The 57,389-nt window shown below is 42.3% G+C and overlaps 1 protein-coding gene across 1 annotated transcript; it reads left to right on the top strand.

The window, feature by feature from the left end:
* Positions 1 to 24,133: 24,133 nt before the first annotated feature.
* Positions 24,134 to 57,079, top strand: gdf11 (growth differentiation factor 11). The gene is made up of 3 exons (XM_008114414.3): positions 24,134 to 24,976; positions 45,830 to 46,203; positions 48,804 to 57,079. The coding sequence occupies exons 1-3, from the start codon at positions 24,532 to 24,534 to the stop codon at positions 49,182 to 49,184; spliced, it is 1,200 nt and encodes a 399-aa protein (XP_008112621.1). The 5' UTR covers positions 24,134 to 24,531; the 3' UTR covers positions 49,185 to 57,079.
* Positions 57,080 to 57,389: the final 310 nt, after the last annotated feature.

Raw genomic sequence — 57,389 nt, 5'->3', positions numbered from 1 at the left:
AAAGAGAATTAATCTGGAGTGCAGTAGGTTTTCATATTTGATGTTAACATTTTCATATTCGATATTAAGTCCAACAACACTTAATGTAATAACCAATGCAGTATCGAGTGGTTTTGCCACTTTTTACCCTTGAATGGCAGGTTGGAATACAAGAGATCAGTTTATTTTCTCATAAGAATGTCGTAGATGTTCAGTGGTGCATAACTCTCTTCTGCTTATGTTTGAACTTGGAAACTGCATGGACGGGAAGGAACACAACTGGCCCATTTGCTCTGCAGATAGAAGGACTGCTGACTTTGCTTTGCATTAAAGCTTTCCTCACTGTCTTAGGAACAAAAGGTGGAAAGAAACCCATCATGTGCTCAGCATTATACCTGATGCTTTCACCAGTTTGTCCTACAGAGGTGGAAACCCATGTCTATCTCCTCTGCCAGCTGTGTCCCATTCTGACCTGTGGTTAGTCTATTTCATCCTGGTTTTTGTCTGCCTCATCGCCTCTGTAGAGAAGTGTATGTAGAGAGGCTTCTTGCATAGTCCAACAGAGAATAACATTCATGATAGACCCTGATATGACCCCATATGGGAGGTCTTAGAGAAGGCTTCTGAATCATTGGTTCTGATCTATGTATTAGGCAACATTCCAGATGATCTGGCTTGTCATTCTGCCATTCTTTTTCTTGTCCAGAGATGGTACAGGGATATAATGAGTAGAGCCAGGTTTCAGGTTCAGAGTGATTCTCAGTCTGAGAAAGCTTTCCACATCTACTTACATAATGTTGTCAAAGGCTTTCATGGCTGTAATCACTAAGTTGCTGTGAGTTTTCTGGGCTGTATGGCCATGTTCCAGAAGCATTCTCTCCTGATGTTTTGCCCACATCTATGTCAGGCATCCTTAGAGATTGTTGAGGTCTGTTGGAAACCAGGTAAGTTTATATATCTGTGGAGGGCCCAGGGTGGGAGAAAGAACTCTTGTCTGTTGGATACAAGTGTGAATGTTGCAATTAATCACTTGCAGCTTCAAAGCCTGGCTGATTTCTGCCTAGGGGAATCCTTTGTTGTGAGGTGTTAGCTGGCCCTGATTGTTTCATGTCTGGAATTCCTCTGTTTTCAGAGTGTTGTTCTTTATTTACTGTCCTGATTTTAGAGTTTAATACTGGTAGCCAGATTCCCCCAGGCAGGATTCAGCCAGTCTTTGAAGCTTTAAGGCTATTCAATGCTAATCAAGGTGATTGAAACATTAAAACGTGCCTCCAACAGACAAGAGTTCTTTCTCGCACCCTAGACCTTCTGCAGATATATAAACCTTGCTTGCCTAGTGTCCAACAGACCTCAACAACCTCTGAGGATGCCTGCTGTAGATGTGGTCAAAACGTCAGGGAAGAATGCTTCTTGAACATGGCCATACAGCCTAGAAAACTCACAGCAATCCACTATTTAGATAGTATTTTACTCTCTAGCCTGCTTGCTGTTTAATTTAAATATGCATGCTATTTACTTTATTCAGTTGTAACTCACATGAAAGTTTACCCATATGAAGATATGAACAGCCTCAAAGCAGGTTCAGCAGTATAGGCAACTGGTCTGCAATACGTGTCTTTCCTGAAATTGAACTCAGTGGAACTTAGCAAACATACATATTACAAAGCTATTAAAACTGTTTTACAGGTGCTGCTTGCTTCTCTGTAGTAACTGGCATTTTATGTTGGTTACTCCTGTTCTGGTCTAACCTATTTTGAACTTTCAAAAGAGAAATCCAATCAGTAAAATGTATACATTGCAGTTGTTACTCAGTTTGTTCTGCAAGTGATTGCAATGTGATTGTTACATTCACCAGAAGGTGGTGCACTAAACCCTTTTATTGGAAAATGAAACTACACAGCTGTGAGTGGGTTTTCCCAGAGAGGTTTCCCTGTATCAAGATGTACTGTCTTTCAGAAAGAATCTCCTTCGTATTTTATCAATATTTTAGTGAACAGGTACTCCATGTAATCATGAATACCTGAGGTGGAGCCTGGGACAACCCTTAAAATGATAGTTCTCAGTAGGACAAATTCTAAACAAAATAGCAATAAACCAATAGCATCAAAATGGCAGCACCAAATTAGAAACTTCTGTACCCAGAGCACATGGTCATATTTGCTAATACACTGTGACAGCTACTTCACGTGCATGCATTATCAGACTTGAAGGATTCTGTAGTATACCTGTAGAGTTAGGTATGTGAATTACAGTTTCCATTGGGGGTGACTCATAAGGAAGGATGCATTAAGGATTTCAAGATATTCTCCGTGGCAGTTATGAATAAGAAATCCACTTAAAACAATTAAAATAATATGCACATTGCCACATAGACTCCACATAGGAAAAACTGCTTCAGGATGACTATTTCATATTGATCAAGATTCAAAAGCATAAAATGAATAATAAACCCTCTGCTTCACTTGTTCCTCCCAACTCCAGGCCTAACCAGTGATGCATTCAGGCAGATTGATAGAGCTATATTTTTCCGAGCCAACATCTAACGCCTTGTGAGATATTTTGTGTTAGATTTTTGTTCCAGTAAGTGCAATTGGCGTCCTAAATGCTGAAAGGAAATCTGATTAAGTTAAAATCAATAGAAAGAGGAGGATGTGCCTGGCAAAGCCAATGTGTATTCAGCATATAGAAAGAACGATAAATTTTAGCAAGAGAAAGGCAGGGGTGTCATTTACTGTTCTCACCAGAGCAGAAATGAAGTAGCATATTTACATTGAATTAAGAAAAAAGATCCTTGCTTCTTTTCCTGATAATGTTAGCAATACTTTGAATCTCAATTTCAGAAGACACTGTGGTGGAAGTGGGCTTTTCAAAGATGTTTTGAAGAATGAAATACATAGCCAATATGCGAGTGTATGTCTAATTCTAAGGCAGAGTTGGATTCAGTTCCCTAGGACTGAAATGTCTCCACCCCTTGCTGCCAAAATGCATTTGGATTATGCAAGGTAGGCTGTTGATGCAGCTGCACAACAGTATCTTTCAGCTACCACTAAGACTTTTTTAAAGAGCAGCAGCTCCACTTTCTATAAAAAAATAATTCACTTTTTTTTTTGCTGGACTCTGCTACTCAGAAATCCACTACTAAGATTTACATAACTGTCAGGTTACCTGTATTGTACATGTTGGGTGACCTTAGGTTACTCTTCTGATTTTTTGTGTGTGTCAGGAGTGACTTGAGAAACTGCAAGTCACTTCTAGTGTAAGGGAATTGGCTGTCTGCAAGAACGTTGCCCAGGGGATGCCAGGATGTTTTTTTTTTAATGTTTTACCATCCTTGTGGGAGGTTTCCCTCATGTCCCCGCATGGGGAGCTGGAAACACTGTACATCTCCCTGCATCTGGCATGTTTAAGATCTATGCCTCTCTCTGTGCACAGGAACCATAACTTACACTAGAATTCTCTTACACTAGAAGTGACTTGCAGTTTCTCAAGTCACTCCTGACACACACAAAAAATCAGAAGAGTAACCTAAGGTCACCCAACATGTACAATACAGGTAACCTGACAGTTATGTAAATCTTACACCAAGGTAAGTAGATCTTCCCTTTTGGCAGGTAAAGGACCCTTGTTTTTCATCCGTGAATTGTGAAAAAGCTGCTGCTAATACTGTTACTACTACTTGGACTTTTAAATATTGCTCTTGCTTAGTCTGCTTTCATGCAAAGGTAGAGGTCCACCCTAAGGCTACCCAAAGAAGATGGTACCGTTGTCCTTCTATCAGAGCAGAAGTTAGGGTTAGGAGCCTCCGGTGGCCTAGGGGATAAAAGCCTTGTGACTTGAAGGTTGGGTTGCTGACCTGAAGGTTGCCAGGTTCAAATCCCACCCGGGGAGAGCGCGGATGAGCTCCCTCTATCAGCTCTAGCTCCATGCGGCTACATGAGAGAATCCTCCCACAAGGATGGTAAAACATCAAAACATCCGGGCGTCCCCTGGGCAATGTCCTTGCAGACGGCCAATTCTCTCACTCCAGAAGCAACTCTGGTTGCTCCTGACATGAAAAAAAAAAGAGCAGAAGTGGCATATCCCTAGAGGGTGAACATTTGAATTCTTACAGGTGGCCTCTTTTGTGAATATTCTATGTAACAAGAAAAAAAGTCTTCCAAATTGAAAGTACAGTAGTCTCACTTATCCAACATAAACGGGCCGGCAGAATGTTGGATAAGCAAATATGTTGGATAATAAGGAGGGATTAAGGAATAAGCCTATTAAACATCAAATTAGGTTATGATTTTACAAATTAAGCACCAAAACATCATGTTATACAACAAATTTGACAGAAAAAGTAGTTCAATACACAGTAATGCTATGTAGTAATTGCTGTATTTACGAATTTAGCACCAAAATATCATGATATATTGAAAACATTGACTAAAAAATGTGTTGGATAATCCAGAATGTTGGATAAGCGAGTGTTGGATAAGTGAGACTCTACTGAAGGAACTTTGTTGTTGCTGTTTATTTGTTCAGTTGTTTCTGACTCTTTGTAACCTCATGGATCTTTACTTACTCACTTAGGCCATCCCTCATAGTTTGAGGATGATGGTCCTCCAGGTGTAGTGTCTTGCTGGTGGATGCGTAGGTGGCTGTGGAAACATATTCTTGACGCACATGTTTTTCCGCAGTGAAGACATCAGTTTCCAGATGGGATGCGGTCCCAGTCAGGGTTGGCTTGATGCACCTTCCTCTTGGGACATTCCTCCCTTAAGCCCTCCATTTGTGCCTCTTTGAATTCTGCAGCACTGCTGGTCACAGCTGACCTCATGGACCATCCCACGCCAGAGGTCCCTGTCGGCCGTCACCACCCCCAGCTCCTTCAAGGTCAAGCCAGTCACTTCAAGGATGGCATCCATCCATCTTGCCCTTGGTCGGCCCCTTTTCCTTTTTCCTTCCATTTTCCCCAGCATCATTCTCTTCTCCAAGCTTTCCTGTCTTCTCATGATGTGGCCAAAGTATTTCATCTTTGCCTCCATTATCCTTCCCTCTAGTGAGCAGCCAGGCATTATTTCCTGGAGTGTAGACTGGTTGGGTCTTCTTGCAGTCCAAGACACTCTAAGAATTTTCCTCCAACACCACAGTTCAAAAGCGTCTATCTTCCTTTGTTCAGCCTTCCTTATGGTCCAGCTCTCACATATGTAGGTTACTACAGCGAATACCATTGCTTGAACTATGCGGATTTTCATTGCCAATGGAGGAACTGCTAGTTGCTATTCATTTATTCATATACATTCTTGACCTCTTAGCTCCAGGATGATATATGACTGTCTATGACCCCTTTCGTAGAATGAGTTAAAATAGCTAGGCATACAAGTACTTGAATGACAGGAGTACAGGAACTGGTGCAATTGCTGTCAATGTCACATCCCCACTGTAACCTACCTGACTCAGGAGAGGGCTTTTCCTTGGTCTTGCCATTATGACAGGTATGTGAGGACATGGGAGAGTGCTTTCGTAGTGGCAGCTCCCAATCTGAAGCATTTTCTTTCATGGAGGCTAAGATGGCCCCAAGGAGCCCCGGTGGCGAAGTGCGTTAAAGCACTGAGCTGAAGACCGAAAGGTCCCAGGTTCAAATCCCGGGAGCGGCGGGAGCGGCCGCTGTTAGCTCCAGCTCCTGCCAACCTAGCAGTTCAAAAACATGCCAATGTGAGTAGATCAATAGGTACCGCTCCAGCAGGAAGGTAACGGCGTTCCATGCAGTCATGCTGGCCACATGACCTTGGAGGTGTCTACGGACAACGCCGGCTCTTCGGCTTAGAAATGGAGATGAGCACCAACCCCCAGAGTCAGACATGACTGGACTTAACGTCAGGGGAAAACTTTTACCTTAAGATGGCCCTCTCTCTGGTTTCTCTTTGTTATCTGGTAAAACCTTTAGTTTAAACAGGCATTTGCTGATTAATTTGTTGCAAGGAGTCTTTTCTATTAGAGTACATGTTGTATCTTTTATTTTGTTGTTATGCTATTCAACTGTATTTTTTCAGTTTAATGGCATTTTTAGTGTTTTAATCTTTCAATGATTTTTAGCTTTTTGTTATGGAGGGAGATTAGACTGACAGACAGATTAACACGTTCATGAAGCAGGGGGCAGTGGTGATATTTCCTTATTCAGGTCTAAAAAGGAAAAATGCATTTACTTTGCTGGGAGTGAAATGTTCTGTTCCCTTCCTCATTAGCTTTCCGGCAAGTGTAGCACATCTCTCAGCCATACAGACAAACTGGTTTAGGAAGAAAGTTGGGCAGACAGGTGGGGAAAAGATTACTTATTTTAGTAATGTAGAAGGTATAAGTAGCAGTCTTCTGCTTTGTTAGTGCACATTCAGCATCACTTATCTGGAATTCTGAAATACAAAATATTCCAAAATCTAGCACTGCCCACATGGATGGTTGAGACTGTAATTCCTATGCTTTCTAATGGTTCAGTCTATACAAACTTTCTTTCGTGCACACAATTTATTACAAATATTGTGTATAAAATTACCTTCAGGAGATAGATATATATATAAAGGTAAAGGTTTTTCCCTGACATAAAGTCTAGTCATGTCCGACCCTGGGGGTTAGTGCTCATCTCCCATTTCTAAGCCGAAAAGCTGGCATTGTCCATAGACACCTCCAAGCTCATGTGTCCAGCATGACTGCATGGAGCACCATTACCTTCCGGCCAAAGCAGTACCTATTGATCTACTCACATTTGCATGTTTTCGAACTGCTAGGTTAGCAGAAGCTGGGGCTAACAGCGGGAGCTCAACCCGCTCCCTGGATTCAAACCGCCGACCTTTCGGTTCGCAAGTGCAGCAGCTCAGTGGTTTAATCTGCTGCACCACCAGGGGCTCCATTATGTACATACAGTACATGCAAACACAGGTATTCCAAAATCTGGGTGGGGGGGATCTAAAATCCAAAACACTGCTGATCCCAAGCATTTCAGATAAGTGAGTACTTTATTCATGTATTAAATAAACCTACAATTAGTAAATCTTGCCAATTATTTTATGCATACTGTTAGCTTGAAAGAAGGAAAAGAAATTTCCGGATGTTTGCAGGTAACACACAATGTTGTAGTGTGTAGTGTTTCTGTTCTGAATGCCAGCCAACCATGGTCCTTTCTGTTCTTTTCTGTTCTGTCTTGACTGAATGCTCTGTCCCACCAATGGCCAGTCAAATGCTATGAGGCAGTTCCTATGTGGTGAATCTCTATGGTCAGTGGAGCCTGGATTTCTAGTTTAAAAATAAATAGGAGAAATGGCATTTCTTGGGGCACTCAAATGCGACATGGCGAGGCTAATATTGAGTAAAATGTAAGCTATCAGTCAAATTAAGCCTTCATAGCAGATAACTTTCAGGTACCCAACGTAACATGATTTTAAAACAGAGATCCTGAAAAGAGGCAGTGTTGGGTATTAAGCAATATTGGCTTTTGCCCTGTTTTCATTCTCAAATACATTATTGACAAGTATAACTGAATAAGCAGGTTTAGCAAGACATTTCATAGAATCATAGAATCACAGAGTTGGAAGAGACCTCGTGGGCCATCCCGTCCACCTCCCCTGCCAAGAAGCAGGAAAATTACATTCAAAGCACCCCAACAGATGGCCATCCAGCCTCTGTTTCAAAGCCTCCACCACACTCTGGGGCAGAGAGTTCCACTGATGAACAGCTCTTTCTCACAGTTAGGATGTTCTTCCTAAGGTTCAGGTGGAATCTCCTTTCCTGTAGTTCGAAGTCATTGTTCCACATCCTAGTTTCCAGTGGATATGATCAATAATGTATAATATATATTACTAGCTGTGCCCGGCCACGCGTTGCTGTGGCGAAGTCTGGTGGTCTGGGAAATAAAGTATTGAGGAATTGGTATTAAGGTCAAGGGTAAACGTTTTCCCCTGACATTAAGTCCAGTTGTATCTGACTCTGGGGGTTGGTGCTCATCTCTATTTCTAAGCCGAAGAGCCGGCGTTGTCCGTAGACTCCTCCAAGGTCATGTGGGATGACTGCATGGAGCGCCGTTACCTTCTTGCCGGAGCAGTACCTATTCATCTACTCTCATTTGCATGTTTTCGAACTTCTGGGCTGGCAGAAGCTGGGGCTTTAGATAATCTGTGGAAGAGGCCTAAGTAAAGCCTAACTCTGCCTGTCCCCTGGGCTGATTCAGTCGCTAGGAGACCAAGTGGGTGGAGCTTAGACTTCTAACTGGCAGCAATTGGATAAAAACAATTATTCCTCTCCCTCTAATTAGGACTTTATTTTTCTTTTCTTTTTGTTGTATCAACCTAGAGCCGTGGATGATGGGTTGTGTTGTCAAATTTCGGGGTTGGGGGGCCTGTAGTTTTGTTGTTTTCTCCACTGCCCTGATGCCATTACTCTTTTATATATATAGATGGGAGTGGCCAGCTTTGTATATTCTGTTCACATCAGCCTTATTCCCTGTCTTATATGTTTTTTATTCTAAAAAAGTGTAAGGGATTTATGGCTGTGTGGCACAAGAGGATCCTGATCATAGTATGCCCAAGTGTCCTTCATGGCTTGGAGTATTTTTCCCAGCTTCAGATAGTTCATCACTTGCAGCCTTCTTGGGATAGGAATAATTTGGTTGCAATCATCCATGTTTTAGTAGCCTGCAGGTTGGGTAAGATTAGTGTCTTGTGTGTGACTGCCTTAAATATTCTTTGAAGGCTCAAATTAGTAAAAGAAAAAAAGTTGTCATGTTATGACAGATAGTAAGGTGTAGTGGTTTGGATTTTGGACTAGAACGCTGGAGACAGGTTGCATTCTCTCTAACATAGAGGAAGGCAAAGGCAAACTTTCTCTAAATCTTGCCAAGAAAACCCCACAATAGGAGCATCTTAGAGTCATCAGAAATGACTTGAAAGGACAAAACTACTGTCATGCTGTGTATTCTACCTAGGTGGAGGTATAAGATGTAGATCTGTGCCTGTTCACTTTTGAGCTCAGTTTGATGTGTTGGTGCTTACCTTTAAAGCACTTTAGATCCTAAATAGTTGAAGAAACATGTCCTCTCATATCAATCTGGCCATGTATTCAGACTATCAGAGCATTCTCTTCTCCATATTCCATCTATGAGGGAAAGAAATACCCCAAAAGTCAAAAACAGACAGGGAGGGGGTTGTCATGGCACTTAAAATTGGTTAGAAAGGTGGATGGCAGACAGCTTTGGAGAGTCTATGAACCATCTGGGCACACTTTGCTCTCTCTAGATCTAGGCTGGCATCAATTTTTTGATACCAAATTAAAACTTTTTTTTGTTTACCTAAGGCTTTAAAGTAAAAACATATATTTGTAGCTGGTGGAAACATTGTTATGCCCCTCAATTTTACAGTAGTAATTTTTTGTTATACTTTTATTATGTGTATGTGTTTGTATATCTCTTGGAAGTCCTTTTGAAATAGATTAATATTATACACATGGTCCTCTTACAGACTTTTAGGACACAATCTATTCAAATGAGGGAGACCTTGGCATAAAAAATTGGTTCAGTCCTGAATTTTACTCATCTCTAGATATAGTACAACCATAGTTTAAAGCATGGGTATCCCTCCTGGCCTGATTTTTTTAAACTTGTTTTGCCCATGGAAGTCTAGCTTTTGTCATCATTTACCAATTAATATAAACGCAGTTGAGGGCCTCTTTTAGATTCCCCAGATTGTGTGTGTATGTGTGTGTGTGTGTGTGTAGCGACTTGAGAAACTGCAAGTTGCTTGGCTGTCTGCAAGAATTGGCTGTCTGCAAGTATGTTATCCAGGGGATGTCCGGATGTTTGATATTTTACCATCCTTGTGGAAGGCTTCTTTCATTTCCCTGCATGGGGAGCTGGAGCTGACAGAGGGAGCTCATCCATTCTCCTTGGATTCGAACCATTGGCATGTTGGCCAGCAGTCCTGCTGGCACAAAGGTTTAACCCATTGCACCATCGGGGTCTCCCCAGATACAAACTATTGAATCTTTTGTTTTACCTATTTCATGTACTGTATCTCCCAAGTCATTATTCCTTTTGTTCTCCCTACAATTGTTCTTGAACCTGGTTTCCCTTTGAGACATTTCAGAGAGGGTCTCTTCCGTGGAGTTCATACTCAGTTACTTGCCAATGTTGACTCTAGGATCCTCCAGGGTTTGCATTGCATTGCCATTCAATAACAGTAATTCCCTCATAGCACTGCCTCAATCCATGTCTTTTGGTGCATAGTTTTCTTTTATTTTTGTGCTACACTGCTATTTTTGATATTCAGATAAAGCAGGTGTGAATCACCATGGAAGGCTAGCTCCTCAGCAGACCTTGGCGGCCACTCACTTGTCCCAATAAACCATTTTTGCCCCAATGCCTTCTAAGAGATATTTTGGCCATATTTTAAGCACGCCCAGGCTGTTGTAGACTAAGGCAGTGGTTCTCAACCTGTGGGTCCCCAGATGTTTTGGCCTTCAATTCCCAGAAATCCTAACAGCTGGTAAACTGGCTGGGATTTCTGGGAGTTGTAGGCCAAAACACCTGGGAATCCACAAGTTGAGAACCACTAGACTAAGGAGAGGGCTTTTTCAAAAAAAAAGTAAGAAGTGAATGGATATAGCTTCCTGTTTTAACAAATGGCTTCTTTGGGGTTACTCCAGACAGGGAAAAAATGAGATGGAAATTTCCCCACATCCCCTAGAAGACCTTAAGGGACATTTAGGGGGCAATTTTCATGCAGCCCACAGGCCGCAATTTGCTCACCCCCTTATATATTGCTTAAGCTATTCTGCATTTTAGGTTGTGACTCTTTTTACAGTCCTGCTCAAGGGATGCTCTGTATGTGTAGTTGCTCCAAGTAATTGCAGGCTAGTCATCTTGGGCCTACGGAGAAGGCTGTGTCTCACAGTGGGAGAAAGCACTTAATGGTTGCTTGAAGCTGTTCCTGTTGCCAAGCTAAGAGCCGAAGGTGTTGTGCTAGGCTCCCATCCAGGCCGTCCTACACAGCTGGCTGTCTTCCCTTGTCCTTCCCTTAGCCCCTTGCCTCTTTCCCTGCTTGTTATTTCCTCCGATTAGCCAGGGAACTAGTTGCTTTATTGTTCTCTATTATTCCAGATTTGATTTTTGTAGCCACAGTCTGTAATGTGTGTCGAGCAGGGGTTCCGAATAATGGCTTACTCAGCTGCCAGCTCTCCACCATTGCCTCTATCAGCCTTTGTCTACATGGCAACAAAGGCTACTCTACCCAACAGCACTTTTCCAATCTGTGCAAATTATCCTCTGGCGTAATTAATACCCCAAAGCCCCGTGAAGCCTAAATAGCCAAGATGGGCTTCCAAGGGAGCATGACCAAGCAAACAATAAAGTCTTCCATATTCCATTTCCTTAGAAATATGTATATAAATATACCACCTTCCACTTTATTTATTGTTCCTGACAACCATTTCCACTTATACCTTCTTGCTTTTCTGAAGTCTGTCTTTGTAGCACTGAAATTCAAAAAGCCCTGTTGTGCTAAGGTCTCCAGATACTACTTCAACCTTTCCCTGGTGCTTTGGCAATTCCTCATTTGGTGGAGCAATGGGTTAAACCCTTGTGCCGGCTGAACTGCTAACCTGAAGATCTGAAGGTCGGCGGAGAATCCATGAAAAAGGGTGAGCTCCCATCTGTCAGCCCTAGCTTCCCATGCAGGGACATCAGAGAAGCCTCCCACAGGATGGTAACACATCCGGGTGTCCCCTGGGCAATGTCTCTGTAGATGGCCGATTATCTCAGAATACATCCTGTCCTCCATTGGCTCTTATTCTGTCACTGTTGATAGGAATCATAAGGAAATGGTTGGCAAATTCAGGAGTGGCACACTAATTCATGCTTTCATTTCTGTAAATATTGATGGTACAATATTATTAATGGCTACGTTCCAATTGTTAGGGCTTGTGAGGGCATTCCTCAAACCACAGTCCTGTCAAATGCCTATGTTCCTACAGCAGCCCCCCCCCCCCCAATCAGTTAGATGTCCTGGGATTGTGGTCTGGGCTACAAGGAGGGAAGTCACCTGAAAGGAGATGGGGAAGAGCAGCGGGGTCCAAGGAGCTGAAGAGTGTGAAGAGGAGGAGGAGTAGCAACTCAGTTTCTTAAGGTCTCTTGAGGACAAAGAAAGTTCCTTGCCACCTCTGCTGCTGCTGATACTGGTTATTTCTGGCCGTCTCACTTGCTACTGGCAAGGTTGAGCCACAGACCACATGTGTAGATCTTGGCCAGCCATGGCGTGGGTTGCGGAAATGTGGCTAGTTATGATATGCCAACCCACCTGTACTAACACGCTGTGTTAGCCAGCTACAAAGCACAATCTGAACCACTGTGGTTTATCAGCTTACAAACTGGGTTGTTTAAACATTTGTTTACTTGTCTTGAAGTCTGATTTTCTTCCCAAGCAAGGACTTGACACAATTTGTAACACGATTGACAAAACTCTTAGCTGTGCCAATGTGTGGCAGTAAGGATGGTAAAAAGTCATACTGGGCCTCCACTATTACATCCTCAGCCATTGAGATCAGACTAGAGAGACAAGTAGTGTAGCCCTCAGATACTGGTGTGATAAGTTTGGTAAGCACTCCAAGGAGAAAGTAGCTCATATTTGCTCAGAGCTTGATGCCGCAGAGTCTGCGGAAGTGTCAATGCTTATCTGACCAGGTTTTCTATGATCAGTTTCAGTTGCTGTGGCATGATGATATGGACATGATGCTTGAGTTAATCCAGTAGTTCTCAACCTGTGGGTCCCCAGGTGTTTTGGCCTTCAATTCCCAGAAATCCCAGCTGTTATGATTTCTCGGAGTTGAAGTCCAAAGCATCTGAGGACCCACAGGTTGAGAACCACTGAGTTAGTCCTTCCTATCACAGGTAAGCTTAGCTGATAAAATCTAGCAGGCATAGACTAACTGGGTTGGTCCAGAGCGTGGTAAATTCCTCAATGAAGAGGTCTTAATTGCTTTGATCATCAACCTACTTGGAGTGAAAGACACCTGGAGCTCTCATCAGTTTTCAGTACCAGTGACAGTCTCTTGCTGGACCTGTTCTATCAGACAAGAAATGGAAGCACTGTGCTAAAGTAGTTTTCTTCCTAACTGCAGTGTTGGTTCTATGGCCATTAAGCTGCCTCGTGCTGAAGGGTTCCATCCTGCCTCCCATGTTATTTAATAGCTACAGGAAGTCATAAAGAATTTGCTGATGACACTCAGGTCTTGGAGCCAGATCAGGGTTGGACTTATGCCTGGATGCTATAATGGGCTGGATGAGAGCCAATAAACTTTACCTGAACTCTGATATGATGGAGGTTCTCTGGAACGGTGGTTCTGGAGACTGTGAATTGGGCAGGCAACCTTCTTTGGAGAGATTCCTGAGACAGGCATGGGGAGATGCTTTGAAATAGTCTTAAATCCATTTTTGTTATGTTATTGTTTTGTTATGGAGATCCAAATGGACTTTGTGGCTTATAGTGCTTGGCATGTGTAATGACTAGTATACCAGCTATGGCCTTTCCTCAACAGAGACAACTCAGCTACAGTAGTTCACACACTGGTAATTTCCCTATTAGACTACTGTAATGCACTGTACATTGGGTACATTGGGTTGCCCTTGAAGATGACTCAGATGTTATAGCTAATGCAGAATGAATCAGCAAGATTACCAATCAAGATGCTCTGCAGACAACACATTACTCCAGTCTTAGAGGAGCTGCACTGGTGGGAGAGGCCCCTTGGAGGCCTGACTGGAACAAACAATTTATTTTTTGTGTCAGGAGAAAACATCGCTTTTTATGAACTGTTAACAAATTTTTCATGACCACCACATTAAGCTATTAAAGGTTCAAAATCTTAACTTAATTTTATTAATGTTTTTAAGCTGAACTTGTGTGTGTGTGTGTGGCTTTAATATAGTAAAGGTAGTTTCCCCTTGACATTAAGTCTAGTCATATTTAGGGTATGGTGTTAATCTCCATTTCTAAGCCAAAGAGCCGGTGTTGTCCATAGACGCCTCAGAGGTCATGTGGCCGGTATGACTGCATAGAGTGCTGTTACCTTCCTGCCGGAGCGGTATCTATTAATCTACTCACATTTGCATGTTTTTGAACTGCTAGGTTGGCAGAAGCTGGGGCTACCAATGGGATCTCATCCCGCTCCACAGATTCAAACCACTGACCTTTCAGTCAGCAAGTTCTGCAGCTCAGTGGTTTAACCCACTGCACCACCATAGCCCCAGCTTTAATATATTTAGCCTTTTAAAGCACTTTTAACTTTTTTGAATTGATAGATATGTTTTTTATCTTATCTCAATACATTTTATCTGATAAGAAACAAATGATGAAAGAAAAAAGAGAAAACACAAAAGTCAGAATTGCTGTGCTGATAGCATTAGTAAAATATGACCAAATTTCTGTTTTAGCACTTAAAGTTTAATTTTGAATTCAAAAGTCAAATGATAACTTAGGTAATGAAATGGCCATCTGCCAAATGTTTTGATTAATGAAATTAAAAAGCTACACGAATCCAAGAAAAAGCCTGCAAATTGAAGACTATGTACTTTTAAACTTGCAAAAACATACATGAATGGAGTGGCACAATTACACAATAAAGGCATCATCAGAGGAGCAAAGTCCATGGATGACTTGGTGCCAGGAGTGATGAGAGCATTTGATACTGCAAACTCAAGCTCAAACTATAAATACCCAGTCTAACTTCACTCTCCTTTCTGTTTCCATCTCTAAATTCTCTGCTACATTCTGTTTCTTCCAGGCTGTCCTGGAAATACTGTATTTCTTCGATTGTAAGATGCGCCCTAATTTCAGTACCATCACCACTCAAAATACATAAGATTCACCTGCAATTCAAGACATACCCTGTTTTAGCTATGTTTATATTGGGGAAATGTGTGTCTTAGAATTCAAGAAATACAATAATTAAAACAAAAATTTTATATGTTCTAGCTTTCTCTTCCAAAGAGCCAGGAAAAATGCTGATTGCAATATGACTTGAAGTCTAGCCATGTGGTGAGTATACAGGAAAATTTCATATTGCTGTCACTGCAGCGCCATACCATGGAAAAAAATTCCCAGCAGTAGAATAACTGATGCTGTAAAGGTCATTTTGTGCGTCAATCTCTTGGCCTGAAAACTTTGGTTATTTAGCCTTAGGTTTTATCAGCATCCAGGCAAGTCAGTTAAGGAATTCTTGGATGTTTCAATCCCAAATCAATTCTACATTCTACCCAAGATCTGGAATCCCAGTTCAGGCCATTATGGTCTATTGCAGATAGTAAACATTTCATGTAGGTTCCTGGTAGTTTGGGCAGAAACATTTTGCCTTTTTGGGGATATGCTCTGGTTACATTTATCTGTCCCAGTTCTCCTCCATCTATCATTATGATGGAGTGCTTTCCTCCTTCTCTCTTCACTGTAAATATTGACATGCACAATATTCTGAGAGATGTAACCCGGGTAGCAGTGAGGAGAAAGACAAGGATGGCAAGGAAGACTCATTTATCAAAATTCAGTAAATTCCTCTACTGGACACAAGACAACAGGAGAAGACTTATTAACCAGCAGCGGGTTAATCCACTGAGCTGCTGAAATTGCTGACCGAAAGATTGGCGGTTTAAATCTGGGGAGTGGGGTGAGCCCCTGCTTTTAGCCCCAGTTTCTGCCAACCTAGCTGTTTGAAAACCGTGAGTAGATCAATAGGTACAGCTTTGGCAGAGAGGTATCAGCACTCCATGCAGTCATGCCAGCCACATGACCTTGGGATTGTCTCTGGACAATGCCGCCTCTTCAGCTTGGAAATGGAGATGAGCACTAACCCCCAGAGTCAGACACGACTAGACTTAATGTCTGGGGAGAAGCTTTAACTTTTAACAGCTTCCCTGTAAGGAAGACACAGTGATTGTTTAGAGATGAACAAAGAAACAGTCACAGGAACTCTCTGAAAAAATTGTACCAAACTATTTCAACTCTGCAAATATACCTCCATAGTTACTAAAAGGTGTGCATACATGTGTAGATAGAGTGTTTTAATGTATGTATTTTGTGGTGCTGTAATAATGAGTGCCCGCTGTTAGCCCCAGCTCTTGCCAACCTAGCAGGTCGAAAACATGCAAATGTAAGTAGATCAATAAGTACCGCTCCGGTGGGAAGGTAACGGCACTCCATGCAGTCATGCCGGCCACATAACCTTGGAGGTGTCTATGGACAACTCTGGCTCTTCGGCTTAGATATGGAGATGAGCACTAACCCCCAGAGTCGGTCATGACTGGACTTAACGTCAGGGGAAAACCTTTACCTTTACCTTTACTCTCTTATCTATGGAACTGCAGCATTGTGCAAGGAAGTACTGAATGCCTCCTTCTGAAACAGTGCCCAAGGTACATACATCAAACACATGGGAAGTTGCAATGGTCTATATCACCTACAGGATCCTAGTTTTGAAGTATGATTTCAGTGAGCTTAACAATATAATATATAATGTTCCTATGCTCAGAAACACTCAAAGAGAGAGAGGTTTATAGCAGACAGGGGTTTCTTAAAATGAGATGTTAATGCTAGAATTGTAAACGGTTCCAATTAAGAGATAAAAGTAAGGGAGTATCTAAACTATTTAGGTGGTTGCATAAGAAGCTTTTGGAATAACTGATATTTAAAGAGACTGTATAAAGAAAGAAAAAACAAGCAATAGGTCTGAATGTGAAGATGAAAAAATGATCATGGGTGGTTTAAAAAACCCGACATGTAGTGGCCCAATGCTTATTGCACTGCAATTTCCCCTTAAAAAATAAAATAGTGCTTAATGTGGTGGAAACAGAATAAATGATAGAGTGGGGGATTTATCTGGAAAGAGATAGTATGGAAACACCTTAAATGAATCCAAGTCTCCAGGATCAGATAAACGGAATCCAAGTAATCTAAAGAAATCTGCAGGTATAATATTTCTCTACAGTCTTCACAAACTCTAGGAGAATAGAGAAGACCCTGAGAAGCTGAAGGTAGACAAATGTTGTCCCTATTATTATCAAACAGTGGGTGGGAAGGATATGAGCAGCTACTGATCAGTCAGGAAGACAGAAATACCGGGAAAGATTTCAGAACAAATAAATACTTGGGCTAAGATCCTGCTTCAGCAGACATAGCAAAAACAATGGAGCTCCAGCCTTGTAGCTTCTTCTGGCGGTGTTACACCCCATCCAAAAAAGCATACTTGTTAGGCCAGGCAGTACGCCAACAAAAGGGTTACCAATGAGCTTCAAATGGGGACTGGGAAGTAACAATGGCAGTGCTCTTCTAATCGTAGGTATGTTGTGGCAGGTAGTTGGAGATAGCACCTTCAGGTAGACAATACTGCTTGATCAATGTCATGAAAGGATAGAAAAAGCAAAGGTAACTTTTGACCAGAACAGAGATTCAAGCATTTTGAGTTATAGGTCAACTCCAAAAATATCAACTTCTTATTTACATTCAGTGCAATCTTATGCATGTTTAGTTACAGTGAAATCCACTGTATTCAATGAGCACTTCCTGTAGGGAATCCCATGTAGAAGACAGTGGCTGAAGTCCTGACCAAGTATACATTTCCACCAGTTTAACCAGTGGAATTCCCCCCTCCCTGACAAGCTAACTATCTTTGAACAGGTTAGTCAAATACGTTGCCAATCTCCTATTTTACCAAATTGTTAGGTCAAAGAGTACATTATAGAAGAGCATTACTATTCTTGCTGTTATTTGCTATCTAGTTAACTTCAAGTGTAAGAGACCAGTTATAATTTTGGACTGTCTCATACGTTTTCATGGTGAAAGACAATCAGAAGTAGTTTACCATTGCCTCCTTCTCTGGCCATTCCCAGCCTCATCACTTGGATATTGCAGATGTTATTCCTAAATGCAATGTCTGGTTCTCAGTGCATTTTAGCCAGATAAGATCACCGAGTAGAAGATCACAAAAATTTGTTTTAGATGTAACAAAAAGATGTCTATTGCTCAGGACCATAAAATACACAGATATCCTGAGCAAGACAAAATACTAATAATTTACACATTTTTATATAGAAATCACCAAACGTACCTTAATACATCATAGCTACATTACTACTTAGTAGATCACATTTCTTAGCACAACTGTACTTAGCAGGCCACATAGGCAGATTCCATAATACCCCGGAGAACTCATCAATACAGTCTCAAACATTTGAAACTATACAAAAAGAATGTACACATATAATTATAATAAAACAATTAGACCATCCAAAGCTTTAATAAAAAACAATGTTTCAACTTGATGCTGAAATGAAGTCTATATATGTGTCAGCCATGCATCTCACAACTTGGGTGTGACAACAGAGAAGGCTAAAGGGGAAGGCTATCTCTTATATCCTCATAATGGCCCAAATCATGGTGAGCCAACGTGTAATCTAAAGTTGTGTACTTGTGACTGATCCCTAGATAGTTCCTAGTTTAACTGATACACAAGAACTGTGAAGGTTCTTCAGTCCCAGATTTCCAGGCTGCAGCCATTATGAACAATGCGGTTCTTGTTGGCCTAGTGGGCTTATTAACAAAAGACCTTCCCCATAAATGAATAGCAGAACCTAACACCAGTTGCCAAAAGTGATAAAAAGAACAAAAATACACAGACCAATGTTATCTCTTCCTTAGGAGGCTTTTCTTTGGAGCAAAATAATATGGTTGCACTATTTACAAAAATAAGGTTTCCATAACACAAATAAAGTTCTTTATGGGGTTGTTGTATGTTTTCCGAGCTGTATGGCCATGTTCTAGAAGTATTCTAGTTCTTTATAATTCCTTCTTTGCTTCTACGCTGGGCTCCTTATGCAGATAAACTGTTTTGCTCTCACAGAGCCTCTTCTCACACCGAACTTACACAGGAGCTTCACACAGTAATTTTACACACGAGGCCTTCAAACTGGAGTTTCTCATATGACGCCTTCTCACACTGAGGCATTCTCACATTGCTCAGGACAACACAAGCTTTGGCACATTAACTCTAACAAGCTTCGGCCAACTCACTCTCCTCAGGGTGACGCTAGTTTATTTAACTCTTTCAGTGCTTGACTCACATTTCTGTAATTAAAAATACCTAGTTAATTTTTAATATTTCTGACAGGTCTGTTTTCCTGTCACTCAGGAAGCAACTGGCTGAGGGTCCCGCTTGCCCCTCCCATGAATGATCTCTGGTGTAGGGGGAAATTGCCACAGGGGTGTTGTTTCTGCCTTTCACTATGGAGATCACTTTGGGGGTGGGGTGGAGGTGGGAACATCCTTTAGGTGCTTATTAATTGACTGGAACAGATTCCTGTTGGTTGTGGTTGCTGCTGCCCAGGAAATGGGGATTATGCATTCATATCTCCCCCAACAGGATCCCACCCATCACGCGTTGCCTCAGGTGAAACAGAGTTTGGTCTCTTCAGTCAGGTAAATATAGGGAGAGGTACAGTATCAAAGTCCCAAGCAGGGCTTCAAATGTTTCCACCACATTTTTTATCCGGAAGCATACTAAGATAACTGTTGCATGTTGTCTTCTAAAACAGTGTTCAGGTTAGCAATCCAGTTGCTGCATTTTGTACTTGTCTTCAAGGGCAGCCCAGAATGACTTGCAGTAGTCTAACTGGGAAATTGTGGGTGCACATATTTAAGTTATCCAGGAAAGGCCTTTGCTATGCACTTTGGCACAAGCTAGGTGGGGTGTGGGGCGATATTTCCTCTTCTGCCAGTCAAATTGCTTAGACTGATCCTGATGGTAAGGAAGTGAGAGGGGCTGGTTGATACTGAGGCTCTCTTACAGATATGGCAGTTATTTTCTATTTTCCATGAAAGATCTGTGTCTGATGCAGCATGGTGGTCATTCAGCAGCCAGAGAGGAACAGCTTGAGGGGAGATGTTAGTAGGACCAACAACCCCAAGAGGTTGAATGGAAATGTTCATCTTAGAGTGCTGCAGGGCTCACCTGGATGGCTGATGATGAAGGGCTATTTGACAGCAGTTTTATTTTGAACCAGAGTTTCAAGTAGATGAATTATACAGACAGTGTTGCTTAAGTGTCAGGGCTCAGCAGTGTTTGAGAAACAATGTGATCTGTCAGTAGAAAGCTTGGCATGGAAAATGTATCTAACGTTGGATATAACCTTGCCAAACGCCAGGAGAATCCAATTAAAATGTTCTGCGTTACAGCAATTAATCCTAATCCCCCTTTAAATTGGACATGTATGAGAGTGGGGCTCATAAAGCATCCCAGTGAACTCCTGGGGTAGCCTTTTGCTGAAGTCTGCAGTTTTAAAATTGCAACAGTACTGATGTTAACCCTTAGAAGTGTCTAATAACTCCATGATGTATTAACTAGAGGGGCTACAAACCCAAATGCCCTAGAGCAGAGATTTGCAAACACATTGGCGATACTCTTTGTAGACAAGCACCATTTCACGACACAGTAATTTAGTTTTGGTAGCAAACTAGAGATTAAAGCAATCCTTTATAAGAGATACAGACACAGGCAAAAATTGTAATAACGAAATGTATAGGGACATAACATATGGAAATCTTCCATTTATATTTTTAAAAATGTATGATGTATTGCTTTTTTCTCCATAGACTCTGATGTTTCTCCTTACATTTACACAGCACACTTGCATCAGACACAGAGTTTGGGAAGCTGAGATCCCACCTGATCTTGGAAAATAAGTAAGGTCAGCCCTGGTGGTACTTGCCGAAGTGTTTTGTATGTTCATAGAACTCTGTTGGGAAGTCTAAAACTATCTGGCTTGATAGGTTTAATACAGAATCAATTTGGAACTGGTTCTTCTGGATTAGCTAGTTATGCCAGATCAGGCATGGGTAAACTTTGGCTCTCTAGGTGTTTTGGACTCCAGCTCCCACAATTCCTAACAGCCTACTGGCAAGAAGTAGCCAAGCTTTAAAGCTGCAAGGCTATTCAATGCTAATCAAGGTGGCCAATTGCAACATTCACACTTGCCTCTAACAGACAAGAGTTCTTTCTCCCATCCCGGACTTTCCACAGATATATAAACCGCACTTGCCTAGTTTCCATCAGACCTCACAACCTCTGAGAATGCCTGCCATAGATGTGGGTGAAACGTCAGAAGAGAATGCCTCTGGAACATGGCCATACAGCTCAGAAAACTCATAGCAACCTAGTGATTCCGGCTGTTAGGAATTGTGGAAGTTGAAGTCCAAAACACTTGGGCCGAAGTTTGTCCATGCGTGATCTAGCTCAACTGCAAGTGGTTTGGGCCTTGGATGGGAGACCACCAAGGAATCCCAGATGGTGAAGGCTGTATTTCAGAGGAAGGAATGGGCAAAACCAGCTGGGCGTATTCCTTGCCTGAACAAACCTTATGAAAAATGTATGGGTTTGTGCTAAGTGGGCAAGCGACTTGAAGGCGCAGGCACACAAAGGGCACTTCTACGTGCCTCTTGAGAGGCTTCATTGCCAGGATCTGTTCGGTGTACATCATTTTTATATCCTTTCACATATCTGAGCAGAGGGGCTTGGAGCCTGAAAATATCTGAGAACGGGCCATGGGTGCTCCTTGTCGGGTTAAGAGCAGTCAGGCCCATAGCCAGGATTTTGTCTCGGGAGGGGCTGGGATTTTGGTTTGGGGGGGGGGGCTAGCAAATCTTTTGTATCGTTATCCCAATACCCCCATGCATATGGGATATATTGAGCATGGTGATCAGATCATGATATGAACAAACATAGCAGTTTAAATAATAAATGTAAGGCCTTCTTGTGGACCACGCCGAGAATTTGGGGGGGGGGGGGCTGAAGCCCCTCAACCCCCCCCCCCCCCTTACATGCCTGAGAGCAGTGGTTCCCAAGCTTTGGGCCTCCAGGTGTTTTGGCCTTCAACTCCCAGAAATCCCAGCCAGTTTACAAGCTGTTAGGATCTGTGGGATTGAAGTACAAAACTCCTGGAGGCCCAAAGCTTGGGAACCACTTGCTTAAGAGAGTCTAAGGTGCTTTTTTCATGTCAGGATTGACTTGAGAAACTGCATGTCACTTTTGGTGTGAGAGAATTGGTTGTCTGCAAGGACGTTGCCCAGGGACTTCGGGATGTTTTTACCATCCTTGTGGGAAGCTTCTCTCATCTCCCCACATGGAGCTGGAGCTGATAGAGGGAGCTCATCCCCACTCTCCTCAGGTTGGATTCAAACCAGCAACCTTCAAGTCATCCGTCCTGCGAGCAGAAGGGTTTAACCCACTATGACCTGTGGTTCCTCAGGTGTTTTGCCCTACAACTCCCAGAAATCCCAGCCAGTTTACCTGCTGTTAGGATTTCTGGGAGTTGAAAACATCTGGGAAACCACAGGGTGAGAACCACTGCGCTAAAGGAAGCACGCTTATTTATTTATTTGCAATATTTCTACCCCGCCTTTCTCACCCGAGGGGACTCAAGGCTTCCTTCCTTGGCCTGGCTTGGTCGGAGGAGCGCTTTCCTTCTGTGACTGGAGGCGAGGTGGAGAAGAGGTCGCCTCGCGCGCGGAGCGAGGTCTCTCGCTGGACCTTTTCGGGACGGAAACACGCAGCCGCGGGAAGGGCTCTCTATTGGACTCACAAGGGGCAACAGGAGGCGGGCGAAGGGGGGAAGAGTGAGAGGCCTCCCTCAGGTGCAGACCCAGGTCGCAGGGCTCTCTCTCTCTCTCTCGAAAGGGAGACCAAAGCAGCGGAGTGTCACCTAGGTAGGGTAGAAGAGCACTTCAGCATCCAAAAGAGCCCTCTTCCCGCCAAGGGAATGTCAGGGGCAGTCGGAATTGGACTCCGAGGCTTCTCCCCCTCAGAAGCGCTGCGCCTTTTGATTCGAAAGGAGGCACGCGCGCGGCGGTCCAGTCAGAAGGCTGCCGCTTTCCCCGCGCGCGCACGCGCTCCCTTCCTTCCCCCCTCCGCCTTGGTTCATTCAGAGGCGTCTCACCTGGCCGCCTCCCTGGCCACGCTCCCGTGCCTCGCGGGGCTTTGGCTGAGCCCAACGGAGCGGGGCAAGGGGGAGGGGTTGAGGGGAGGCAGAGCAGTGCCCTTCCTGGGGCGCCCCAGTTCTCTCCCGCCCTCCCTCAGTCCCTGCTAGGCTCCCCCCCCCCCCCGTTCCCAAAACCCAAAAGACAACAAAACCGCACGTGGCTCCTTCTCTGGGGAGGCGGCTGACAGCTGCGGCGCCGGAGCCCCGAGGGAATGGAAAGAGAAGGGAAAGAGGGGGCTCTAGAAACGACCCCGTCGGGCCGAGCTCGAGCGCAAGCCCGCGCGGGGCACTTCGAAACTGTCAAGTGGCCCCGAAAGGGAAACTCCGGAGGGATGGGAGAAGAGTGCGAGAGGGATGGCGAGGGAGGCGGAACCCGCTTCTCTTTCTTCAAGGCGTGCCTTCAAAGAAAAGACACCCTCTCTCTTCTCTTTTCTTCTCTTCCCCTCCGCTCTCTGTCTCTGTCTCTCTCGGAGCCTCCGATGGCGTGGAGGATTGAAGCCTTGTAACGTGAAAGTTGGGTTGCTAACCTGAAGGCTGCCAGGTTCGAATCCCACCCGGGGAGAATGCGGATGAGCTCCCTCTATCAGCTCCAGCTCCATGCGGAGACATAAGAGAAGCCTCCCACAAGGATGGTAAAAACATCAAAACATCCGGGCGTCCCCTAGGTAACGTCCTTGCAGACGGCCAATTCTCTCACACCAGAAGCAACTCAGGTTGCTCCTGACACGGAAAAAAAATTGTCTCTCTGGAAGCCAAAGGCAGTCGGGCAAGGGGACCTTGTGTTGGGTTGCTGTGAGTTTTCCGGGCTGCATGGCCATGTTCCAGAAGCATTCTCTCCTAACGTTTCGACAGGCATCCTCAGACCTCACAACCTCTGGAACATGGCCATACAGCCCGGAAAACTCACAGCAACGCAGCGATTCCGGCCGTGAAAGCCTTCGACAACACATTGGGAGCGTGTGTCTTTAAGGGGCTGTCAGATCCCTCCTCCCGCTCCACGCCCCCTCCCTCCCTTTCCCCCCCCCCCCCTCCGCCCCGGGGGCCACCCGCCCCCTCCCCCCTCCCTCCCCCCTCCCTCCCCCGCCCCGATCCGCGGGCGCTTAAAAGGCCGGCGGACGGAGGCGTCGGAGGCGCAACGAGCGGCTTCTCCTTCTTGTTCTCTTCCTTCCTCCTTTCCTCGGGTGACAGCCCTTTCTGCCGGGAGCCCTTCTTTTGTTGCCTCCGCAGCCAATCAAGGCTTTTGACGACACAGTTCAGTTGGGATATAAAAGGAGAGTCCGTCTTTCTTCGCTCGGCGCCCCCCTTCCCCTCGCTCGCCTGCCTTCCTTCCTTCTTCCTTCCTTCCTTCTCCGAGGCAGCAAGTCACCCGCCGCCTCCCGAGAAAGAAGCCGGAGGAGGAGAAGTGGGAGAAGGAGGAAGAGGAGGAGGAGGCGCCCCCTCCACTGACCCCCGGCCCGGGAGAAAGAGAAAGCGAGGGAGGGGAGGGAGGGAGGGCGGCAGGGAGGCTGGGAGGGGAAGCCATGCGGGCGCCCCGGTCCCTGCTGTGGCTGCTGGTGCTGCTGGCTTTGGAGGTGGGCGCCGGCGAGAAGGCGAAGGCAAAGGCGGCCTCCTCCTCCTCTTCATCCTCCTCCTCCTCTTCGCCGGTGCCGGTTCCGTCTTCGGCGGGCGCGGAGGGGGACCCCGGCGGGCCGGGCTGCCCGGTGTGCCTGTGGCGGCAGCACAGCAAGGAGCTGCGCCTGGAGAGCATCAAGTCGCAGATCCTGAGCAAGCTGCGGCTGAAGGAGGCGCCCAACATCACGCGCGAGGTGGTCAACCAGCTGCTGCCCAAGGCGCCGCCGCTGCAGCAGATCCTCGACCTGCACGACTTCCAGGGGGACGCCTTCCCGCACGACGCCGACTTCCTGGAGGAGGAGGAGGACGAGTACCACGCCACCACCGAGACCGTCATCAGCATGGCCCAGGAGAGTGAGTTGAGGCGGGCAGGGAGGCGAGGGAGCGGGGATGGATGGATGGATGCAAGGAAGGAACTTGGTGGAAGTTGGAGGAGCGCGGGGAGAGCTCCCTGGGACCCGGCCAGGGGTGCTGCTGCCCTTGCGCTCAGCCCCAGAGGGAGCTCCGAGCCTTGGGAAGGCTCCGGGGAGGCGCGCGCCTCGCTTCTGCGCGCGGGCGTCGAGGGGTAGCGGCCAGGTCGGAGTGAGCACTAAGCAGTCTCCCTGGGAACCTTTCAGGTTGGCTCCTGGCTGAACTCTCCTCTCTCTCTCTCTCTCTCTCTCTCTCTCTCTCTCTCCCCTCTTGCGCATCACGGCTCTTCTTCTCCGCCTCCTCCTCCTCTTTCTCCCATTGTGCTGGCGTTTCTTGAACTTGCTCGAAGTTCTTGGCCGCTCCGAGCGCGGCTTGCTTTGTGCGGAGAGCGGCGCGCGGAGGGCCCGAGGGAGCGCGCGCCCCGGGCAGGCAAGGCAAGGCAGGCAGGCCGTGCTCTCTCTCGGGGATGCCCTCTCCGGCCCTCTCGCGCGCACCCCTTCCGCTCGCTCGCCGCCCAGCCCAGGCCTAATCCCTTTTGTGAGGTCGCCTTTCGCCAGCTGCGAACAGCACAGCGCGAGAAGTTTGCCCAGCCGGAGCCTTTGGAAAATCCAGCTGCCTCCCGCCCGCCCTCCGTCCCTCCCTCCCCTCTGCCAAGATCCACCGCCCTTTGTACTTCGCCCATTGGTTATATGGCATTTTCCCTTTGTGCGGGGAAAAAGAACTCTGGTGGAAAAATAAAGGTTTCCAGGTGTCGCAGGAAAACATGCAAGAGTCGACGGGAGGGGATAGGGATTGGGGTGACAGCGTCGGCTTGCCAAGGCTCTTCCTAAACGCCCTCTCAAGTTGGTGCTTTGGTCATAGAATCAAGTTAAACATGAGCCAGCAACATGATGTGGTGGCTAAAAATGCCTATGGCATTTTGGCCTGCATAAATAGGAGTATAGTGTCTAGGATAGAGTTGAAGTCCAAAACATCTGGAGGGCCAGAGTTTGCCCATGCCTGGTCTTGATCAACCGTTCGCAACCTGTGGGCTCCTAAGTGTTTTGGCCTACAACTCCCAGAACTCCCAGCCAGTTTGCCAGCTGTTGGGATTTCTGGGAGTTGGAAGGCCAAAACATCTGAGGACCCACAGGTTGGGAACCCCTGGTCGAGATCCAGGGAAGTTATGCTACCCCTCTATCCAGCCTTGGTCAGACCATACCTGGAATCACACTGTGTCCAATTCTGGTCACCGCAACTGAAGGGAGATCTTGCCAAGCTGGACGGTGTCCAGAGGAGGGCGACTCAAATGATCAAAGGTTTGGAGAACAAGCCCTATGAGGAGCGACTTAAAGAGCTGGGCATGTTTAGCCTGCAGAAGAGAAGGCTGAGAGGAGATATGATAAGGGCATGCATACATAGGTCGGTTTTTCTTTTTTCATGTCAGGAGCGACTTGAGAAACTGCATGTCGCTTATGGTGTGAGAGAATTGGCCGTCTGCAAGGACGTTACCAAGGGGATGCCCAGATGTTTTGATGTTTTTACCATCCTTGTGGGACGCTTCTCTTATGTCCTCACATAGAGCTGGAGCTGATAGAGGGAGCTCATCTGCACTCTCCCTGGGTTGGATTCAAACTTTCAGGTCAGCAACCCAATCTTCCAAGTTATTAGTCCTGCCAGCACAAGGATTTAACCCACTGTGCCACCGGGGGCTCCATATGCATAGATGAGGGGAAGTCATAGGGAGGAGGGAGCAAGCTTGTTTTCTGCTGCCCTGGAGACTAGGACGCGGAACAATGGCTTCAAACTACAGGAAAGGAGATTCCACCTGAACATTGGGAAGAACTTCCTAACTGTGAGAGCTGTTCAGCAGTGGAACTCTCTCTCTGCCCCGGAGTGTGGTGGAGGCTCCTTCTCCAAAGAAGGAGCCTCCACCACACCACTCAAGAAGGGCTATTGCTGTTTGGAGCTCACCCTGGCTGTTCTTTTCTGGGCATATCCTCTGAAACAGCGGGCCCGCCTCCTTTTCAAGGGTCAGATTTCATATTCACCACTGGAGATCCTAACGGGTGCATTTCAAGCCTCCTCTTAACTTCTCCACGTGTAAGTGGCAGAGTTGGTGATGGTTGGTAGGATCATAAAAAGCCTTTCAACTGTAAGGTAACACTTCTTAAAATGCATCCTGTCCTTCATGTTGTCTTGCTTTCTCCATGGAATACCTCAGTACAGGTTCATAGTGGTGGCTGAGGGGTAGCTTCACATACTAGCTTGAGGGCAGCAGGCCAAGTGTTGGCACCCTTGAGTTTTCCCTTTAGTTCAGTGTCCGCAGGTGAATACAGCTGGTGGCTGGAATGGCCAGCTGCTCTGTGCTGGACAACAACAGGTTTCAAGGTTATGTTGTGTGTATTTTTGTACCCACCACAGTTTCTGTGCTGTGGAGTAGCTAGTAGGGAAGGCCTTGGACTTTCAGTGGTACCACAACCATTTCTTTAACACTCAAACTAAATATATATTGGAGTTCAATATATGCTTCCCCATCCCAGACCCTTATCTGGAAATTGTGTTCCAGCACAAGCTCACTTTGATCAATTTTGACGTAAGGCCCTCCCCTATCTAGATTTGGGGGAAAATGTCCTATGATGGAGAAGCCCTGCATCGACACACAGTATACAATAGGTACGAATCTTCTTAGAGGTTCATCACATCCATTATTTGATGGCTGAAATTCGAGAATGACTTCCCTGTGGTAATGAGCCATCAGAGATACAATGCTATAGGTAGATCATACAAATGCTTCACATCATCTCAGTGGATTGCTCTTGAGCAGAGTCTCATTTCATTCATTCAGTTGTGCTTACTTGGCCTATTCACTTGCAGCTAGTTAACAATGGTTCTCAACCTGGTGTCCCCAGATGTTTTGGCCTTCAAATCCCAGAAATCCTAACAACCGGTAAACGGGCTGGGATTTCTGGGAGTTGTAGGTCAAAAACATCTGGGGACCCCAGGTTGAGAACCACTGAGTTAGGAAGAAGGTAAACAATTCAAATCAAATTCTATTGTTTTTATTTAAGTTCAGCCAATGGGGTTGGGGTTATCAGGTGTATATTACTCAGTCGTGCATGTGTGCATGTGGTGTGCATTTGTGTACATACACAGAGTTTTTACATAGTGAGGGTTTACATAATGAGCACTGGATGCAGATGACAGCACCAAGGGGTAAATGGGATTTTGAATAAGTGTGCCATGATTCTTTTGGCTGGTAGTGTTTTGATGCTGCTGCTCAACTAATTTTACAACACCTAGATCATTATTACTATAATTTAATGTCTATAATGTCATCAATGTATATGGCACTTTACAAATAAACGAACAACAAAACAGTTCCCTGCCCTTAGGCTTACAAACTAATTAAGAATATGACACAAATAAAAGGGGATGGCAATATGGGAGGGGACCAACATGAATGCTAAATACTAATGGTGTGTTTGCATAAGAATGATGTAGATTTTTATATGGCAGCAAGAACTGTTTGCTCATTATGCAGCAAACAACCCTGCTGGCACAGTCATATTTGACTCCAGCCATGACCCACATACAAGGAAGCACCTATGTGCACAACATTGCCAGCTCCTTGTATACCACAGAAGTTGTTTGCCTGAATCGGAAAAAATTGTGCCTTATTCCTTTGTAATATTTTATGAGCTTTTTATTTTTGAATCTTCAGCTATATTCATATTTTGAATTCTAGAAAGCATAAAAACATATGAGTAACTTGATCACACAGCTGTTATATGTCTGTAAATCAATCAGCTGTCCCATTAATATCCCATTAAAACCTGTAGCTGGATCATCAGATTAAATCCTTATATCTCGGGACCCTGTGAACTAGTGAAAGGGAGGATAGTTAAAATAGGCTGGGGACTGAAGTTGGGTCAGACAGTCAGTAGGATGGAAGAGAAATAGAGATCCCTGATTTCTATAATACAACTTTAACCATGGCAAATTTTGCAAGTACTGACAGATAGAACTCAGTGGTAAAGCTTCTGTATAATTTTGTAGGAATTTGTACTGATGATACTAACTCCATTAAGCTGAGAAAGGTATGCTACATTTCTAGTAAAAAATCTGTAATGAATCAGAGGCTAATACAAAAAATGCTCCACTGGTTATTAGTCGGCTATCCAGACCAAGATATCATTAATGCAGCAAGAATGAGGCAAGAATTTCAATCGTTGGCAAGCAAAGTAGCAGTAGTACTCAGAATGTATACAGCAAAAGGCTCTACAAAAAAACATGCAACTGTGTTACAGCAGCATTTTTTCCTGACGTTTTGCCTGTAACTGTGGTTGGCATCTTCAGAGGATCAGATCCTCTGAAGATGTCACAGATGCTGGCAAAATGTCAGGAAAAAATGCTGATAGAATACGGCTTTATAGCCTGGAAACCACACAATACCCCACAAAGGAGGAATTATTTTAAAAGCTGCGTAGTAGTACTTGACTGAAACGACACTGAACTGGAAATATTTCTTATAGTGAGTTAATCCTGCCTTCTCCTTTATGGTTACAACTTTTAGTCTACTTTAATTCCCTCTGACTGCTTCAACTGGAGCACCCCAGTGGCATAATGAGTTAAACCCTTGTGCCAGCAGGACTGCTGACTGAAGGGTTGGCGGTTCGAATTCAGGGAGCAGGGTGAGCTCCTGTTTGTCAGCTCTAGCTCCCCATGCGGGGACATGAGGGATCCTCTCACAGGACAGTAAAACATCAAACATCCAGGGGTCCTCTGGGCAATGTCCTTGCAGACGGCCAATTTGGTCACACCAGAAGCGACTTGCAGTTTCTCAAGCTGCTTCTGACCCGGAAAAAAAACCTGCTTCAACTCTTTCCACTCACCAGGTTGTTTCTGAATGTGATTTCCTCCTGAGCACTGAAATAAGGTTCAAGCATGTGATATTTGAAAGAGAGAAAATAGAGTGTTTGCTCCATTTTGCTCTTGTACATTATACTCTTTGTTTCCTGACCTTTTCCTGAAGAGCATGGCAGGACAGGATAGGATGTGCATGTATGTGCTTTCAAACTGCCTCTTGACTTATTGCAATCCCATGAATTTTATAGGGTATTCATTGGCAATCTCCTATCTAGCTTTCAAGATCAGACATAATTTGATGCCTTTTGAGTATCTCTGTGTGTGTATGTGCCTTCAAGTTTCCTAGTGACTTATGGTGGTCCCATAAGTCATATTTCTTAGGCAAAAAATACTCAAAGGTGATTTTGCCAGTTCCTTCCTCTGAAACATAGCCTATATTAAGGATGAAATTCCTGCCCTTATAAAATAGAGAGAAAGCCTGGTTCTGCATCTCTCTGTAAAAAAACAAACAAAGAGGACCAGTTCAAGTAACCGCTGCCCTGTGCTTGTTTATTATGATAGGCCTACAACATCCATTATATTGTGCAGGCACAGCAGGCTTGGAAAATAATGTGATTCCCAGCCTTTTCTCTTGAGATAGGAAACATTATTTAGAAGTCATGCTGTAATGCAAGGTTGGGAAGACTTGCTCCTAGATATTTTGACCTACAACCCTCTTATGTCCCAGTAGAAAGGTCAGAAGCAAGGAATTATGGGAAATGATGGTCTAAAATATCTAGGGAACCAACAGTTCCCCATTCCTGTGATAAAAAGACTGAGTGCAGAAACCTGACAAGACTAGATGAAGAATCTGCTTGCAATACTGTCCCATTCCAAATAAAACAATCCCAGTAGATATTCTTAGCTGTCTACTTGTTCAGAGGTTTAATACTGCCACCACCTGGAAAATTCTTTTCTCTTTTTGTTCACAGAAATCATCATATTCTAATGCTGGTTGGCTTTTTCATATTAAAAGTTCTTTCCAACATATTTTTCTCTATTATAATCTGAGCTGAAAAAAAAGGGGGGGGCAACAAGGGAGACAGAATTATGGTATTCTGTTAGAATGCCTTACTCAGTAGGTTGCATTTTCTCCTACAGGGTGGTCTCTTTTATAAAGAGCATCTTATAGATAATCTCTTGTGGTTTAGACAATTTCAAAATAGGTAAGATTAATTTACTTTCTCCATTATTTTTACTGGTTATAATAACTGTATTTCAGATTCATCAGAAGTGTAATATTGCCATTAGAATGACATTGTTTTGTAAACATTCCTTTGTCCTTTCTGTGAGTCCTTTTTATGAGAGGGGGGAGAGATCAAGCAGGAGATGCCATAGTGCTTTCCAAGAAAACATTACAGAAACAGCATGTATTTTCATGCTGCTTCTGCACTAAAATATGTAATCTACCTGTGACAAAAACATTTGGTTTAGAATGAAAGCTAAATCATCTCTTTCTACTGAAAAATCCCAAGCATCTCCATCAAAATTAAATGCTTTTTTTAGTGTGTTGAACTTAATTTAGACCAGTGGTTCCCATCCCTTGGCCCTCCGGGTGTTTTGGACTTCCAACTCCTAGAAATCCCAGTCAGCTTACCAGCTGTTAAGAATTGTGGGAGCTGAAGTCCAAAACACCCAGAGGACCAAAAATTCGGAACCACTGATCTAGACAATCTGAGATATGTTGATTCCTTAGTTCACACTTCCTCTACAGACTTGCAACTATTTATTTTTGTGTACATCTTTTTGGCTTGCCACTTTATAATGGTTTCTAAATCATTGCATTTCTTGTTTATGGTTGTGTGATACAAACCTATTATTTAAACAGCTTATCATTACTAAGAGTCAGTATATTTGCTTTTTATGTGTGTCTCCTATGTCTGCCACTAGTTTTAGAGAAAACTGCTCTTTTTGTCTGACATTCTTCTTGGAAGAGCAGTTTCCAAAATGCTTGCCACATTTTTAGATCTACATTCTGATGTCTACTTTTTGTCCCTGTAGATTTCTTTGCTGGATAGTGAACTCAGGATCCACACAGATTAGAGGCATCTAATAAATTGATATCCTATGGAGAATAAGGATCCAATGGGAACATAGTATTTGGGTTATAACTGCCTATGGCTATGCCATCCTGATCATATCTGATCTCAAAAACTAAGTGAAACTGGAGCTGGAAGTTCTTGGATACTTAATAAGAGTACATTTGGAAAACTGTTCAAGCACAAAGGCAAAAGGTGTGTGTGTGCCCGTGAGTGGTGATTTTGGAATTTTGGAAACTTGTATTTAAAATGTTACTGTGTGCTTTCTTGTTGTTTTGACTTATGGTGACCCTATGATGACCTTATCACTCTGTATTCATGACAAGATTTATTCAGAGGAGGTTTCTTCTTGCCTTCTTCTGAAGCTGAGAGAATGTAGCTTGCCCAAAGTCACTCAATAGGTTTCAAAGCAGAGCAAACCTTGGCCTCCAGAGTCCTAGTCCAACACCAAAACCACAATGCCACACTGGCTCTAATCCAGCAATCACCCATCTTTAAATAAAGGGGGCAAAGAGATCTTGTAGCACTTTTGGGGCAAATTGAGAATAAAAAAGTTAGTAGCACAAGCTTTTGTAGATTTAAAGTTTGCTTCATCAGATGCATCTTTGAATTCTAGAAAGAGGATATACTTATTTTTCTACATGACTGAAATTACTTTTCAGTGCGAAGAAATGAAGTATAGTTTCTGAGGTTAATCCTTCGTCTGATGACTTGGGGATCCTGAGAATTGCAGTCCCGCCCTCCACCCCGTCAATGGCACATTTTTAGAGTGGGAGCCATTGGGTGAAGTGATCTGAGTGTTGGACTAAGATTCTTGGAATTCAGGATTTGAATTCCCATTGAAACCCACTAAGGGACCTTGAACAAGTTACATTCTTTCAGTCTTACAAGAGCAAATAGTAGGCCTCTCCTTAATAGATTTTGCCAAGAAAATCCCAAAACAGAGTTGCCATTTATCAGTCAACCTGAAGGAACTTGACAACAAATATCTGGAAGATACCACTATAACTGTTCTGCCTCACTGGACAAATTAAGAAATTACTTTCAGCAAAATGAAAGGTGGATACTAATTTATGGTTTCTTGTTATACAAAGAAGTAGTGGGCAACCTACTGCCTTCTGTTTGTGAACTGCGAAACCATCATTCCTGAGCATTATCATGGGTCTTGTAATCCAATTCAACATCAGGAGGACCCTAAGATGTTCATAATAAAGGTTTTCCCCTGACGTTAAGTCCAGTCGTGACCGACTCTGGAGGTTGGTGCTCATCTCCATTTCTAAGTCGAAGAGCCGGCGTTGTCCGTAGACACCTCCAAGGTCATGTGGTCGGCATGACTGCATGGAGCGCCGTTACCTTCCCGCCAGAGTGGTACCTATTGATCTACTCACATTTGCATGTTTTCAAACTGCTATGTTGGCAGGAGCTGGGGCTAACAGCGTGTGCTCATTCCGCTCCTGGGATTTGAACCTGGGACCTTTCGGTCTGCAAGTTCAGCAGCTCAGCGATTTAATACACTGTTTTTATATAAGATGTTCATAACTTATATAAAAACCTGTAGTCTACAGCAAGGATACAAAAAACAAAGGGTTATCCTTCCTCCCCTCCTTCCTGACTTTTGTGAATTGCACTGGGATATAGAAAAATCAGCTGTATTGATATTTTATTGGACTGTAAGAAGAGACAGCAGGGTTATAAGCAAGGTCCCTGCTAAAAGATCCGTTTGCCTCCCTGGGCACTCCAATTATAATTCATTGACTCCTGAGTTTATGGAGAACATTATTTGCAGACCTGAGTACTGCTAAGATACAAAAAATGTAGAAATACTGCATATTAGGCATACAAAGAAAAAAAACTGTACCTTATCACAGCTCAAATAGATCTAAAATAGTGGATCAGGAACCTGCATAGGACATAGTTGCCTTGTCAAGCCTCCTCAGAAAATAGCTGAAAAACTTAAGAAAATCCAGATAACTGAAATCTAAAGGGACAATTCACACTAAACTGCTGTACTTTAAACTAGTTCAAACTAGTACGTATGACCGCAAAAACCTGGTCTCTGAACCAGAAGGTAAAACGGCCACAATAGGAAAGCAGCTCTAGCAGATTTACAAGACATACAGTAATTGTTAAAGAATTTATTTGCACCAGAAAGACTTTTAATGTGAATAGATGCAAATTGCATTGATAAAGGCTGTCAGCATGGGAAATGAGATTAATGGATCCAGGACTCCAAGCACAGAGATAAAATAGGAGCAAAGGGGGATTCATTGTCTCCATATCACCTGATATACAGCATATTAGGACAAATATCCCCTCTTTAGTAAAAAGAGAGACCTTATATCCAAAGAATCAAATTGAAGTTGAGTGTAGCTTTGATGTGTTATTTTCTCTATAACTGGGAAGAGGAAATACAGATTACCCCTACCTCAAACATCATATAGGTATAACATGGGTCTGGTGAGGGAAGAAGGATATTTAACAGCAGGATGCAATGCCCATAGTATGAACTGGCACATGTTTCTGAAGCATAAGCTTAACATCTCTATCCATCTTGCTTCCCTTTCATTAAAGAGATGGTTCTGGAAGAATTGATGCCAAAGGTTCATCTGAACTGGGAGGGGGGTGGCGGCGTATGGTTTGGAGCATGTGAAGGTTGAGCGGAAGGAAAGGGGTGTTGGATGTGAAGGTGTGGGGGGCACAAGTGTGAGGAATTGCAGTAGGGAAAAGGACTTCCCTCCTGGCCAATTCTACAGCTCATTGAGAAATTTCCTTCTCTAGCATTAATAGACTTGGATGGCTTTGAAATTTTACTGCCCATAAAATCGGCAACACGCTGAGGCTTTTTTTCCATGTTAAACGTTTGCTGCTCCTCCCTAAAACCCCCTCTGCTAAAAGAAAAAAAGAAGAAAAAGCCAGCTTGCACACACCACCCAGAGTGAAATTGACAAAAGTAGTCCAATCTGATTTTAATTAGCCATCTGGAAGGATTCATCTTGCCTTAGGCTTTCTGGATTGTCTGGGGCTGATCCACTGGACCCCCTATCACATCTCCTGGAATCCTTCTCATTCTTCTTCGTTCTCTTTTTTCCCTTGGTGATAATTATGATTTTTGCTGCTCACACTCTTTCATGGAGCAACTGTCTGTGCATGCGCTAGTATTTTTATGGTTCCTGAACAGAAGGAAGGGAAGGTTTTATAGGCAGTGGAGCCATAAACCTTTCTGGGTCCCTGCTCCTCATTCCTTCTGTCCTGTCCTCCCCCACTTTTTTTTAATCTAAAGCTTACATTTCCCTCACCCATAGACTAGAAACTAGGGAAGGATAATTGGGTTCTAAACCATTTATTGGCTACCCATGACCCCTGCTGACCTTTCGTTTGGGCACTGGAGGTGGGGAGGGGAAGTTAATGAAGTACCTTGAAGGGAGATTGGGGGGGGGGGGGTGACAGTGTGAAATCCACCAAATGCTATTCTCTCTGCATCAATACCGCATTTTGACAGTTTGGAGAAAGTCTAAAAACAACAGCAAATTCAAAGCTACTTTCAGACATAATTACTTTCTAGGCACATAGGCGTTTGTCAGGAAGATTGGGATGGGAAACTAAGAGGAATCGTGAGAGCCAGGGGTGGTACTGCTGGTACACTGGAGCAATGGGGATGAAGTCGGAACTATAACGGATGGACAGAACTAAGGCTTCAGTTATGTTCTTTTTTAGCAAGTGGTGGAACAGATAAATCTCTCAAAAGGGAAGGAAGATCAAAAGTGGCACTGTCCTGGGAGAAAGGTAGCATATAAATAATATAATAATAAATTAAAATAATACTTAGAAGCATAAATAAGATACCAGTATTATGTTGATTACAGACCATTAATGTGAGGACTATATTTACTGGTTTTATTAATTAACACGAGTTAAGAGTATTGATAAAGTGTAACTTATAGATAAAGTAGAGAGGTAGATTCTTAAGAGTTAAAGTAAACTGCAGAAAAAAAGTTGGAAATCATCTTTTCTTCTTATTCGAGTTGTTAGTTGTAGTTTTTGTTATATAGCTAAACAGTTGGGATTTGTACGTATGTAATGTGATAGTTGTGTGAAAAAAGAAGACCCAAACAATTACAATGAGTTTGATATCAGTACATTAAGGATTCTAGAATACACAATTAAAGAGTCAGTCTCTGAGCATTTGAAAAAAAAAATGCTGACATCATTACAAAGCCGAATGGGTTTCACAAAAAAAGTCAGATAAGACTAATCTATTTTTAATAGTCTATAAGCTTCATAGATCAGGTGAATGTAGGATGCTGTATATTAATTGATTGTAGTACTGTATATTAATTGTTGATTTTAATAAGACTTTTGATAATGTCTACCATGATATTATTGTGGAACAGTTGAGGGAGTTCGGCATGTTTAATCTGGACAATGGATGATTGAGAAGTGATTTGTTTAAATATCTGAAGTATTGCCATATGGAAGATGGAGTGGATTTATTTTTGATGTTTTACAAAATAGACCTGAATCAATGGATTCAAATTACAAGAAGCCAGATTGCAACTACATATTGGGAAGAATTTCCTAATGGGTAGGGTGGGTGAGATGAACTCGCCTTTACTGCAGCAGAAGTTGGATGGCCATCTCTCAGTGATAGATGTCAAGTCCTCAATTGTGCATTTTTTAACTGGCTATATTGCCCATGGGACACCTCCCAACTCTATAATTCTGTGAATAGTTAATTAATACCTGTTTGTGACAATATTGGGGCAATTATTCCTTTGCTACATGGCACACAGCATCTGGCAAGAATGCTTGCCAATGCAACTTCATAGTAACAGTTAACTAGTAAGTTGCACAGTATTGGTCATACGGGTAACCGGTGTAATCTGGGATTCTAAAAACTGACTGCCCACAAATGTTTCCTCGCAAGATGTTTTGAACTACAATACCCATCATTTTCAGTCAGTACAGCCACTAGGGAAGTCTCCTAAAAATACTGGAAGGCTAATTTATGATGCCAGCAGAATAGCATCTACTCCAAAATAATTTCATATATGAAAATCGCTAAGAGCCCCCAATGGCACATTAGGTGCTGACCAAAAGGTCAGCAGTTGGAATCTGGGGAGCGGGATGAGCTCTCACTGTTAGCCCTAGCTTCTGCCAACCTAGCAGTTCGAAAACATGCAAATGTGCCCCAGATTCCAAGCTATCATTTAAAAAACAATCAATCCCTAGTCCTTGCAATCTAGAGCAAGGTATGAATGATTATTTTGTCAAATAATCTTCAAGTAACCAGTCTTTCCCTGCCTTTCTGACATGAGGGAAATCGCAGTAAGGGCTTACCTGAAAGGATGCAAGTTAGGAAATAGGGAAAGGTCAATGAGGAGTGTGAATACCTGAATTCAAGGAGCAAGGAAAGGTTGCATTACAAGGGTGGAAGGTGAGTGAAGGAGAGAGTAGGAGGAAAAGGAGAGTGCAGTGAAGGCGGGAGGAAAGCAGGGCATTCGGAAGTTACAAGGCAAGAAAGGGAGAAGGCTTCGGAAAATGACTGGTGCAAATGACAGACAGCAGGAAACACAGGAGAGACCTATTGCAAGGGCGTGAATTGAAGTGAGAGAGAATAGGAGGAAAGGGAGAGTGAGCAGGTGTGAGTAGCAGAGTGCAAGAAGCATTGAAGGGATCTGTAAGGTGCTGACCTAGGTTCACACAATAAATTCCATGACCAAACTTGGTTTCCTCTGTTCCAAATCCAGTATAAAAATTACTCTGTACTAGTTCTCAGATTAGTTGTAACTGTAAACAATGTTAGGAAATATGCATAGCAAGAGGAAAAATGTCACAATGATTGTACTGCATAATCAGAACAAAAGTTAGAGTGATTTGCATGATTAGAATTTGTACAAATTTGAGGAAGTGAAATACTTCAATCCTAGATTATAACAGTCCGATATTCTGTCAGCCAGGACCACTTTAGAACAGGGCAGCCAAACTGAAATGCTATAGGAATCATTGCATAAGGCATCTGCTCAACTGCTGAACTGCTCAGAGTAGACCTAGCTAGTGTGGACAATAGTGGTAGGATGCTAGGATTTGGATTTCACACAATTCCCGTCCTTGTTTTAAGGAATTATTCTATATTAGTAAAAAGTTAATATGCATGGTATACATGGCTAATATACATGGTATACATTAGTATACATGGGTGGTGTCAGCAAGATGACCTAGGTTTGCTAATAGAGGAGTGCTCAGGACCAGAGTAACAACTATGTTCAATAAGCTTCAGAGCAAGCCTTGGCAAAGCTACAATTATTTTTATATTGTCAGCTATCTAAATATTTCTCATGGAAAAGACTGGAGTTTGATATTCTGATTGTTTCCAGTAATTCCTGCTTCTCTAAACATAGTAGCTGATGTCTGCATCAGAAACCAAGCAGTAGCATTCACATTGCCAAACTCTAGGGAAATTGAGGATATGGCAATATAGCCAGTATATGGAGCAGAATGTTGCTTCAGCTGTAGATTTCTGAAGCCATCTAGGATCGCTGAGCAAGTGCAGTTCTTGAGTGTACACTGGTCAGTCCTTGTGTGTGAATGCTCTGACACGAGAAACATGTGGTTTATTATAATTCAGAGATATGCAGATGCTCCAAATAAGTTTTAGAATAGAGCTCTTGCACTCTTTATTGGGACCTAGAAACAGGGAAAAGCCTACACTCAGATAGATGTGATGATGGAACTCAGACTTTAAATAATGATTTTTCAAGTGTCTGCAATAGGGATAGTGCATAAAAACATGGCTCTACAAATAACAATGTGAGTGACTCAGAAGTATCAGGAAAGTAAACTAATTGAACTGATATAGTGTAACTGGTTTTTGTATTTAGCTGTTTAAAATCAGTGATAAGAGAGGAGAGAGGGATGAGCAATGGGCCCTAAAAAGTGCAGATGTACATTTCATCCATTAAATTATTAAGAGAATTTTTAAATCCTGAAGAAGGAAGCAAGAGAAAAGGAAAGGAGCCTCTGCTGCAAACTGAACCTAAACTACACTTAAAAATAAAATCCAAATATTTACTATAATATGTGGCTAGCCATTGAAGGGAATGCCCACAGAGGAAGCAAATTCTTTGTCAGAGAAGGGTATTAGAGTTGGTACACTTCTATATTTATGCAATAGTATGACAAGATAGAAGCTGTTTGTGTGGAGCTTCTTCCTCTACATGTATCTTTTGAACAAGTTGCTATCCATCAAATACCTCATTAAGGTTTGCTGGTTAAATTGCAATGAGTGTATGGAGATAAATTCAAAAAAATAGAGCATTTAGTTCTGAAAACAGGCTTTTGCAGAAGACGGAAACAATCAGTGACTGGGAATCACGTTCTATATCTTATCATCTTCTTCCCTCCCTTCCCTAACAACATGTGAGCGATGGCTAGGGCAGGGCATAGAACCATGGACAGCACCCTGGCAATTTTTGTACCACATTCAGTATCACTGGGACTACAGAAAAGAGGAACTGGAGGAACAGGCTGTGATTAAATAAAAGTGAAATAAAAGTGTTACTGAACTATGCCCACAAACATCCCCACATTATTGAAAGTGTCAACACAGAAATCCACACAATCTCAAAATAACAGATGTAAGGAACCCAGATAAACTAGCATGCTTCCAAGGCCAGACTGTGTACCTTCCAGTTCTTTTTACCTTAGTCTCAGTGAGACCTGTGACTGTGTTTCCCATAACTCGGATTACAATATGGGTTTGTGTGTGCAGATGAAGAATTTTCTGTCATTTGAAGGTTTGGCAGAAACAGACTGGGGGTGGGGGGGGGGGGGAGAAATTCCCAGGGGAGAACAGCATTAATTTGGGACTTGTGCACAGCAAATTGCCTTGGGCATTTGTTAGCAGAGTCCTTCGCTCCCGGCCGGCTGTACAGGGAGAGGCGGCTGGCCCATGTCTTGACCTTTGCGTGTTAGCAGGGCCCGTAGTTCATGGCACATGCAGCTGGGGGTGATTAAGCTGAACAGGGTGCACCAGGCAGGGGCACGGGGGCACTCCTACCTCAATGTAACCCAGATGACTGTGAACAGATGAAGAGTGTAGGGGGTGTAGGCACTGTGTTGCTGGCTGATGACTGGGAATATCTGTCTCTCACGCTTCCCACCTTATCTGCATAGCAAGAGAAAAAGTCTGTTTTGATGGAGGGAAGTCTCTATTCTTTTTTCTGGGTTGAGAGAGTCTGGGATCTCATATCTTCACCTGTTTGGTCTTTAGCATTTTTCAGTCTGATCATCTTATTAATGATTATGCATCTATTGTGGCCTAACTAGTGGATGGGCTTTAAAGGGTGTGTGTGCGTGTGCTAATTCAGCCCTTTGTCTGAATTGTGAGGAGAATTCTCCTATCTGACCCCCCCCCATCCCACCCCCAATTTCTTTGCTGAGATGAGAAGATTTCTTAATTTGAATTTTAGTTTTTATCCCAGTTTGAATCCTGGCAATGTAGGGGTTATTAGCGCCACTAATAAAACATCAGAGCCTGTTTTATTTGGCCTATGTATTATTTCTTCAGTAAAGCTTATAACTGTTTATGTTAATAGTCTGCACTTCACAAATGCCCCTATTGAGTGTATATATGTATCCTCTTTACCTTACAGCTTGTTTTGTGATTCCCACAATAGAGATTCCATAGACAGTCCTTCAGAGAGTCAGTCCCCTTGGATGGAAATGCTATTTGGAAGCTTATAACTTATTTACAATATCTGTTTGTCGACAAATATATGTCGACCATATAGGTCCAAGTAAGCATCCAGATATTTATAGATTTTAAGGCATCATCAATTTTAACTAATGGCAAATGGCACACCCTGGAATTCTCTCAAATTCCTTCTTGACCAATATGTTTTTCTTTTTCTGCTTATTTTTAAAATTACCAAACTACTGCATAGCACAGTGGTTCCCAAACTTATTTGGCCTGCCACCCCCTTTCCAGAAAAAATATTACTCAGCGCCCCCCTGGAAAGGGGGCATGGCTTAGAGGGGTGGGTGTGGCTCCTGCTCAAGAGGGTGGGGCTGAGCCTCTCCCCTAGTCCAAGATGCAGGGCTGGGAGGGGGAGGGGGAGGTGGGCAGGGCCACAAATGGGCGGCCATGAATGGGATGGGCGGAGTTACGAGCTCTGAGGCAGGGCTGAGCTTCTATCCCTGTCCTGCAGCACCTGCCAGGACACAGGGGGCGGGGCTAGAGGAGGGGGTGGGGCCACTTCCCTAGTGCCTGACGGGGCTGAACCTCTCTACCCCATCCCCGTGTTCTAACAAGCGCCTCAGAGGAGGTATACAGAGACTCAGCGCTGTCTCGCGCTCTTTGGAAGCGGCCCCGCCCCCACCCCAGCCCCGCCCTTTAGTCCTAAAAGGCCTCTCAGGAGAGGTATAGAGGCTCAGCCCTGTTTCGGGCTCTTAGAAGGAGGCCCGCCCCCTTCCCTAGCTCCGCCGTCTGTGTCCCAACAAGCGCCTCAAGAGAGGTACAGAAGATTCTCAGCCCTATCTCCGGCACTTGGGAAGAGGCCCCGCCCCTCCTCTGGCCCCGCCTCCGGTCCTAATAGGTGCTATCACCGCCCCCCTGGATCGCTCCAGAGACCACCGAGGGGCGGTAGCACCCACTTTGGGAATCATTGGTATAGAATAACACAATTAACAAATTTTGGGGAAAAAATCTGTCCCTAGTTTGAAAGTGTTATTTCCTGATTAATTGTGCAGGACTAGCTTTGAAAGTAGTTGTTATACTCCAGAAACTTTGTTGAATGTTGAGACTATGAGATATTCACTGAAAAACTGTAGCACAATGTTAAATAAACCTTTTCCATGTTTTTATGATAGAACTATTAGGAAATGACATTTATAACCCAGGAACAAAATTACATGTTACATAGCGTAATCAAAGTAATAGGGTGTCTTCAATCACTAGAACCCATTAACCATCAAAAGTTATCAATAAGGCCTTCATTGTCTTCTTAGGAAGCACATTTAGCTAAAGCTAAACAAAAGCATAGAGAAACGACAATCTCTACTATATAAAATTACATTCTATAACAGCACTCCTCAGATCCAAGAGGAAATAAATAACTAAACATAGTCAGTAAAACATAGTTTATATGGATCTGTCACTTGTAATGGAATCAGAACCCAGAGGAACATGATGCAGCAAAGAGCAAAGGACTACTGGATCTGCACCACCACTATTTTGACTGTTACATAAAATCAGAAATATTTGACTACTGGATACCCAAAGCATCCAGAGACTTCTAACTTAATAGATACATATGTTCAGAGCATGTACTGTATTTGTAAATTGGCTGGATTAAATAACACACAAATCATGTGCTAGACTAAGTTTTTAGGGCAACCAGCTAAATAAGCTTCTTGTGCTGCACCACTTTCCATGAAGGACATGCTACAGTACATAGAGCATATCCTCCCACTGCAAGGTGGATGGCAATATACTGCCTTCCAATAAAAGAAAGCAATTTATAATCATGAAAAATTTAAAGATAATCCAACACTTGGACCAAATCAGTTTCTCATATATTTTATGAAGAAATTATCAGGTGGTGGTTACTGCAGTACAAGGCTGGGAACAGTTGTCATGTCACTTTATTCCACAGACTGTTAAATAGACTCCATAAAATTGCTGTATGCTTAAGTGACAGATTTTCTTTCCCATGAATGGTCTGATCATGTTAACTCTGATGAAACAGATAAAGTTTTCTTTGCTGAACAGTTAGCCTTCTTTTCTAAAGGCAGGACAATAGGCCTTTAGTAGGGAGGGAGCAGTCCCTGTTTCCACCTCTTCAGGATTTTTTTGGAGTGTCTGCCTCCTACTGGTTGGACCAGGAACAATATTCACTCCAGAACTGCCTAAGCTCAATGGAAAGAAATATTTTGAATAATTCTAATCTGATTCTGAATATTCAACGTATCGGTATACAAGAGCTAGTACATTCTGCTAAGTTTTTCAGCCAGCTGCAATCTCTTTTATAGTTGGCTGGGACATCTTTAGTCTGTGTGCTAGACTACTGAACAGCATTTCTGTGGAGCCATTAAACAGCTACTGTGCTCTCTTTGGAGAGAGACAACCATATCATAGCGTTGAGAACATGCTTTGCACAAAGGCCACAGGCACTCTGCTTGTTATCTTGTTTGACTTTGTAAAGGACCAATAGTACAATGTGATTATTGTCAATCTGACAGATAATATCTAAAGATAGATACATGTACAAAGAATGTGGAATGCTGAGTTGGCAGAAAGAACTAGATTAAAACTGCAAGTGGGCAATCACTTTTTTAAACACTGACACGCAGTAAAATCTTTTTGCAAATTGAAAACAAAGGCTGATGGCAAAGGGTAGATAGATCCTGACTTTGTTCGTTTTCTGTTTTTGGGACTTTTTTTTTAGGTGGAAGAGCTCTGAAAACAAAATCTGTCCCTAAGCACTATGATTTCCTACTTAACGTTCTACCACTATCCTCATTACATATCATTGGATACACAGACCAAGCTTGGCCTTGCTTCTTCTATACTTGATAAGGCATGTTTCTGAAGCTTCTGTTGTGGATTAGATATGTTTCAGAAATATGTGGTAGAAGGTGTGGGGACATTCTGTCAGTGCAAAAACAAAACAAACAAACAAACAAAAAAACAAAGAAAGAAAAGATTGAGGTTGTGTTGTGAGTTGAAACTTCAGAAGAGAACCGGATAAAAATCTTATCTAATTTCTACTACATGATATTAAGTATATGTTTCTAGAATGTGGGACTGAGTTTACTGGTAAGTTTTGTATCAGCTCTGAAAAAGGAAACAATGGTTGTTAAAAGACACACAGACAATAACTGAATAGACAGTCAATTTGAGTCTGAATAATGGACTAGGTAGGCCCTTCAACATTCCCTGGTCATGTTTGGCTCCCTTAGCTGCTTCTGCTTCCAGTTCCATTCATTTTACAGTTCTGCCTATGCAGTCCTGCCAATGCGTTCTCCCTGGTGTATTGTTTCCCTGTGAGCTTTATACTGAGGACAGGATCAGAAAGAAACGTTGTTGTATCAGCCCTGCTACCCAGTTTCCACTTTGCTTCCCTTTTGTGTGTTGCCAGTGAATCTCAATATTAATTAAGGTGCACATTTACTAAAGGGCAAGCCCACTAATTCAGTGGGGTTTTCTTCTTTGTAGATACACACTGCTTCCTAGAAAGAAGTAGCAGAATTATTTGGTAATGTAATAACATAGGGGATGTACCACAATGGATCTTTGCTAAAGAGCTGATTGTTCCACAGCTAATATATGCCTTTGACAATAAGCAAAGTACTCCAAGAGGAAATGGGCATATTGGTATACTTTTGTATAGATCAAATGTACAATATGTATAGATTGGTGCAGAATTATGTTGTTGTGTGCCTTCAAATCGTTTCCAATTTATGGCAACCCTAAGGACACCCTTACATGGTACTTCTTGGCAAGATTTGTCCAGACCGGCGTTGCCTTTGTTTTCCTCTAAGGCCAAGAGAGTGAGACTAGCCCAAGCTCATTTACTGGGTTTCCATGACCAAGCAGGCATTCAAACTCTTATATTTGGACTTGTAATCCAATGTTCAAACCACTATACCACGCTGAATACTAATATATAAACAAGACCTTGGATCCTAAATTTCCTTCAGGCAGTGGGACTGTTTTGAGTGCAGTTCTCACCAGCAGGAAAGGGCTGCCACTCTTTCCAACTATATGATTCTATGATTCTGTCTTCTTTTAATGTTTTGGAAATCTGCTCTGGAGGCTTGGTTGATACTGTAGAACTGATAAAAGGAGGAGAAAAATGAAGCAACATTTTGGGAATCACAGGTCCTTCTATTAATGTGAAATGGGGATTGAGGATGCAGGCCATGGACCTCAACAGGGAGAACAAGCTTAATCTTATTCAAGAAGCAGTGTGTGTGTTTATCTAAACCATTCCTTCTTAAACTATGGGTCCTGAACCCAAATGAGGTCACCTTCACTCAATCAATGTTGGAGTCACAAAAAATGGCAACATTTCTGAATGCTACCTAGACATTTACATACATCTGAGCAATAAGGTGCAGTGTTTACAGAGGACTCTGTAGAAATTGCTTCAGCTGTACTCCATAAAAGGGCAAATCAGCCTATTTAGCAAGCCTTGCACGTGCTGATTTATTATCAGTAAATGTTTGATTTATATACTTATTTTATAAACCTATATACAAGAGGTCCCAAAAATATTTCTCAGGTAGAAATGGACCATGAATAGAAAAAGTTTTAAGAAGCCCTAATCTAGATGAGTGATATCTGATGTTTTATTATAGAATATTATAACTGGAAATTCACATTTTTATGCACACCAGCCTGTTGATTCTGCCTAGTCTATCCCTTTGGGTCTCAACATCCACCAGGGACATAACAATACCCTTTATTAATTCCTGTATTTAAATTATTGGGATATAGAAGAAAAAAAAATCCATCTACTTTATAAAAAATGTGATCTCTCAATTTACATCTAGAAGCTGTATTTATGAATGAATACTTGATAAATTCAATTCACACAACCAGTTGAGGGGTATCTTACTTCTTCTGTTGACTGCTACTAGTGGTAAGCACTACTCAAGCAACAAAAAATAACAAAGAAATAAAACAACAACAGCAAAACCTATGGAACCTGGCCTGAGATAGCCAGTTCAGAAAACATTATCATGTAACATCCACAACTATTATGTGGTAATCATAGTTACAAAACTTGCAGAAATCCCTAATGAACAACTGAGAAAAAGACTGCGAAGAAGTTCTGCTCACTTTTTTCTCTTTGTCTTTCTCTGCCAGCGGACCCTGTTGTACAGATTGAAGGCAATCCACACTGTTGTTTCTTCAACTTCAGCCCCAAGATTATGTTCACTAAGGTAGTAAAGGCGCAGCTATGGGTGTACCTGAGACCTGTTCAGCATACCTCCACAGTCTACTTACAGATCCTGCGTCTCAAGCCAGTGACAGAGGATGGTAGTCGCCACATCCGCATCCGCTCACTCAAGATTGACCTGAATTCACGCATTGGCCACTGGCAGAGCATTGACTTCAAACATGTGCTGCAGAACTGGTTCAAGCAGCCTCAGAACAACTGGGGTATTGAAATCAACGCTTTTGATCCCAATGGCAATGATCTGGCTGTCACCTCGCTGGGGCCTGGCGCCGAAGGCCTGGTGGGTAAAGAGAAATGTCCCTTGCCGTCTTCTTTCCCCATCCTAGCCCCTTACCTTAAGTTGGAGACCAAAGAAACTTTATGTCTGCAATCTGTATGGCTCTGTGTAGCATAGTAGCAACTATGCTAGGCCGATCCATCCCACCCTCTTTGACTTACTGAATAGCCTCCAAAGATCTTGCTTTGTGAGAAACCAGTAGGATCATCTGGCTCTCTGTCCAAAGAACCAGATGAAAAATGATGACATATGCACTGAGAACTCCAGAGGACCTTGGCAATTCCCAGCACTGATGTTAACTTTTCACCACCTGCTTCCTACTTGTTACTAGAAGGCTGTAATGGTAATGCATGAGGGTCAAGGAGGCAATTGCTAGCTTTCCTGGTGAGCTATTCCCACCTCTTACTTCAAAGGTGGGCCAGTTTTTGTGGCTCCCTAGCTCTCCAGGGTGTAAAAAAGCCCCTTCCCATTATTGTTGTTATTTTTGTTGTTACTATTTTGCAAAATTACAGTATTTTCTTCCTCCAAAATACCTCAAAACGACCTCAAGGAGTATGAAGAGTATTTCCAACTGGTTCAAAACCCTTGGGATCTCTGAGAGGTCATTAAAATTTTTGAACATGTTTTCCTCAAGATGCCCTCAGAATGCACTCTAGAGGGCATTTGGGAGGATTTGGGAGATGGGGGGAACCCACTGATTTTTTTCCAGGAGTGGGTGTGCTGGAGGTAAGGCCCTCCAAGTCTTGTGGGGGAAGGATGTTCTAGTCTTCCACAGTTGCCATCCCTGTCTTATTTGATCTCATCTCTGTCTGAGTGACAAGCAGTTGCTACTTTTTAACGAACTGTTAAGAACTGTATACTCTGATACTTAGTATTGGTCTCTGCTTAACTCAAAACTCTCAAACTGGCCAAGTACAAATGCCCTCTTGAGTCCCATCTTTAGGGAAAAGTGAGCTAAAAAATCCACATTTTCCCGTTAAAACGCAGCACCTCTCAATTAGACAATGTTTTAGTCCAACACTACATAAAACCTGGAGTGGTATTCACATCATTAGAAGTATAAACAACTGCATTCCAATCTATACTAGTTTAATCATGCAGCATTCTGAGAAAATCTTTCTGGCAAAATAATGGCTATTAATAATATCTTGATTTAATTAACTGAACTGTGTGAAAAATTACTGGATTCATCTATTGAATGATTTCACCTTTTCTGCTCTCCTTCTTAAACTACTATTTTATGTAAGTAGTCATGTATATGGAGAATCAAATGGTTTTTGTTAGACCTTTTACTTTAAAGATACAAAACTTATCTATACACATAGGTTCTTATCTTTTATTTGTATTTTATGATGTACATTGAAGGCATTTCTGTTCAGCATGCATCTTTAATCGGTTTTCTGAAAAGCTCTAATTACCCTAAACAGTGACATATCGTTTTGCAACAAAGGTGCAAAGACCTAAATCCAATTGTTAGTGCCAAGAACAATTGACACAATTGATAAATGGAATGTATGTCAGTATTACCAAATTCTTATTGATTCAATCGTTCTGTGGTCGCTGGGATTAACAACTGGATTTGAGTCTTAACCTTTTTATTAAAAAGTTATATAAATATATGTATTCCCTATATTTTCCAGATAATTTTCTTATATTTCACATTTTCAGCTACTATCTAAAGCAGAAGTAGATGATTTCTAAATATTCTGGCAGCAGCCGATATCAAAAATCTCTAAGTGCATTTTGTCTTGTTTAGTAGAGTCATTTGCTTAAGAAATATATAAATAGCCAGTATTCTAGATAAGCTACTTAACTATCATAGTTGCATAGTTGATTGGCATCTCCTGGTCCTCCTGCCCTCAATTACTGGGCAGCAGCTGCTTTGAGTAACAAGGACTTGGTCTCCTGAAAGCAATCTCTATGTGTGACAGAAGCAGGATCCCTGTTGCAACTCCTCTTCACTCTGAAGAGGAATGGGAACTTCAGTCTGTTGCATCCTGATCTACAGAAAAACAGACCCCTATCACTCGCACCTGCTTTCAGCGGCTGCTGCACAGTAAATCAGGATTGGGCGACTTTTACAATTCTTATGTATTCCCTGCACTATTAAAGATGTAGGGATTGGGAATATGAATAATTTATGAATGTATAACTCTAGTTACACATACATAACTGTGATAGTTAATTCCAGACAATGGGTTTAATAATGACTGCTTTAAGTAAACAATCTTTCTAATGGGGAAAAACAAAAATAAAAGCTACTTCTGAGAAGTGGATGTATGCTTGACTTCTAGGATAAGGAAAATTAGGGCTATAAGTGCTCTTGTCAGGAAAAATAAGGAGTGGGCTGAACAGAATTGGCTGGATAAATGAATCTAAATTGAGAATGATTTAAAGTATATACAGGGACAGAGAAGGATGGACAGATGGGGCTAGAAAGGATTAGGGGTAGCTTGTTAATGGATCTGACATGCTTCAAACCTGTACCCATAAGTGCTGTTTCCCCTCCATGATTACCTCTTGCCACCTGAATGTGCATAAGAAGATATCTTTATCTTTGTGAATTTACATCTGTATTTTCTTCCTTTCAATCCCTTTCCTAGCACCCCTTCATGGAGCTGCGTGTGTTGGAGAACAACAAACGGTCTCGTCGGAATCTGGGACTAGACTGTGATGAACACTCCACCGAGTCCCGTTGCTGCCGTTATCCACTGACCGTTGACTTTGAGGCTTTTGGCTGGGATTGGATTATCGCCCCCAAGCGGTACAAAGCCAACTACTGTTCAGGCCAGTGTGAATACATGTTTATGCAAAAATATCCTCACACCCATTTGGTGCAACAAGCCAACCCACGGGGGTCTGCTGGGCCTTGCTGCACACCCACCAAGATGTCCCCCATTAACATGCTGTACTTCAATGACAAACAGCAGATCATCTATGGCAAAATTCCTGGCATGGTTGTCGACAGGTGTGGATGCTCTTAAACCCCCTACCTGTCCTGTCACTCCCTTCTTTTGATCTCTTTGGATTCCTGCTTCAATGATGCACCCTGACAAATAGCATTTGAAACATTTTTGGAGAGAAAATGATCGTGGGAAAAGAACAAGGTGAATAGAATTGTATTGAAAATCTCTGAAGTGACATCATGCACTGTGCAATAATCAAAACAGACGTCACGTTTCTGGAAAGTGGATGAGTTGGCTTGGATCACTACTTTCCTCCCTGAGGCAAATCTGGATCAAGCATTCTTCTCTTCTCCTCCAAAACCCTTCCTTTGACCTATTACTGCTCAAGCTTTACTTTTACTGGCATCCTTGCTTTCTTCCCAACCCCTTTCTCTCTTGACCTGGGAAGCAAAAAAATATGGGTTTTATCGTGAAAAGATCATCCAAAAGAGAGAAGACCTTCAACCCGTTTACAAACAGTGAAAGCTTCCTAGATTGTGATTAAGTTAAATAAAATGTTGTATGGAGCTATAACAGATAAAATAGGGGGGGAAGAGGTAAATATTTTGTATTAAGATGAAGAAGGAAACCAGCCAGCTTGGGAAAGATTTGGCATTTTGTTTTGTGGGTGGGAGGGGGAGGGAGAATATAGTCTGGGAATTGGGGATTGTTGAACCTGCCTGCCTTTTGAGAGACAGAAACCCTGAAGAGATGGAAAGCTCCAAAAATGCAAACTGACATCCACTTAAATGCTTTCCTGCATTGACTGCATGGTTGCAAGAGATGGTGATGGAATGGAGGTGTAGGCTGTAGTTACATGGGTGTTGAAATGACTGACTGGAGGTTAAACTGCCAATTCTAGCTGACTTGGATGCTCCAAGCAGATAGGATCCAACATTCTTCATCTCCATTGCCTGTAAAAATGATGAACCCAACACAGCGAATTCAAGATACATATGTCAATTCAGAACCCATTTTAAAGCAGTAGGAAAAACACCCTGGGGGAGATTGGACCCATCTAGGTTTCCTCCTCCTTCTGCCCTTCTGAAGAAGTATATTGTACATCACTACAAGAAAGGTTTCTAGAAGATGCAGTTGAGTGAAAACAAAATTACTTTTATTTATTTTAGCAACAGAACCTTTGTACTTAAAGGACCACTTTTGCCTAACATTTCAGTGGAAGGAATATATATCCATGAATGTAAATACTACAGAACTAGTGATTAGCCTTTGCTAACAGCAGAACTAGATTAGACCACTAGTTCCTTTGGATGGCTTGCAGTTTGTTTTTTTAAACTGGGCAGTGTAGTGTTGCCTTTATACTGCAAGTTTTTTAATAAGACAGCAATTTTTGAATAGTGGCATAGGTTGCTCTATATTTCTACCTGCTCCACTGGTAAATCAATGTTTTTTCTAAAAATATATTAAATGCACTTAAGTAGATTTTTACTTCATTTCCAAACTTCCATGACACTGCTATATGAATTTCCTTCCATTACAGAGCTTATAGCTTTGCTTCTACTATTTGAACCAACAGGATGGCAGAGGAGAACGAAACATATGGCTTAAGGGAATAGAACATTAACTCACAACAGTCTTGTTTCAAAGCTACTGGGAAGTCAGTGCTTAGACTGGACATGTGGTTCATAATCTTGAAATTCAAGGAGTTGGATTGGCAGGCAGTAAAGTTTGAGTGGAAGAAATTACTATGTTTAATGGTCCGGTAACAACTGTTGTTTAAAGTTAGTTATTACAGCTTGGATTTTCAGTTCAAATATATCATACTGCAAACTGGAACCCAAAATATAATCCATTACTGGGTTATTAGTTCAAATCTAGTATGTGAACTAAAAACATTTGCTTGTAGTGGGGGATTAGTGTTCAGCCACGCCCTGCTGAATTTCCATTTGTGAATGGGACAAAAGCTTGTTCTGTCAGGACTATAAGAAGCCACATTATAGACCAGGATAGCCACTGAATTATTGTTCTCAAGGGCTAAAGCACTTTGACAGATGAGATGACATATATAGTAGATTTCACTTCATGCAAAGCATTCATTACATCATATCTATTCAAATAGAGGGACAAGTTAGATAGAAGAAAGCTCTTTATAATGAATAGGTGACCCCTTATGGCACTTGAAAAGTAGACTAACATGCCTCTATTTGTGAGGTCAAGGTATGGATTATATTAAAACATGAAGTTGTTTTTGCAGACTGTTCATCATATTACTCCAGCTAATTTATGATGCAAAACTTGTAATTGATTTTTTTTTCCTGAAAGAGGAAAGAAGAGACAGGAAAATAAGAATTCGCTCTGAAGCAGGCAGACTGGAATAAACACCGTGGCATTTTTTACTTCCCTTTTGCTGTTTTCATGACAGTATGAAATCAGGATCCCTGTTTCTCCAGAGTTCAGCTGTTCCTGCTGCTCTAGGGCTTGTTTCTCCACATCTCTGCTTGGGCTGTCTAGGGAGCTGCTGTGTGATATGATGTAACCCTTCAGAAATGCCTAGCCTGAGTCTGGAACCCAGGGGTGGTGGTGACAGACTGGAGGGGAGTCTGTAGCAGACCCAAGGCCAAGTATTTATTTAAAATTTTCAGCATAGAGGATTTGGAGCCAACCATCAACAAATATGCCAAGATTACAGTTCTTCCATTACATTAAATTACCCCTCTGATTTTTTTTCTGAATTGACTTTTTGACAGAAATACTGTTTATGGATAGGATGGATATTAGTAAATGGGGAAGAAGAGTCAAGCGAGGCCACCAGAAACTAATAGATCCTATAGCCTTTTCAATTCTAGCACTTATTATATAAGAGCTGACATATGAATCCCAACAACTAGCCCAACTCTTAAATGCAGCAATGTTGGTTATTCCTATGTTAGTCAATACAATGTTTGCCTTCCTACTTTGAAGTTGCGGAGTACGAGAACAGTGAGAAATGCAGACATGAAAGCTTGAATGAAGATGCATAAGATGAGATGCTGTGGAAATGTTAAGCTCCCCAATCTTAGCACTTCTCATGGGTTTAAACCCTAAATCCCAAAGAAGGGAACAGTCCCTAGCCCAAGGTTGCACAGGGATCAGCTTTTCTGGTCCTTTTTTAAACTACACTGCCTTTCTCTCTCTTTCTCCCTTTAGCACTTAAAGATTGAAGCGCTTCAACCTTTTCAAAAGCACTCATCATACATGCCTTCTCAGCTTGCTGAGTATGCACTAAATTACACAAATGTGTTAACTGCTTGGTATAAATGAATTTGAGAGCATACATTACATACAGGAAAATCACTCAGGAAATGGAAATCTATGAGGAGATTTACAACAAGACTCCCTGGGCCTGCAGGGAGTCTTGTTGGATAACCTGCTTTGAGTTATCCTTTAGGATTTGAAGACTGCATGCCACCATGTGATGTATTTGCTACCTGTGTTCTCACTGTCCCATTGGTAGACCATAAAGCTTTAAGAAATTTAAAGCCAGAATAAAAACATATTATAAATGGTTCTCACAGTATGCCATCAAGTTCAACAAAAGGAGGTTGCCAGGAATATGAAAGATACAAAAATGCTAATCATATTAATATGCTTGGCAATACTGCTATCCGGTAGAATTTTCATTTAAAGCTTTTAATTTCTGTTTTGAAATACCCTGGACTGAGAAAGAGAACCAAACCAAATGCTTGAAAACGAAGATCTGAGACATGGGATTCGTTGACAAGCTGTCACCTCACTGCTGTTTAAAAGCAAAATACATGTAAATATACTCTATGAGTTAAACAGGCCAGTTTCATTTTTGTCTAGGGACTATTTTGAAAGTATGCCTACAGTATTTGCTGAAGATAAGAAACTGAATAGGTCTTGAGTAGATCTTTCCATTGTTTGGGAGCAGAGAGCTGCATCACCCTCCGCATCCAGGGAGAACTCATGTATTCTAGTCCCTATCACCCTTTGCTCTGGGAAGAATAGACTATAACAATAGAACAGAAACTGAGTAGAACTCTAGATATAGTTGCACCTGCCATTTAAGGGATCTATGCCACGTGTGGATTTCATTGTGCTCTATTATATTATAAAGACTTGTGTTAGAAGCTGAAAAGGAAGGAAAGTTAGCAATGTTGATCTATAAGACTATTGTATTAGGAACGATATCATAAAAAAGAAAGATGGCATTGTTCATCTTTTTTTTTTTTTTTTACAAATTTGCTTTACCAATCAGTAAGCAATCAGAACAACACCCGCTATCTTTTTTGATTTTACAAAATAGTTCCTAACATTTTGAGGGTAAAAGTAAAATCCTTGGATTGAAAAATGAATTTCATCATAATCAAGTTATACAGATAATTGTATGTTGCAAGAGAATTGTGAATCAAGCATGGTGCTATTTGTTTGAGAGAACCCTTCCCAATCCCGGTCACTTTCCTCTCCAACCAATCTAGCAGGTGTTTTTGTGTAGTCTACTTGTAACCAAAGGGCAACTTCATCAATGTGTTCCACAAAATGTTCCTCCTTAAGCCCACTGAAATCAGCCAGACCTTTACTTTTCTGCTTATTGTGATCAGACACTTAAGTCCCATTATGCTTTAAGAGGGAGATGTTCTTAGATGACCTGCTATGGCACAAAGCCACATACTTTGTTATACACAATTCCTCTCTGCTGGAGACACAGAGCGGAGAAGTGCATGACAAAGCTACTTTTCATGAAGTATAATTTTCTGTCGGTGGCTTTGCTCAGTGGCAGGAGGTGGGGGAAGGGATGTATGCACATCACTGTATGAAAGTCGAGATAGGTTATGATCAAACTGGATCCCTAGGAGTTGGGCTCTTTCCAATGGGACATTTCCAAACAGCTATTTTTGAATGCAATTTAGCTCTCCAAGAAATAGTTCAGCATTGGGTATTGCTGCTATAGAAAAAGAAAAAATGTATGGACTTCGAACAGCAGGCACTGAAAAGCATTGCCTGAAACACCTTAATTCAGAGTACGTAATGAATTTAAGCAAACTATTAGTATCAGGATGTTGTGATGTAATTCATTAAATGCCAATGAACTCTTATACTGCAAAGCTTATGATCATAAGAGACTACTGGGGTAGCCAGTGAGGGAAGGATATGAGGGAACCCCCTCCCCCTCCTTTATAGTATCAAGCTCGTTCACTATGCTTTGGCTAATGTAGACTTAACATAGGGCACCTAGTCACTGAAGAGATTCAGTGATGCAGTATTCATTCTCCTTGAATCTTACATGTAAAGACAGAAGTCTCAGTAGAGCAAATAAAATTTGCCCTTTGGATCACCCATTATTTTAAGTTTGTTTCTTAATAGGTCCCTACTGATCCAAGTGTCCAACATCATTAAGGAATCTTTTTCAGAGATGTGTAAATTGATCCTACAAATGCTTTCTCAAATAAATCCTTCTGAGTTCAGTGGCACTTATTCCTATGTGCTCCCATGTGTACGAACCTCCAGTTTTCCTTTAAGCATCCATTCAGAATGATACACCAAAAAAACTGGGCAGGTCTCACCTGAAACATGGATGTTTTCTTTCTGGGTTTTGGGTGGTTTGATACCCCTCACCTTCTACTGCCCAATGGTGCTAAACTAGAAAGATAAGATCCGGATCACCTGCTACTAGTGTTTTCTTTCAATGGGATAGCATTTTGCTCTGGGTAATTGGATTCACAAAAGGCAGGCAGGCATGATTATTTTTGGATGTATGCTTGTAAATACAAGTCTTTTAAGTGTATTATTATTTACTTTGTTTATGTTACTGTCCATAAATGTCATAGTGGTGTGTGTGAATGTTGGGAGTGTAACTGTGTACACATGTATGAGTGTGACAAAGAAATGAGTCTGAGGATAATGACATGGGTGAGGAAGTTTTGTGCTTTATTTTAATCACATGACCAAAAGGCTATTCACTGGTTAAGATTGTTTTGTTTGTTTGTTTTGATCACATGACCAAACACAGCACTTGAACATCAAAATTTTAAAAAAATTAAAAAATATATAAAAATACAAAAAAAAAAAAAAGAGTTCAGAGCTTTTCACTCCAATCCGGCACCTGGGACATGCATAGCTGATATCTCAACCTTTCCAGATGAGAACCCTTATGGCCGTCTTCAAGAGAAGAGACTGCCAAACAGGGGAGACTAGCATTTCAAAGGGAAAGTTAATGCCACTACAGCATGTGTTGTGCCATACAACGATTTTCTGAAAAGAGTGCAAATTGGTTTTAGGTCCATGGCTGGTGTTAAATCTAAAGAGATTTCTGTTGTACATGGTCAGTATGTCTATTCACATCTCTGCATCATCACCCTGAGCTGCCACCTTTACAAAACGGATGCCGGTTCACTTGGAAAGCAAGAGGTGGTCCCACCAGGACATTTGGGGAGGCCTCAGAGACTTTGCAGGAGTGAAGCAAAAAGCCTGGACTTAAAACTGCTGAATGTTCACTGTAAAAAAAAAAATCTGTACTGAGAGACTGCTTTGGGCTAAGGTACCATTTGCACTATGAAGGTTAAAGAAAATTTAAAGAGACTAGAATGGAGTTTCCCTTATGTGACACACCCTAGAGCTCAAGAAGAGATACTTTTATGTCTGTGCTTTCTCTTTTTGTAATGGCTGTGTGTGAGGATTAGTATGTATGAATCTTAGCGTAGTTTCCTTCCTGCTGAAGGCAATTCACTGTGTAGTTCTGCAATCTCAGCAACTATACACTGATGTATCTGACTTCCAAGCCACAAAGTGTCTTGTTACTGTCATATCATTGATCACAACTTTAATAGGACAAACTAAACCAATAGCTAATTTCTTTGCAAAATACAGTCTAGGTATTTATGTACATCTTCATGCTGGTACATAGCGATAGAATTCATCAGTTTCTAGCTAGCCTTAGCTTCCCCCGAGTTGTCAAGAATGAGGGAGAAGAATCTACATCTTAAATAATTAGTTCGGGAGAGAAGGATAAAGCTGAACTTCCAGCGTAACTACTGATTTCTCCTAATATATTAGGAAATCAAGAGAGCTAGATATTTCTTTTTTGCTGCAGCAGCGAAAAATGTGTCAACAGAAAATTTGATTCTTTAAACACCTGAATTCTTCTGCAAGCGTTATCACTCATGCTGGTATAACTTTCGAAGCAAATTAGCTTTATCTCTGTGTGCCATCTGTAGAAGAGGGATGTTGTAACTTCTGTTACAGCAACATTGTTAGTCTTAATTGGTGTATTTTAAAACTTTATAGAATCCACAGAAGAACAAAATGCTAAAGGCATAAAAGCCATTAAAGTTATTTAGTACCCACTTCTTAGAATAATATCAATTGGTATCTCTGCTGGCATTCTTTTGACTTCAAATGACTCATCATTCCATCCCTTACTATATTTTGACATTGCTGAAAGGAAATTTCTTAAATGGTTTCATCACCATTTATCAAACACACAGTGCTCTGGAATGTTTTACTTAACAGCTTTGGAGTTATGACAAATATTTTCTCAGAAAAACAGTCTTTCCTCCTCAGATGGAAAAGCTCCTAGTTGTTCATTTCACTAAAATCCCAATAAATGCTCGCATTTTAAGCAGGCGTATCTCCTGCCTTAGAGAGCTTCCTGACTGAAATATAAGAATTAAATTGAGGAGGCACTCCTTTACGCAGTGTTGAGGTCCGAACAACTGGGGGCTATAACAACTGTTCTTTTTATATACATATTGGGGAAAAACGGAGCAAGAGGAAGAAAAACAAAACAAAAATAAGAATTGCCTTGGCTATTTCTCTTCTGTGTTGTATAAATTAACTTGTTCTGTAACTGGCTTTAGTCTGTCTAGTGTATCATAACCATTGATTCTGGTTCAATTTCTCTTTGTTCTTTTTTAGATTTTTTTGTACAATAAATATATATATATACAGCAAAAATAAATCTCCTTTTTGATGAATTGATGAGGGAGTTCTATATCCTAAAAGCATTTCTTGGAATCATTTGATCTGAGTTTGCATTATAATTAGTATATGCAATCTGTGCCAACCTCTTTTACATATCTCCAAATATATAAGCTCAATTCATAGGAAAGAACAGGAGTAGCCAACATCAGTGAATGTGCAACTTGAACTGGATACCGGGAGACTGATTCTATGCAATATGTCTCTATAAATGGACAGTTAGTGATATAACACACAAATCAGATACACAACATAGAATCATAGAGTTGAAAGAGATCTCATGGGCCATCCAGTCCTGCCAACAAG

The sequence above is a fragment of the Anolis carolinensis genome, chromosome 2, assembly GCF_035594765.1.
Source record: "Anolis carolinensis isolate JA03-04 chromosome 2, rAnoCar3.1.pri, whole genome shotgun sequence".
Taxonomy (NCBI): domain Eukaryota; kingdom Metazoa; phylum Chordata; class Lepidosauria; order Squamata; family Dactyloidae; genus Anolis; species Anolis carolinensis.
Note: the sequence above shows the minus strand (reverse complement) of the source record. Positions and strands in the feature narration are given on the sequence as shown.

Coding starts and splice junctions, on each gene's coding strand:
- gdf11 (XM_008114414.3), top strand. CDS start 24,532: ATGCGGGCGCCCCGGTCCCTGCTGTGGCTGCTGGTGCTGCTGGCTTTG. Junction 24,977..45,829: donor CATCAGCATGGCCCAGGAGA/GTGAGTTGAGGC, acceptor TTTCTCTGCCAG/CGGACCCTGTTGTACAGATT. Junction 46,204..48,803: donor GGCCTGGCGCCGAAGGCCTG/GTGGGTAAAGAG, acceptor TCCCTTTCCTAG/CACCCCTTCATGGAGCTGCG.